The sequence below is a fragment of the Oreochromis niloticus genome, linkage group LG18 (assembly GCF_001858045.2).
Source record: "Oreochromis niloticus isolate F11D_XX linkage group LG18, O_niloticus_UMD_NMBU, whole genome shotgun sequence".
NCBI classification, from domain to species: Eukaryota; Metazoa; Chordata; class Actinopteri; order Cichliformes; family Cichlidae; genus Oreochromis; species Oreochromis niloticus.
In genome coordinates, this window is record NC_031982.2 from 14,588,506 (window position 1) to 14,660,102 (window position 71,597).

At 39.1% G+C, this 71,597-nt stretch overlaps 3 protein-coding genes across 7 annotated transcripts; all 3 read right to left on the bottom strand.

Annotated features, from left to right (window-relative positions):
• Window positions 1–5,907: 5,907 nt before the first annotated feature.
• Window positions 5,908–18,956, bottom strand: LOC102076880 (mucin-19-like). 3 transcript variants are annotated; one of them, XM_005476257.4, is made up of 6 exons: window positions 18,870–18,956; window positions 9,110–9,298; window positions 7,172–7,309; window positions 6,924–7,019; window positions 6,679–6,755; window positions 5,908–6,600 (listed from the first exon to the last, which is right to left on the bottom strand). In XM_005476257.4, the coding sequence occupies exons 1-6, from the start codon at window positions 18,925–18,927 to the stop codon at window positions 6,541–6,543; spliced, it is 618 nt and encodes a 205-aa protein (XP_005476314.1). In that variant the 5' UTR covers window positions 18,928–18,956; the 3' UTR covers window positions 5,908–6,540. The 3 variants fall into 3 exon arrangements, with proteins under 3 accessions (XP_005476314.1, XP_005476313.1, XP_019202918.1); XM_005476256.4 differs by lacking the exon at window positions 18,870–18,956 and adding an exon at window positions 10,987–11,493; XM_019347373.2 differs by lacking the exons at window positions 6,924–7,019; window positions 18,870–18,956 and adding an exon at window positions 10,987–11,496.
• A 4,970-nt stretch (window positions 18,957–23,926) lies between these two features.
• Window positions 23,927–28,897, bottom strand: LOC102077040 (cell wall integrity and stress response component 2). The gene is made up of 6 exons (XM_019347477.2): window positions 27,850–28,897; window positions 26,520–26,648; window positions 26,025–26,411; window positions 25,264–25,332; window positions 25,074–25,162; window positions 23,927–24,987 (listed from the first exon to the last, which is right to left on the bottom strand). Exons 1-6 carry the CDS (start codon window positions 27,950–27,952, stop codon window positions 24,913–24,915), a joined length of 852 nt encoding a protein of 283 aa, XP_019203022.2. The 5' UTR covers window positions 27,953–28,897; the 3' UTR covers window positions 23,927–24,912.
• A 101-nt stretch (window positions 28,898–28,998) lies between these two features.
• LOC100696410 (zonadhesin) lies at window positions 28,999–45,642 on the bottom strand. Of its 3 annotated transcripts, XM_019348338.2 has the most exons (37): window positions 45,393–45,642; window positions 45,181–45,233; window positions 44,984–45,058; window positions 44,201–44,424; window positions 44,022–44,103; window positions 43,368–43,765; window positions 42,268–42,820; window positions 41,940–42,136; window positions 41,461–41,850; window positions 40,769–41,061; window positions 39,641–39,906; window positions 39,469–39,528; window positions 39,010–39,147; window positions 38,648–38,904; window positions 38,452–38,536; window positions 38,224–38,295; window positions 37,894–38,028; window positions 37,517–37,773; window positions 37,341–37,425; window positions 37,077–37,253; window positions 36,664–36,801; window positions 36,134–36,390; window positions 35,958–36,042; window positions 35,630–35,860; window positions 34,992–35,129; window positions 34,461–34,717; window positions 34,285–34,369; window positions 33,967–34,197; window positions 33,705–33,848; window positions 33,158–33,414; window positions 32,914–32,998; window positions 32,051–32,824; window positions 31,512–31,720; window positions 31,277–31,433; window positions 30,833–31,200; window positions 29,791–29,920; window positions 28,999–29,661 (listed from the first exon to the last, which is right to left on the bottom strand). In XM_019348338.2, exons 1-37 carry the CDS (start codon window positions 45,467–45,469, stop codon window positions 29,519–29,521), a joined length of 7,563 nt encoding a protein of 2,520 aa, XP_019203883.1. In that variant the 5' UTR covers window positions 45,470–45,642; the 3' UTR covers window positions 28,999–29,518. The 3 variants fall into 3 exon arrangements, with proteins under 3 accessions (XP_019203883.1, XP_019203884.1, XP_019203885.1); XM_019348339.2 differs by lacking the exons at window positions 34,285–34,369; window positions 34,461–34,717; window positions 34,992–35,129; ... (3 more) ...; window positions 36,664–36,801; window positions 37,077–37,253; XM_019348340.2 differs by lacking the exons at window positions 33,967–34,197; window positions 34,285–34,369; window positions 34,461–34,717; ... (3 more) ...; window positions 36,134–36,390; window positions 36,664–36,801.
• Window positions 45,643–71,597: the final 25,955 nt, after the last annotated feature.

Below are 71,597 nucleotides of genomic sequence, written 5' to 3' on the forward strand. Positions count from 1 at the left end.
ACTGAAGATATTTTGATCTTAAGTCTAAACTATTATCCATAGGAAGACATTTTTGATTGGGAAACTAATAAACAGCTAAATTGTCAACCTGTCAATTGTAATAAACCACTCATTAACTGAAGGCCCCACCATTGTTTGTCAATGCAAAATCTCAACAATTACACCAGTCTGTATTAACAAGACAGTTGGAAGGAAAAAGTCACTGGAAGAATCCTCCTGGAGAGCAGACTCAGGGAGGAAGAGCCACCTGAATGGACTTGAAAGCAGAAGACAAGAGAACAGATAAGAAAAGGAGCCATAGTTTAATAATTGCTAAGGATTAATATAATAGTGATGAATGAACACACATGGAGTAAAACGATAGATGAAACACAGTGCATCATTGGAAGCCTCCCAGCAGCCTAAACCTCTTGCAGGATAAATTAGGGACGGCTCAGGGTCACCTGATTCAGCCCTAACTATAGGCAAGCAAACAAGCAATTTATATAGCTTTAAGACACTTTCAGACAACTCCCAGCTGAAAACAAAGTGCTGTACACTTGACATGCCAAAAATGATACACTGAATAAGTTAACAAATAAAAATAAAAAATAAAATATAAAATGGTAATTAGAATTAATTTTAAAACCATAAAATCAGCACATTAGATTAAGTTAAAAGTTTTGTCAAAAAGGAAAATTTTAAGCCTAATCTTAAAAAATGTTTCCCTAGTGACAGGTGGTTGCCATGGGGTCACTCAACAGTCTGTAGGGCTGTGTGACTTCACAAATATTCTTCCCATGTGAATGTCATCAACCTCCAGGAACCACTGGCCGGGGAATATAAATTTATCCCATCACGACTGATGCCAGATGGTCATGGACCAGTCTCTAATAACTGTTTAACATGAAGTGAATGAATACAAATATAACATCTAAACCTAAGTACGTAAACAGTTACATGTTAAAATGTCACCTGCCTATTAAATGAATAATAGGCTGATAAAAAGTACTAGCAAATCTTTAGATGTAGTTTGTCGAGAGAGGTGGGATTGAAAAAAAGGACTTAGCATCCACCCTTTCTATGTTAAAGTGATACAGAGTGTTAAACCAGAGTTTATATATGTGATTTTACTATTAGTTAATCTTGCTCAATTGTAATCAAAGTATAATTAACAATATATCAAATCAGAATATAATCAAAAATAGATTTAATCAAGAATTCATACCTGAATCTTGACCTTTTAACTTTTACTTTGATTTGGTGTGCGTGCACGTGTGTGTGTGTGTGTGTGTGTGTGTGTGTGTGTGTGTGTGTGTGTGGACTTCTCTCTGCTGGGATTATTTGCATGAACGGGAAATGCAAACATGGCGCAGCCTGAATGATTTTCAGGGACATTTAGAGCTTGGTCAGAATGACTAAGCAAACTTTGACTTTGACATGTATGATTTAATAAAAGAAGATATAATGAGTTTATTGTGATCGACTGAGTTATGTAGAGAAAATGTGAGAAACAGTATCCCTGTATAACTGAGCTGATGAAAATCAGTGTTTGACTGAATATGTCATAGTCCGCAGTCCTCGTCGGGTAACCTGCCGTGTTTGTGCATTGTGTTGATGTCCCTTGTTTCCCTTTTTCCCACACACATTGTGTGTGTGTAGGTGTGTGTGTGTGTGTGTGTGTGTGTGTGTGTGTGTGTGTGTGTGTGTGCGCACGTGTGCATTAGTAACCTGGTGTCCTGATTGCACCCGAGGCAGGATGGATATTACTAGGATTTCCATGAGAGTTGTGGAAACGAATGGACAAAGTGAGCAGGTTGTATATAGACATCAGGGGAGCGGAAACACAGACCATGGACACTGGGAGAACACACTACGGCAATAGGGAAAGCACACTCACCAGGAGCATGCACGGGGATTTATCTGCATATTGTTTTTGCTTCACTGTAAATAAACGCACTGTGTTCTACGTAGAGAGGCCTGCATTGGGGTACAGCCTTCGCACACCTGACAGAATATGCATATGTGATAAAGTTATTGATAAATCATGTTAAAGTACGATAAAGAAAAGAAGAAAATGTAATGATTTTGGAGTTTGAATTTTGTTTTAAATCATATTGAAGTCAGGTCACATGCAGAGCGATGATATGTGGCTGGGCATCTCGTGATTCGATGTCACTACGGGTAAAGCCAGATGTTATCTCAGAAGATGTAATGCTGTGAAAGAGGTGGGACATTAGGACCAGGTATAAAAGTTTTGTGCAGAAGAAATGAGTTGTTCTTCGTTTCATTTCCTGCCAGGCGAGTAGAACAGAAGATTAGCTTTGATATGTCCATTCTCTCTTTACCGTCTATTCTCTCAAAATCAGCATTAGCTGTTAACCAGATGAGTATAATTCAAGTGATTTGATTATGTGATTATTATAATTTGATTTTGCTTTGCTCCTGATAAATATAATAAAACATGCTGAAAGATCAAAAAGTATAAACTGAGAACTTTTCCTTTTTACCCCCCTTATGAATCAGCAAAGATATAATCTTCTCATTGTTATTACAGCACAGCCTAAAGACCATATAAGTTACCAAGTGCAGAGGGACAGTTTGGCAAGCACACCTTCAGAGGCAGCAGGATCGACATCTGGAGGGCTGAGAAGCAATTAGAGCTGGATGAGTCTCCTCTCTGGCTCCAGCCAAGCTCTGCGTTGCCCACTGGGTAACACTCACAGAGACTATGATTTTTTAAATAGAAAGCCAGTTCCAGTTCCTGTTTTGGGGCTCCCTATTTGAAGATCCATAACACAATAGTTAAGCCAACAATTCAAAGCAAATGAGGGTTGCAGAATTTTATATAGTTATTTTAAAATACACTTCCATGCATCGAGGTTTCATAGGACTGGTAATTTGTGACAAAAGAATGTCATCAGATTAAAAAGTCTCAGAAAAAAATGGAATCAGACTAAAAGTTCTCATTTGATACCTTTTAGTCTGAAGCTTTTTAGTCTGATTCCGATGTCCTAAATGTACACCATACAGGCATACCTAATAAAGTGGTTGCTGGATGTATGTAGGTAACGTGACTTTACTGGACTATACAGAAGTTAGTGCTATGTTTTCAGATGGTATATATTTTCTTTGTCTGTTTTCTGATCCATATGGTTTCACCACTTGTCAGGGGCCTGGTGGGAACCCAGGGCTCATACGTCATTTTTGGGTTTAATGAATATTATTGGTTTATTGGTCTTTCTGGATCGCTTATGGCTGTTTGTTGGTGTGATCTACTCTTGGTCCCACGTTTCCCCGTGTACACATTTGAGTGTGTGAGTTTTGCTGCCACGCCCGGCCTGTAGAGTCTCCCACCTTTGAGCCAGACACACCTGAGGATAATCACTCACCTCTTGCTGAGCTCTTCAACCAACCCTGATACCGCTATTATTTTTTTCAACAATTTTGTTTCAGAAAATGTTTTAACTCTAAATTAGACCTGCAAAACCTTTTTCCAAAGTCATTAAGGTTTTGAGAAAAAACCCAACACTAAATATGGGCAGTGAAAGGTTTTTTTATTCATTCATCACAGAGTTGAAGTGACTGACTGACTATTCATGGTCTGCAAAATGAGAAAAAAAGTTTTCATTGTTGTAGTGTATTCTGTATAGGTTACATTGTGTAATGAAAAATGTCCTTACTGTTTTTCAAAAATGCATAAAGAGTGGTGAGAATAACTTTTATGCTATGAGAATTGAGACAAATCGACTGAGAAAAACTATAAAGTCACTTCTAATATAGCTTTGTAAATTGGATAAACAACACTGGATGTATTTGGCCGACTTAACTCTTTAAAAGAGAGTTTAAGAAAATATTAAGTGCTCTGAAGAAAGAAATGTGCCAATAAAAACCACACAAAAGTATAACTACAATACAGTATTGCGCTAACATCTGTGCCGCTAACTTCATAGACCTGGGAATATGCTTCCATCTGCTGGCAAAGATTAGTTACTGGCAATATTTTCTCCAGCTATAAGCATAACCTAGTGCCCAGATTGTGCAGAGGGGTGGCACTAATAAAATGAAAAGCAATGGATGTTAATTTTTACAACTGCATTCATAAATGCAATGCCAAGAATGGATCTGATTGGTCCTACATCCCTCCTGTATCAATATGACAAAAGCAAAACATGCCACAGACGTGCCAGTGAATATTTTGGTCTAACTCCCAAAAACTTGCATACGTCATTGAGCTGACGGTACCATGGGAGGAAGCAATTGAGGAAGCTTTTGAGCTTAAGAAGCTGTGGTATGCCAACTTGGCAGCTGAGGCAGAGGACAGAGGCTGGAAGATCAAGGTGTGGGCGGTGGAAGTGGGGTGCAGGGGCTTTGTTGCCAGTACAACAGCAAAACTGCTTAGACAGATTGGGATCAGAGGACAGGCGCAACGGCAGGCTATAAGAGAATTAGCTAACACTGCTGAGAGGACCAGTCACTGGCTATGGCTAAAAAGGGCTGACATCACTTGGGCAGCTAAGGCAGTCAGCTAACCGAGTGAGAAAAGAAAATATTCTGCTCTTCCTCCCTTTTCTGGGAGGCAGTGGGGAGGTAGAGCGTACAGCCCGATCCGGTGGGGAGGTGTGGGAAGCCAGATCGGGCGCCCCCTTCCGGCTCTCCTCTCTGCTCTCTCCTATCTTACTGTAGAAACTATAGAAAACTAAACAGAAGAAGGAAGAAGAGAAATAACAATTTAACATAAACCAATGACACACTCCAGGGCCTGATCAACCCTGGCAGGGCCTCCTTGGATGAGGGTGTGATAATGGTCGAAACACCCGATGAATCCAAGGTCCACTACTGACGAAGTGTCCCAAATCTTAATATGATAATCTAGATCAGATCTCTAATCCCTAAACCTAACCAAGGAAGAAAAAATGGCAGATTAGCCTGGCTAAAAGACCGAAAGTTTATCCACACAACGATGTGTGCTGCTGGCAAAGTTTCTGGGCTGCCTTTCCTCATAAAAGTCATCCCTCAAGATTCACTCCATTTAAAGCAATGCATTATCAGGGACTGTAACATCTAGTCCTTTTACTGATTCAGCCATAACGAGAGGAAAGAGTCCTGAAACAAAACCCTCTTATCAAATAAGAATAAATCACTTTGTGATTAGATAAAGTGACAATGGAAACTTGGGCAGGTTGGAATAAGTGACAAGTGGGGAACAAAAACAAAAGCTGAGTTTTTGCTTCTGCTCTTGTTCCTCAGACTTCTGTTCCAGATCTCACTCTTTCTCATTTCCCACCTCTGCCTCTCAGATTGTTTCTGCCCATTGTTATTAACCTTCCACTCCTGCTTGATGGCTACACACTCTGATCCAACTCATGTCGGAGTCTGTGCTTCAATAATAATACTTTTTTTTTTCTTTTCTTTTTTTTTTTTACAATTCTGAGTTGTATTTAAGATGTACAGAATAGTTCTATTTCACTTCTGCCTCCAGTGGTTGCACTACAAACACTCAAAATTTTACAAAGTATATTTGTCTTATTTCTAGTCAAAATAATCTCATTACATTACATTAAAATAAGACACATTCAGCTACAGAGTAACGTTTCCGTGAGATATAGGAACTTGGTTTTAGACAGTGCATCTTGAAACTGGTGAATTTTCACTTGTTCCATTGGCACTTGTTCTACTTAATACAAGATATTTTTGCTTGAAATAAGTAAAAGAAAAAAATTATGTTTTATATATGCATATAAAAACAGAAAAAGAAGATCAAATCAATCAATTCAACCCATATAACACAGCCAAATAGACATTTTAAAAAGAAAAAAACATTCATGAACAAATAAAGACTTTTTTCCTATAATCAACATGCTGTTTAAAAAAGATTACATTAATCATGTCAGATGTGGAAGAGGTTAAGTCATGAATGTTGTTTTCCTTGATTTCCCTTATTAGCAGGTGAGGAATTAAAAAAATGAAGAAATTACACCAGATCAAAGGAATTATATATTACATGTTACTTTAATGTAATTACATCACATATCATCTGGAAAATTCTCATGGCACTGCTAAAATTTCATTTTAAATAATGCGTTATAATTTTATTGCAGCCGCTTAACTTCCACAACTTAATGTAACACAGAAAAAAATAGAGGATTGCAAACATGTTTGGCAGTGTGTCTCGTTCCTTGACCCGCGCAGACTGGATTTGTATGGTGAGTTATTCTTCTGTCAAATGATTGTCAGAATTTCTTTTCTTTTTTAAAAAAATCATTCCATTATTAAACTTTATTTAAAAAAAATCTTGTACCTCCACCTAAAAAAACCCTTTATCTCTATATATGGTAAATATTCATAACTGTGTAATACATCCTTAAATATAAGCTTTTGTTGGCCTGATTATAAGAACTTAGAAACATGCATATACTGGTAACTTAAGAACAAATGTCTGTCACCTTATTAATTCTGAAATAATCAATTAGCTTTACCGGTTTGATTAGATTTTATTGTGAGTGTTGGAGTCTGTCATCATCATGTTGCCTCATTCTAATTACTTAATTGTCCAAAGCCTCACACAGGTTTTACCGTCACGGCGCAGCCATTACATCTCTGCTGGACAAGTCTCTGAAGCTATAAGAGAGATGACACCGATTACTGACAAAAGTATGAATAATGCATGTTGTACATTTTAAGACTGTTTGTACTTACAAAAGATGAAATTTCTAAAATCGCTCGTTCTTTGGCTTCAGAATTAGATAGTAAGGAAACTTTTAGGCGAACAATCGCTATTTGGGCAGAAAGAAAGAAATGCACATTTAGAATGTAATTAAACCTGCAAACTAAAGTAGTTTAAACATTTGGTGTTTAGCCACTATTTTTAGAAGTGACACAAACAATGAAGCAATCTTTGTCTAAATGTGAATTTTTGAAATAGCTGTCAAATGGTGACAAACCTATAGCTGAATTACTAGAGGTGGGAGAAAATGTTGAAGAAAGACTGGATCCTGAGGTTGTGGTCACATTAAGTGGTGCAAGTGTTGTACTGTTTGCTGTTGTTAAAAAGATCATAGACAAAGAAGCTGTTATGGTATTTATTGTAGATGAAATGCTGTAGCTTTAGTAGTGCAGTGGAAACATCTGTAATCAAAATGTAAATGTTTAAAACTGTATATTTCTAGTCTCTGTGTTTGTCTTCACTTACATTGTTTACAGGTTGAATTATAGTCAGGACAGCAGTCACCCAATGTCACGCAGATCTCGTCACAGAAACACCCTCTGTAGCAGGAGTCGTTGCGCCCTGGGCAACATAGATCTGGTGGACCCGAACAACCTGTAGCAACTGTAACACATAGAGACCGATATAAAATATGCACTGTCTGGCAGTATGGGCGAGGTGGACTCATGTGAGCTCATGCATGTTATTATTTAGAAAGTATTTCAACTAGCTGGAAAATATTACCGTTAACCCTCTGAGCCACGGTCGCCCGCGTGGTTCAGAGGGTTGGGAAGCACACCTGTAACCAGAAGGTCGCCGGTTCGATCCCCGGCCTTTCTGTCCCGGCCTTTCTGTCCTGGTCGTTGTGTCCTTGGGCAAGACACTTTACCCTACTGGTGTTGGCCAGAGGGGCCGATGGCGCGATATGGCAGCCTCGCCTCTGTCAGTCTGCCCCAGGGCAGCTGTGGCTACAACTGTAGCTTGCCTCCACCAGTGTATGAATGTGAACGTGAATGAATAATGGCATTGTAAAGCGCTTTGGGTGCCTTGAAAAGCGCTATATAAATCCAATCCATTATTATTATTATTATTATTATTTTTAACAATCAGATCTACGAGGCAAAAAAAGTTTGTATGAACTTTGTAATGAAATTGAAAGTTAATATTCATTCTTTCACCTTCATTCTTTGGTACAGCATGAAGTGTTGAAGGCAAGCTTTCTTTTAATTTCTTTAAGGATCCCTCAGGAAAACGAGTGAAAGCCACTGTCTAATGAAACATTTCTAAAGACTGGGGAACTTTTGCTCCAGATTACAGAAACTGACAACAAACAAGCTTTGGCTCATTATGACAGAAAATGTGAAGCTTTTAAAGATAGTAATCCAGTGATACTCAGACTAAGGGCCAAATTGGTGGAGAGAAGAGCCAGAACAGGAGACATGTGGACAAGCAGGGGAAACTGTCACGGTCCCCGTGCCTCACCGGCTGATTCCGCGTTAGGCAACATGTCTTTGTTTTTGTTCTCTCTCTCTCCCTCTCCCTCTTTCCCCTGCCGCGGCGGTGCTCACTGCGGGCTCCGCCCCTGGCCCACGCACCTGTGCTCTTCATCACACCTGTCGCTGTTTACTGCAATCAGAAGGGCCTTTTAAGATGGCAGACCTACACTACTCGTCGCTGGAACGTTGAGTCACCCGTGTTAGTGCTTCAGCAATCTGCCTAAGTCTGTGAGTTTCTCTGCGAGCTAGAGCTAATCGGATTTTTCTGTGTGTGTGTGTGCACGCGTAGATTCCCCCCAGACCCGTCCCTGTACCCCCGAGTGAGCGAGAGGAGCGACTGGAGGAAAAGGAGTGGGATTGTTGGCTGAGAGAGCGGAGTGTGGTTTTGGACCCTTTCCCTTCCCCTCGCACCCTGGAGCCCCGGACCCCTTTCCCAAGCACCTTGTATATATATTCACCCGGTGACACCACTGTAAATAAACTGTAAATCAGTTTCTGCAAGAGTCTCCTGGTCTGCGCCTGAGTCCGTTTACGAAACCGTGTCAGAAACATATGAGGGGAAGCTAACTTGAATAAATATGACTTTTTCAGGAAAACAGTAGAAGATGGATGATTCATTTTAGGAACTATTTTATTGTTAATGACTGCAAAAAGAAGTTTTTTAGCTTCTCATATGGGGCATGCAGAAAAAGTTTAATAAATACTGTCAACACGCAGACACTCAGCGGGGACAAAAAAAGCCAAGAAAAAATCTGGGTGCTGAAACATTTTGGCCCAATGTTACCTTCCAATTTACAACAATATTAACTTAATGATTTATCTTTGGACTATGACTGGAAATGTAGCAATACGGGGGTGACAGGAACATAATTTAAAAAGCAAATGTAAATGAAGAAGGTTTGGCACAACAACAAGAAACAGTCTGTACCTGTAGATGCTGAAGTGGTGAGACTTGTTGATGTAGTTGCAGCACTGCTGTTTGTGATAATGAGGGATGCAGTTGAAGTGAGTGGAGTTATATTAGTAGAGTTTCTGTCCGGCGGGCTAGATGTTGTATTGTCGCTCGTTGTGTTGACTGCAGTGACTAAAATTGTGCTGTTGTCTGCTGTCGTGAAGACTGGTGAGTGAAGATAGGGAAACGGCAAAAATATTATGAAACATCAACTGTCTACTGACATGGCTACCACAGCATACTTTACAGAACACTGAAAATACACATTTTTTCTTAAGTGATTATAAATGTTGTGAAAAAAATGGCTCATTTGGGAAATGTTGCTATGGCAATAATGCAAATAAGACAACATTAAGACCACTGACAGGCGACAAGAATAATTTCTGCTATTTATATTAAGGCCTGATGTACCACACAACCAAACACCAATACAGACCACATAAAACCCTTATTGCCAGCTGCATATGTGATAGCAGTGGCTTTCCCCTGCAAGAAAACATACATGGCACACTGGAGAAAATACTTCAGAGTCCTCCCAGAGCCCTGTAATGGTGTCATTTTAAAATTATATCAGTTACACCAGTTGCAGTCACAACTTAATGTTTATTGTTATGCACAACTCAAAAAATTATATATTTGAGTGTAGCATCAAGTTAATTAAACTTCGGATATCGATCTGGTCAGCAGAGGGGATCTTTAATCAGTTTCAGCTGCTTTGGTGTTAATGAAATTAACAACAGTGCCAGAGGCGATAACCTATAGAGGATACACGGATAGTCCAAGTCTTCCAGAATGGCACATCAATACATGGCACTGCATTCAAGTATGAGCATTACCAGTGCCATACAAAACACTGTAGGACACTCCAATAACTGTGTTGATATCACAGGCAAATGACTTCAATAACATCTGATCGGTGTGTTCATATGCATATGAACCTGCCAGATTGGTTTGATAGTGTATGTTAATGATAAGAGCCAATACAATGCTTTTACAGTCATCAGACAATGGCAGTGGATTTTTTACCTCTCATTCTAAGAAATATACCATTTACTGAAGGAACCGTTCAGCACAACCTTTGAAAGTGTTTTACTCTCACATGGACTTGGCAGATAATCGTGTTGCTGCACTTTGGCATACTCCAATTTCAAACAGTATAAAAAAATACTCAATTGAAATGTTTGGTCATGTTGTTTACTGGTACATGTTTTCTGTCATTAATCCAGATTAACGTCAGGTTATATTTCATCTGTTACACTTGATTGCTATAACGTTGTTTCAAAATCCGGTTTGCAAACATTTCCATCCAAGACAAATCAAAACAAACAAAAAAAAGAAAAGAAAAATAATTTTTTTCACTTAAAAAGTGTATACTACGATAAAGATAAAGTACACTGTAATATCGAATTAGTTCCCAGAATGTAAAAAAAATGATTAAAAGTGAAGCTTAATTAAGATAAGGGCAACTTATTTTTTCTGAGCAACCATGTTTAAAATCACAGCTCAGTTTCCTGCTAAATGTGCTTTGTTGTTTCATGTAAAGCTCCTTAACAGACCACTTTGAAAGTAATATGTCATCTCAGTTTTTATGCCTCTGCTTATTCACCAGCGAAAGAGATAAATGCTAAAAAATACAACCTGTAAAAATGGAGGCAAAAATAAGTAAGACTTTAAATCCTGAGACAAAGTCAATCATTCGACTGACAGAAGCTTCACAACAGGAAGACCGATTGCTTGTTTAACGACCGGCTCCCTCTTCTTTGTCTACAAAAGACTCAGCTACTTATGTGCATTTATATTTATGGGTATATGAAAAAAACAAAACAAAAACAAAACAATCATATGTTACTCACCGCTGTAAGGAGGCAGAAAACCTGTCAGGAGTGAGAAACACCAAACTAATGCAAACCAATCCATGACTCTGACTGCTTAGTCAATTGGAGCTGAGCGTAATGTCATTTCCAAGTTGAGTTATATAATACATTTGACTTCCTTGTTGATGAACTGCCTGTTGTGTAACACAGTTAAGACTATAGGCATGTTGGAAAACTGTTTCTTCTTCTTGCTCCTATTTGTAAATTGGGTGTGGTTTATCAAGCAGAGGCAGAGGATTTTGCTAGTGTCAAAGGAAAATTACCAGTGATTAAAATAATGAACACAAACAGTAATTCCATAATTTTCTAATAATATTCAAACTTATTTCTCACACTAGCCTAATCCTGAAAAATTTTAAGCTAGAGGTTATGGGATTTCAGTTTTATCAACCAGAATTGAAAGTACTACGATGTGGCTGTACTTTACTGTGTGGAGGTTCTGGAATGTAGACATAGGTGTACTATTACTGCAGCTGGAGGCATTTTCAAAATGTGGAGCATAATGTGGGGTACATTGAAAATAATTTGCTGTGACGTCCATTGTCTATGCTTGTCATCATTTTCTTTTCCTTCATGTTTCTCTCAGGGCTCTGTAATATTTGAATTTGCACAGTTTCTATAATATGCTCTCATACTGACATGCCCTTCACAATATTATTCAAGTGTAAGTTTAAAAAAATGAAATTAAGCATTTAGCTTTTTTAATATGACAAGATAATAATTAACATGTGATTTTAATGTATATGTTAACTATGTTTATAAGCTTGACAGGACAGAGTCTAAAAGCATCACCACCTTTGCTCTGTATGAACATTGGTTTTCTCAGTTGATATTTTGAAGGTATGAACGATGATTCACTTGGATCAGGAAACACACAGCAAATTCTTTTGCTATGTGTGAGACTGTAGGAATGTTACAAAACTATTTCCTGTTTTGTTTTATTTAATTATAATTTGTGACACCTAATTCAAAATCTTTTTATAAACTGGTTATGGTTTATCCCACAGATGAGATTTTCATCAGTGATTAAAAGGATGAATAAAACAGTAATTTCAAAATTTTAGCAGAATAATTAGACTTATTCCTCACGTTGGCCCAATCCTAAAAAAAACAAAACCTGAGTAAATAAGAGGTGGCTGTACTTTACTGTGTGAAGGTTGCAGAATGTAGGCGTGTACATTACTGTAGCTGGAGGCATTTTCCAAAATATTTGGAGCAACCAGTAATGTGGGGTGGTCTTGAAAATTATTGGTTATCTACTTTTTCTGTTGCCCTGACACACTATAAAAACAATTACTTAATAATTGGAATAAACTTTTTTGACCAAGAAACACATTGTAAACTCTTTTCTTAAAAGCAAATTTATTTTTTAGAGCATAAAATGCTAATTGACCAAGTAAAAAAAAGGAAACAACACAAGTAACAATGGTAAACTCGCAAGCATGAAGTTGTCCGAGCGCCTGCTGCCAAGCCAAACAAACCAAACCTCTGGCTCATGCTCAGCGGTCCCACTCTCTCTGATGCCACTGCAGGGAAGTCGGACTCACCTGAGCGGCATCCGTGATCACGTCTCGCCGGCTGAAAAATCTGCAATGGGTCCCGGTTTATTGTTGTTGTTGGAGTGTTCAGCTGCAGCCGTGTGTGTAGTAATAAAAAATGCTGAAAAGCATAAAAATGTGGACGGGTCTGCTGTGGTATGTTTACAGAGGCCAACTGGGAAATTGATATTTTCAACACACTATTTATTTTGTCATAATAATACATTATCATCGTAACCTATATAAGCAGAACACTTTATATTATGCAGACTGTCTATGACTGTTGTAGGTGGTGAGCACTTCCAGTAAGCTAAAACAGATTTAAACCCATTGGAGAAACTGCTTAGGAGTTCCCCAGGGCCCTGGAGGTGTAAGAGTCACATCAGCGGGGGCTCAGAACACGTGATCGTTACATGGTTCATGAAGACTTCAGATAGTTCCTGGAAGTGCTTAGTTGGAATATGTGAATGTGGGGCGACAGAACTCTTTTTTCCAGTAATTAGATTAACCGAAAATAGTTTAAAAACCAGAATTAAGTGCATGCTGTTAAATCTTTGTATTTGTGTTCATAAGTTACATATTCATGGTTTAGTATAAACACCGAGCCTTACCTTTATTCTTGAAAAATTTCACTTTTGCATGCTACTGTTTTTTCTTTAACATTTTAAGCTAACCATTTGGGGTCACAACTTCCTTATTATTGTTATATTTTAATGAACAGAATAAATGTTTCCAAGTAAATAATTTTTTCATTGCATTTTCAGTATTCCCAAGATAATTTATACTTTAGGTAATCTCAATTATAAAATAGGTTTAAGCATTTCAGATGCATAATGGATGGGCTAAATGTCTTCCCATGAAGTAATTTCCTCCCTTAACAGTTGGAAAATAAAATATTTAAATAAAAAACAACTACATGTTCCAGTTTTTGCGTGACATAGACAGGAACTTATTTGAAAGTGGGCAAGTCTGCTATTAAATTAGACCATATATTATGTGTTAGAAGGCATGTCTTCAAGAGCCATTTTAAGACATTTAATATAAAATAATTGAGTGCCTTTAATGCCTTTTTTTTTTTTTTTACATATTATTTTTTCCCCCATAAGCATGTATATATGTTTTGTCATATACTGGTGCAACTCTTTGTTTTTGAAGGCTCTGGGTGTGCCTGGAGGACCACGATTAAGAAGATTTCCATACATTCCATTCTGATCTATTACCCGAGGAATATGTCATAACTAGTAACGTAACACATTAAGTTGGGGTTCATAATGCGTATGGTTCACGTAGTTCATGTAAACTTCGGATAGTTTTCAGAAGTGCTTTGAGTGTATTTATAATGTGCAGAACTATTTTTTCAACAATTAGTAGTCAATAAATGCACCGATCTACAATAGCTTCCCTAACACAGCGAAACATAATATCAAGATTTGAGTTCACTAACAAGCCTTACATTACCACAGTCAGCAGGCTTCTGTGGTTAATTTGTTTTGGATGCTAATCATTAGCAGTCACAACTCGATATTTATTGTTATATTTTGATTAAATGGAATAAATATTTCAGTAATCTTAATAACAAATTATTTTAAGACTTTCAGCTAGGAATTGACTGACGGGGGAAGTTTCAGCATAATATTTAATAAATAAGTGACACATATTTAAATATTTATACATGCTGTTTACTAATCCAGAGTTTTGTTACCAGAGGAACAGATTTATTTTACTGGTAAATAAAACCTGTACAAGCAGAGGCAGAAATAATTAATTGCTGTGAAGTGCTGTGTTAGCTATCAGACCGAAAGAAGCTTCACAACATAAAGCATGAACAGCAAGTGATCGTTCAACGGATGGCATCCTCTCCTTTGTCTGGATTAAATTCAATTCAATTCAATTCAATTCAATTTTATTTATATAGCGCCAAATCACAACAAAAGTCGCCTCAAGGCCCTTTATATTGTACAGTAGATCGCACAATAATAAATACAGAGAAAAACCCAACAATCATATGACCCCCTATGAGCAAGCACTTTGGCGACAGTGGGAAGGAAAAACTCCCTTTTAACAGGAAGAAACCTCCGGCAGAACCAGGCTCAGGGAGCGGCGGCCATCTGCTGCGACCGGTGGGGGTGAAAGAAGGAAAACAGGATAAAGACATGCTGTGGAAGAGAGACAGAGATTAATAACAGATATGAATCGATGCAGAGAGGTCTATTAACACATAGTGAGTGAGAAAGGTGACTGGAAAGGAAAACTCAGTGCATCATGGGAATCCTCCGGCAGTCTACGTCTATTGCAGCATAACTAAGGGAGGATTCAGGGTCACCTGGTCCAGCCCTAACTATATGCTTTAGCAAAAAGGAAAGTTTTAAGCCTAATCTTGAAAGTAGAGATAGTGTCTGTCTCCCGAATCCAAACTGGAAGCTGGTTCCACAGAAGAGGGGCCTGAAAACTGAAGGCTCTTCCTCCCATTCTACTTTTAAATACTCTAGGAACAGCAAGTAGGCCTGCAGAGCGAGAGCGAAGTGCTCTAATAGGGTGATATGGTACTACAAGGTCATTAACATAAGATGGGGCCTGATTATTTAAGACCTTGTATGTGAGGAGCAGGATTTTGAATTCAATTGTGGATTTAACAGGAAGCCAATGAAGGGAAGCCAAAACAGGAGAAATATGCTCTCTCTTTCTAGTCCCTGTCAGGACTCTTGCTGCAGCATTTTGGATTAGCTGAAGACTTTTCAGCGAGTTTTTAGGACATCCTCATAATAAAGAATTACAGTAGTCCAGCCTGGAAGTAATAAATGCATGAACTAGTTTTTCAGCGTCACTCTGAGACAGGATATTTCTAATTTTAGAGATGTTGCGCAAATGGAAGAAAGCAGTCTTACATATTTGTTTAATATGTGCATTGAAGGACATGTCCTGGTCAAAAATGACTCCAAGGTTACTCACAGCATTACTGGAGGCCAAGGTAATGCCATCCAGAGTAAGAATCTGGTTATATACCATATTTCTAAGATTTTCAGGGCCGAGTACAATAACCTCAGTTTGATCTGAATTAAGAAGCAGAAAGTTAGCGGCCATCCAGGTCTTTATGTCTTTAAGACATTCCTGCAGTTTAACTAATTGGTCTGTGATACCTGGCTTCATGGATAGATAGAGCTGCGTGTCATCTGCATAGCAGTGAAAATTTATGCTATGTCTTCTAATGATGCTGCCTAAGGGAAGCATGTATAATGTAAATAGAATTGGTCCTAGCACTGAACCCTGTGGAACACCATAATTGACCTTAGTGTGTGAAGAGGACAGTTTTGTAGGAATGAGGTCTAAAAGACACATTGATGGTTTGGAGGAATTAATTACTGAAGTTAACTCAGAAAGATCAATTGGAGAAAAAGAGTCTAACTTAACATCGATGGTACTAAAAGTAGCTGTAGATAATATTACATCTGTGGGATGATTATTGGTAATTTTTTCTCTAATGATAAAAATTTTATTTGTGAAGAAGTTCATGAAGTCATTACTAGTTAACGTTAAAGGGATGGTTGGCTCAGTAGAGCTCTGACTTTTTGTCAGCCTGGCTACAGTGCTGAAGAGAAACCTGGGGTTGTTCTTATTTTCTTCAATCAGTGACGAATAGTAAGATGTTCTGGCTTTGCGGAGGGCTTTCTTATAAAGCAGCAAACTATTTCTCCAGGCTAAATGATGATCCTCTAAATTTGTGACACGCCATTTCCTCTCCAGCTTACGAGTTATCTGCTTTAGGCTACGTGTTTGAGAATTATACCACGGAGTCAGGTACTTCGGATTTGAGGCCTTAGTTTTCACAGGAGCTACAGTATCCAGAGTCGTACGTAGTGAGGAGGTAAAATTATTAATAAGATAATCGACCTCTGTTGGAGTAGCGTTCAGATAGCTGCTCTGCTCTATGTTGGTACAGGGCATTGAAGATGATAACAGTGGGTGGATTATATTCTTAAACTTAGTTACAGCACTTTCAGAAAGACATCTACTTTGATAAAGTCTACTCTCCACTGCTGTGTAATCAGTTATTGTAAACGTAAATGTTATCAGGAAATGATCAGACAGCAGAGGGTTTTCAGGAAACACTGTTAAATGTTCAGTTTCTATGCCATATGTTAAAACAAGATCTAGAGTGTGATTAAAGTGGTGGGTGGGTTCTTTTACATTTTGAGAGAAGCCAATTGAGTCTAATAACAGATTAAATGCGATGTTGAGGCTGTCATTTTTAGCATCTACATGGATGTTAAAATCACCCACAATAATTATTTTATCTGAGCTGAGCACTAAATCAGATAAAAAGTCGGAGAAATCAGACAGAAACTCTGTGTAAGGCTCAGGTGGACGATAGATAATAACAAGTAAGACTGGTTTCTGAGTTTTACAGCTGGGTTGGACAAGGCTAAGCATCAGGCTTTCAAATGAATTAAAAGTCTGTCTTGGTCATTCGTTAATTAATAGACTGGTGTGAAAAATTGCTGCCACACCGCCCCCTCGGCCTGTGCTTCGAGATTTCTGGTAGTTAGAATGACTCGGGGGTGTTGATTCATTTAAACTAACATACTCATCCTGCTGCAACCAGGTTTCTGTAAGGCAGAGTAAATCGATTTGTTGATCAATTATTAAGTCATGTACTAACAGAGACTTGGAGGAGAGAGACCTAATATTTAATAATCCACATTTCACTGTTTTACTCTTTGGTTCAGATGTGGATACTGTATTGTTCTTTCTTTGTGATTTTTTATGTTTAAGTTGTTTATTGCTGGTTTTTGGTTTGTTTTTTGTCTGTTTGGGAGCTGACACAGTCTCAATGGAGATGGGTTTTTGGGGGGGTAGCAGGAGGAGAGAAGCTGCAGAGAGGCGTGTAAGACTGCAACTCTGCTTCCTGGTCCCAACTCTGGATAGTCATATTTTGGGGGGTTTAATAAATTGGTCCATATTTCTAGAAATGAGAGCTGCTCCATCCAAAGTGGGATGGATGCCGTCTCTCCTAACAAGACCAGGTTTCCTCCAGAAGGTTTGCCAATTATCTATGAAGCCCACATCGTTTCTGGGACACCACTCAGACAGCCAGCAATTTAAGGAGAACATGCGGCTAAACATGTCACTCCTGGTCTGATTGGGGAGGGGACCAGAGAAAACTACAGAGTCCGACATTGTTTTGGCAAAGTTACACACCGATTCAATATTGATTTTAGTGACCTCCGATTGACGTAACCGGGTGTCATTACTGCCGACGTGAATTATGATCTTACCGTATTTACGTTTACCCTTAGCCAGCAGTTTTAAATTTCCTTCAATGTCGCCTGCTCTGGCCCCTGGAAGACAATTGACTATGGTTGCCGGTGTCTCTAGCTTCACATGTCTGAGAACAGAATCACCAATTACCAGAGTTTGACCCCCGGCGGGTGTGTCGCCGAGTGGGGAAAAACGGTTAGACACATGAACAGGTTGGTGGTGTACCTGGGGCTTCAGTTTAGGACTATGCTTCCTCCTCACCGTCACCCAGCCGCCCTCTTTCCCCAGCTGCTTGGGGTCTGCCGGGGAACAGCTAGCGGGGCCTACGCTATCTTCGGCTGCACCAGCTACAGGGGCCTGGCTAGCTACGGGTGAATGAAGGGTGCGAAGCCGAGTCTCCAATTCAGTAATCCTGGCCTCCAGAGCTGCAAATATGCTACATTTGTTACAGGTATCATTACTGCTAAAGGAGGCCGAGGAGTAACTAAACATCTGACACAATGAGCAGGAAAGTGCAGGAGGGACAGGTGAAGTAGCCATGGTGCTAACGAGTCAGCTACGAGCTAAGCTAAGCTAGCGAAACAGTAAAGAGACAGTGAGTGAATACTTTGGCTATAAATTAGGTAGTGAGTACACAGAAAGGGTGATTCAGATGAAGCACGTTAAGATTATACTATGAAAAAGGGATGTGTCAAAAGATTTAAATTAAATTGCTAAGCAGAAAAGCTACTCAGAAACACCACTGTGTTTGAGCAGGAACAGGAAGTGATACTCTACCACAAAGCGAGTGGTAGAGTAAATGAAGACAGAGATTCAGGGACACACATTAAACTGAATGCATAACAGATACAGTAATAAATTTATATGAGATATGCATTTATATAGCTTTTTTTAAACATTACTTCTGTTTTTTCTGTAAATAAAAAGGCAAATAAGTGATGCAGTATTCTGCCTCAGTGACTTATTAATCAGTGGAGTTTTCCTGTATTCACTGTGTGTATGGGGTTTGTTGATATTCAAACATGAATTATAGCTCATTTAAAATGAAAAACTAAAAATGTTACTCACCTCTGTAAAGAGGCAGCAAAGCTGTCAGAAGTGAGAAGTACACTGCAAACCAGTCCATGACTCTGACTGTTGAGTTGACTGTAGCCAAGTGTGGCACAGTGTCAAATTAGAGCACAGTGCGTTACGCAAGAGAGGAGGCATTTTTACTTCCTTGTTGATTCAGGAGTCGACAGACATGGGTGGAAAGTGTGGTCTTTAAACTATTCACTAGTTTCAAATTGTGTTTTTAAAGGCCAAGTAAAATCAGAGTTATGATTAGTAATTTACACAATGCCCCCCCCCAGTCCAAAATATAACTGACTTAGATGTATTTCTTTACTGGACCTCAACAATATAATTTGAAGCTAAGCTAATGGGACCTCATTTTTACTGTATTAAGAGCTGGCAATGCTTTACTTTCTGTGTGCACTGTTACCCGGAGGCATTTTCAAAAATATGTGGGGCTGTCAGTAATGTGAGGTAGTCTTGTAGCTTGTAGGCTGTGGTTCATCACCTTTTCCCGTATCACGCAAACACAAACTGCAAAAACAATTCCTTTATAGTTCACTGAAACTCAGTCTTTCCTTCATGCATGCTTTTTATTTTTGGCTAATATTTCTGTCTATTTCTATTTTTGAAAGATTGCAGGCAAGTGCATCTCTGTTGTTTGAATTCCTACAGTCCCTAAACAGCTATGCAAATGGACAGCGATGAGATTTTACAAAAGGATCAACCATCTGCTCTCTGGTGTTCTTAATTTATTCTTGACATGTTAATATCTGTATATTAACATTCTTTTCAGCTACTCAGGGACCAGGTTTAAGGTTTACAACCCATGATTCAGTAGTTTGTAGAACAGTTAGTAGCAATAACTTAAAGATGTTTGAAGTACCCTTTGAACGTTCGTCAGAAGATGTGAATGCAGCATTACTGACAGCGCCTGCTGTGACCATCATAGAAACCAACCAAGTGCCGGGAGCTAAATAAAAAAAGCTGAAACCTGCTGTAGTAGTCTGAACCAGAAAGCATAAAATCATCACCAACACTGCAACAGTGTGTACGCGTTGGATCCTTGTGTCACAGTGGTGCCGAAAGATGATAGATCTGCGATCAGTCCAGCCAGTAGAGGTGCTAGCAAAGATGCTGGCCGGGCCATGCACTCGGAGCAGGTAGCGTCTATGAGCTCGACTGACCACAGGAACAAGAGAAGTGCCAGACGAAAGCGTTGAAGACCCTGGTTGTTTGGTATGTCTACTCGCTGGAACTGCCACCACTCCCCCCGTCTCCAGCGGTGACGCTCCATCGGATGAAGGAAGGGGACAGCCCCCAGGCATTCCTGTCTGTCTTCTGAGCCATGGCGGAAGCATGCTGCTGGGCTAGAGGGGAACGGCCACTATGGCTACTGCCTCTTCTTGAAGCCCAGGTGGTGGCCCCCATGGCAAGGGCCTGGTTTGAGGACATCAGCTGGGTGGTCCTGAACTGACTGGGCTTCTCACTCAAAGATCACTGCAGCTGGTTCCGGGAGTATTGAGGTGGTACAGGTGTTCGATGTCGCCAGCCCTCCAACACTTTTCCATGTACAGAGGGGAATGTACAGTACAGTTTTCTGGTAAATTCTAAATGCTACTCCCTCAGAGGATGGTTATCTTGTTAAGTGTACATGCTCGGGATACTGTGGCTCCTCTGATAAAAATCAAAAGTACTTGAATCCCTTGTATAACTCTCAAAAGCACACCCTAAAACAGATAATCCATAACCTGGAGAGGAAATGGGGCCTCACTAATTTAGCCTTTATATAAAATAGTTTTTTTGCTTTATAAAAAAGCTCTCTTAGAACATCTAACTGTTCATTACTGATTGGAGAAAATAAGAACAACCCGAGGTTTCTCTTCAACACTGTACCAGGCGGACAAACAGCCAGACTTTTGTTTGCCAAGCATTCCTTTAACCTTAACCAGTAATCACTTCATGAATTTCCTCAGAAAAAAAATCAGTACTGCTGTCCAGCTTTTGGGTACTTGTGTCACATCTGTCCACTCGTATTTAAATAGCGCTCTAGTTTTTGCACAGTCATACTCATCCTATACATTTTTTTTCCTGTCTGTCAGCTTAGACATTGCCATAGTACACATATACTGTAATAACTGAAATAACACTAATAGAAATTAAAAAATAATCAAAAAACCAAACAAATGAACAAGTGGAGCCTATAGAGAATTTAGAGAGCTGATCTTGGAAAGGCAAAATGTGTTTGGAACAAAATCGCATTCAGATCATAATTCTGATTGCAAAAGTTACCAGACAGGACAGGTTAGAAAATTCTTTAGTTGTCACAGGTAGTGTTGGAATTTCTTAAGAAAGAAAGTTCCCTAAGTGATACCTTTTGTACACTTTTACCAGTGTTTTGAACTTTCATTTTTGTTATTTAATGTTTGACTTTTAGTTGTGAAATTTTGTAGTTTTGTGATATTACAGGTTTTTTTTGTTTTTGTTTTTTTTGGAGATTCTTAGAGATTTCCTTGTTGGTTTCTTTGGTTTATATACATGATATCCTGACACTCTACTCATCAGCTCCAAATGTAATGCTCTGACTTGTATTCTAAGTCCTTTCTGCTGAATGTTTAATGCCTCAACTCTACACAAGGCAGGTAGCAGTTAAATTTTGGTCACTTTAATCTCACGATCAACTACTCCCCCGGCTCCTGGAATGTCAAGCCTGATGCTTTCTCTTATCAGTTTTTCAGAGATACCCAGTTGAACCTGAAGCCATCCTGCCTCCCTCTTACTAACCTCTGTTGTTCTCATGGGAAGTTAAAAACCACTTCAAAAAACGAAAAAAACTAAGGATCCCGGTACTGGTCCACACTGCCACCAGTGCCACTGCCTCACTTTGGGGTAAATTAAACAATTTCTCTACTAAAGAGATCTTTTTGGTGCCCATATCTGGATAACAACACGAAACAAGAACATGTTTTGGCAGGCATCTATGTTGGCCCCAAGCTACCTGCAGGACATTTATAAACATTATCAATTCCAAATCATATTAATCATGTTAAGCATTGGATTTTTTAGCAGGTCTCCCACTTAAAATTAACAAATTATTTTCTTTTCCATTCCATTATTTAAACTCCCCACTTCTTCTGACACTGCTAAGATCCCAGCTAATCATGTGTTCAGGCTCCACAGCATTCCATTCAACAAAAGGCCCACAATTCGTCTCCCAGGTTTGGAGGGCCTTTTGTGAAGCCCTTAGTGGTAAGGTCAAACTTAAAGGGTCAATCAGGAGTTAGGAGTCCTCTGATGTATGGTATCTTCAAACCCATCTTTCTTGACGACTCAACTGGCATGGATCAAATATCCCCAAAGCACGCACACTTCCTCTGCTATAAGCCTTTCTTGTCTCGAGGTTTCTCTCGGATACCAGCCAGTTTATAGTCTCAGACACAAGACTGGAAACAGTGACAGTAAAGACAATTCTTGTAAGTCAATAATGAATCAAGTTACAGGACAGAAATGATCATTAATATGTAAATACATGGATGCTGAAGATGCTGTGGCATTTGTTTTTGTAGTTTCAGTATTACTGATTCTTGTGTTGACTTCTATAGAGAAGTTATGTTTTTGGTTAGAAAGGTTGTATTTGTTTATCATATATGTCAAAATACACAATGCATATTGAAAAGGACAGTGGTAGTCTGAGGTTGTGTTGCCAACCAGTAGGGGAACCTCTGGATGCTGAAATGTTGCTGATGGCTGCTGATGGAAAGAATGGTGAAGATGGGAACATAACGAAACCATTGCTTATGGTGAGAGTACGTGGCATCTGATGGCTATCATAGTGGACTTCCTAGAACAGTGAAAGAATACACATCACCTTCTGTCATTTCTCTGTTAAAGAAGTGTGTTGTGTATACTTTCAATGAAAGTAATAAAAAATAATAGCACACCAAACAAAAAAAAAGTAACTATTTTCGAACAGTATATTCAGGTTTGTTTGTTTTTAATAGAAAAAGGTTAAAAGACTAACAAAAGAATAACACCCTAAAAATTTAGAAATACTTTATGTCATTTTACCAGATTAACATCAGGCCATGCTTTATTACATTATTACATTTAAATTGTTTCTGCAACTTGGATATCAATACAGAATTGGCTTCTAAACTTTGCATCACTTGCATTTAGAAATAGTAAATATGTTTTCATCACAGTGACTGTGTGCAGCCTCACAGCTCAGTTTCCTGTTATATCAACTTTCATATCAACAGTTTTGTACCTCTGCATATTTAGACTGATCTCATAATTGAAAACTACACAAGCATAAAAAAATCAAGTCTATTAGGCAAACAGAAGATTGATAATAATGCACAGCAAATGGAATACATACAAAACATGAAGTGAAGTAATGCTAGGATAACCTATCAGAATCAGAACACTTCATTAATCCCAGAAGTAATCAAATGGTCACAGTTGCTCATAGACAGTAAATAATACAACAAATTATGGAGTTAAAAAAATAGCTCTAATTATAACTATGCCAGTATATTACAAAAAATTAAATATGGTTGACATTGAGGTGTGTGAATGAATATTTGTGTTTCACCTTCTTTAACCTTGGTGTACTACTGATATGTAGCTGTAAGTTTCCTGAACAAAGAAAGAGTGTGAAGATTAAAAAAAAAACTAGTTGTAAACTGTGTTCAAGGTCATGGCGTACTCTATGTGTCTTCTTTATCAGGCCGGTGCCTACATGGCTGTGGGAACTGAGCTCCCTACCACTGAACAGATAAAGATTGTATCCATTGTATCCCTCTCATCAAACTTGACTTGCTATTTTCTCTGTAGAGGGTGAGCAACTATTGCACTGCGTACTTGTGCTTTAGATGGAGGAATTGTAGGCGAGGAAGAAAGGATTTCCTGTGCCGTTCAGTAGTGCTCCTGTGACTGTTTAGCACATCATGGAGGTATTATCCAGCATTGTACTTATTTTGGACAACATCTGCCTCTCTGACACTACCTTAAGAGAGTCCACCTCCATCCCCATAATGTTACCTGCCTTGAGGATCAATTTATTGAGTCTGTTGACATCCGTGAGTAAATAATTTATTAATCTGACTTCTGGTAGTCTATACCCAATATCCACGTTTTCAGATTAATGGTGCTCTTTTGCCATTTGGATTTATGACAAATACCAAAACTTGGCAGTACCAGTACTAAGTCATGCTGCTTTTAAATATTAAATTCAATGATATTATACTTGCCAAGTGAGTCTGCAAAGGATCAGGATCAGATGCAAACCAATTCCTGACTGGTAAGTCTGGTTAACACACACAGACTCTGGCGCAATGCCAAAGTACAGCTACCTTGACATGCTGTAAACGTGAGGAGATTGCACAAATACAGGACTGATTACAGACTGTACACATGTAGGGAAAGCTATTACAGCTACAAGTGAATGACAACACAGTGACACAGATTTCTGTAACACAGCCAGATTGTTTTCTGAGTAGAAGTTTTTTTGGCATATCCCATATCCAGAAAGTCATTTCCGCAATGATAAGAATTAAAATAAAAATAGTAATTCAAATCCTCTCTGAGGAACATGATTAATTTATTAGATAACTGTTAATTTTAGTCAGGCTGTCCAGCTCTTTGGATCTTTTTTTAAAGGCAGCTAACGTTTATCTTTGGCCTCCTCCCGTAAGAAGAACAGTATCTTTACTGTTGTCAGGATTAGGGCTTTTTGTTATCTCAAACACAACACACAAGCTAGCAGGATTCACATTTAATAGTATGGTACTGTATTTGTAAGTTATGGCATGTGCAGTGAGGTATGCACTATCTCACATGTTTCAACTACCTGGTGATAAATGTGACTGTTAGCATTATAAAACTGAAAAGCCCACTTGAACTTTCACTTAAAGCATCGACTTTCAAGCCTCTGATATATATCTTGTATCTTATGTAATTTCAAGAAATTAATTTGTCGTTGAGAATTTTGCAATTTATTGTCAGAGTATAGCTGGTGCCATATCCTGCCTCCAGTGACTGCTGCAAACGCTGTTTCTCAGGTGGGTTTGACGTGTTGGACCTTGAGGATACAGCGCTCACAGTTCAACCGGAGAAGGACGTTGGACAGGAACTGTGACAGAGGAGATGGTCAGTGATTATAAAGGCACGCCGCATCTGATGCTGTATGATTTGTATTCAGAAATTGTTTTTCCTTACACTGGATAAAGCCTCTAAGATCACATCTTTGCTATCCCGATTAGAGGATGAAAGTGAAGCTTTTAGGTGAAAAGTCACTGTTTGGAAATCTTAAAGCAAGGTACAAATAAAAATACACTTATTTAAGTACTGCAGATCTTTGATGTATAAAAATGCTAAAATAGATATTTGGACATTTCATTGACTGTACCTTTGTCTGAGCTTGTGTCAGTTGTGGAATCCTTGTTTTTGTTGGAAATGCCAGCAGTGTTTCCACTTCCTGGGAAAGATACAACACCCCTGTTATCCAGAATTTGCACAGCCGTCTAACAGTCTGATAGTTGCTGATAGACTCTATGTAATGATATATAGCAGGTGTGTCAAACATAAAGCCTGGGGACCAGAATTGGCCTGGCAAGGATTCCAATCCAACCCACTGGATACCTTTGGAAAACGTGACGGAGAACTTAAAATGTGGACTTTTAACTATATTTTCATATGTTTTACAACATTTCCTACTAATAGAATAGAATAGCTTTTTATTGTCATTGTAAATGTACAACAAAATTGTGGAATTGTCATAAAGACTTCCTCCATGGCTTTTCATATTAAATCTAAATTATGTAAAAGATAAAGAATTAAATGACAGAAAAGTTCCTGTTTTTTCCACTATCTACAGTAGAAATTCCTTTTTTTTTCTTTTTAATGGATATGCAGTAACAAAAAAAAAAAAAAAAGACTGAAAATGTTCTAGGCATTGAGCTACCACAACTACCCAACTTTTAAAATATCTTTAATTGGAGACAATTTGGCATTCCATTGTAGGAGAGTACATTTCTTGTTGTTTTCTGAATGATGAGCTATTACACAGGCTGGTATACTGCTGTTAATAATGCCACCTTTGCTGTCTTACCAATGATTATGAACATTTCTGTCATGATATACCGTAGGCCCATTTAAACCATGACCAACCTGCAGCAGTGGAGATGGATGTTATGAGGCCAGCTAAAGGTGTAGATGCAGTAGTGCTGCTTTTTTGGCTGGTTGGTGTAGAACCAGAGACTGAAGTTGTTTCGATATCTGCTAGCGTAGCGGTGGTGCCCACTGTTGCAGTGGTGCCCACTGTTGCATTGGTGCCTGCTGTTACAGTGGACACGATTGAAGATGTTTTCGTATTTGCTAGTGTAGATGTATCACTGCTTGTCTGGCTGGTTGCTGCAGATGCCGGCGCTGTGGATGCTGAGTCTGTTCTGTTAAGTGCAGATGCTGCATTGAGCGTTGGTGTGGTGATGTTTGTATCTGTATATATTATATTGTTGTTTCCAGTGGCTTGTTTTCTTGTTGGTACTTGGGTCACAACTGTAGCAGAGAAGAAAGAGTTTTATTATAAATATTCAACCCTGAGTCCTCACATTCTTACATGTCTGAATGCATAACTTGCTATTTTGCACGTTCACTCTCACTTACATTCTGTACAGGTTGACCTGTAGTCACGGCAGCAGTCACCAAATGTCAGACATATCTGATCACAATAACACCCCCTGAAACAACTGGAGTTTTGTCCAGGGCAGCATAGCACTGGTGGACCTGCACAGTCTGGAAACAGCACACACACCACAGCTTCTGGCGTAAAACTGATCAACATGGCACATATTTGTAACTGTAATTGCAACATGCTATTTCAAAGTATACTTTAAGGTAATGATCTCACAAACAGTAATCAAAAAGATGAATATTATTTAATACAGAATAAATGCAGCTGTAGTAAATCTGGTTGTTTATGCGTAGTCAGACTGAAGAATTTCTGAAATGTTTTGTGGACAGCCAACAAAGCTGTTAGAGTTCAGGAGTAAGTAAGGATCACTAAATGGAATGAGAGCGGTGAAAACACTTCATTAGTTACACATTTGATTGACATGTGGTGACTGTGGAAGCTATTTAAGTACAATGAACTGATTGTCATGTTCAAGAAACCAGTTGATTTGAGCTTTGGGACATGGAACGTTATCCTGCTGGAAGCAGCCACCAAGACATGGTCATAAAGACATTTTGCTTATGTCAAATTCTGCCACTGCCATCTAAACGTCACAGTAGAAATTGGACCAGACATCTAATCTTCTTTTGTCTAATTTTGGTGAGCCTCTGAATCATTTCGCCAGTTTTCTGTTTTTAGCTGAGAGGAACGGCACTTGGTGTGGTCTTCCACTTCTGTAACCAACATATTTTTTTGTATTCAGAGATGGTGTTCTTCACACCTTGGCTCTAATGAATGTTTTATTTGAGTTGCTGTTGCCTTAGCATCAGCTCAATGCAGTCTTGCCATTCTCATTTCACCTTGGACATCAACACGGTATTTTCACCCAGAGAACTGAGTAAAAATGCCTTGAACAGTTTCACTGGATATTTTCATTGGGTATTTTCTTTGATTCTGGACCATTCCCTGTAAACATAGAGACGTTTGTATAGGAAAATTCCAATAGATCAGCAGATTCTTAAAAAAGTCAGTCTGTCTGCACCAACAGCAATGTCATATTCAAAGTCAATTAAATCACTTAAATCTCCTTTCTTCCCCTTTCTGATACTTGGTTTGAGCATTGTGACCATGTCTCTATGTCTTCTTGCTTTCTTTGAGCTTCCACCATGTCTACCTGGTGTGCCTAACAAAGTGGCTTGTGAGTGTACCTTTAGCTTCAGTAGGTGACAAAAATCTAAATCATTACTGTGGAGTTTAAATATAGGCAGTGTCTGTCGCACTGAACATGGTGGCTAATTGTACAAAGATTGTTGTGGGTATTACCTGTTGTTCTGGTCATTGGAGCTGGTATTTGGGCTAGAAAAATGGAAAGACAATGACATAAAAACATATTTATATAAAAAAACATGTTAAATGTTAAATTCATATTCTTAACATACAGTTATGACTTAATTTATCTTGCCCAACAGGTACCAAAAGCAAGAGGACTTAAATACATAGTAGTGAAGTTACTTTTCCTGCTAGTTTGATGTTTATTCTGTGTCTGTACATTGCCAGACTGAAGCATAATGGCCTTGGCATCAGCATCAGCTCAAGCACCATGATAGATATTTATAAATCCAGATTTACTCTATATATTCGAGCACTAGAACCAGCTAAAGGAGGCTAAACAAAGGGAAGTAAATATGATCAGCTGTCACTAATAGCGGCCTCAAGCTCCAAACCATAAAACTAGCAGTGTTAATGCTTACAAACTCAATTAAATCTTCACTAGTTAGAATAGTTTGCTTGCTCTTTTTAGAACTCTAAAAAGTGCAAAGTTGTTTTCGTTAGCTACTTAAGTGAAATCCAACACCACCAGAATTATTGACCATGCATTCACCTATATATCCAGGGACATGAACTCAAACTATCAGTAACATTAAAGAGGATCCACCTGAAAACACACCAACCAATTTAAAAAATCTAAAGGATCTAAAAGTAGGATCTGCTCTTGTTAAAACAGCAGTTTGAAAGTATACATAATGTCTTAAATACATGTTTGTATTATGAAATAATTGTGCCATAACTTTTTGAAACTGTTAAATAGTAGTCAATAGGCATAGCTTCACTTACCATCACAGAGAAACCTTAAGAAAAGAAAAAGGAACAGAACAGACACATCCATGGCTCTGTGTAGCTGCTGAGTGTTGCAACACTTGAGAATAAGGATTCCACATAAACATGCCCTCATACAGATACAGACGAACTTTTCAAGCAAGAACAATCCTATTGTTTGCGAGAAAAACCCCCAATTACCTTCCTTATCCGTATCATGTTACAGAGGTTTTGTGTTATTTGTTTTTCCTTCATTTGCGTTGGTGTTCCTGCTGTACTGCAGGTGGTTAATGGGTTGTACCTTAAAAATGTACACGTGTATGCTGCTGTAGGTAAACTTGGGACCAAATAGCTGCATACAAAGCAACACAAATGTACTTACAGTGCAGTTTTATTGGAGCAGTAAGGATTCATCAGAAAACCTTCAACAATGCAGAAAGTCAAAAACAATTTATGAAATGTGATCATTTACCACATACTTTTAAAATTTTTAATATTATCCAATGACAATAATAGCTCAATTTGCAGTTGTGCATTTTAATCATGTTTGGCTTTAAAGAGGGCATTAATATATGCTAAAAGCATATTACCTTTGTATAAACATAGTTATAGACAGTCTAGTTAGAGAGATAATTATGTAGAGTACAAAGATTATATCAAATATATGTAGAAATAATAAGAAAGAGATAAGTATCTAAAGAATTCATGGGAAAATAGATTTGTTGATATTCAGAAAACATAATCCTAAAAAGCTAGATAAAGACAACACTTGCTGGCTAAAGAAGAAAAAAACAAAATCATTACAATCATCTGTTCTTATTTATCCATATGGAGTTTTATGTAACTGATAGTGATTAAACCGGTCCACATTCAAAGACAGTGTTTCATCTGGCATTCACACTCTCCAGCTTTCTCCAAACTCTTGAGTGCTTCTGGCTATGGTACCATCTGGCTTCATCCTGTCATTGTTTTTCTGAGCATCAAAGTTTCCACACAGGCCTCCCACCTTGCTTCTATAAATGTGTGGTAGAGTAATCTCTGCAGAAATAATACGACCGTTTAATACATTGCATGAATATGGGAAACAACAAATTATTTATTTGCTTGAAGTGGAATGACACATTTAAGAAATTACATTATCTACTTTTGATATTGTAAACTGGCTACCTGCTGAATGGTGTCCATTAAACGCGACTGACAAGCCAAAATCAGTTTGCAGGTAGATACGAGAGGAACGCTTCCAGATCTTTAGACCACCAGTCACTGAGACGGGCGTATCAGTTGGCTTTCCATCCACCTGAAGAGGAAAAAAAAAAAATCTCTCAGTGCAATTTAATATAACTGAAGTATATCTAGATGTCTATTCTGCTGTTCATTCCTGTATGATTATGTTTGTTGTATGAAGAGAAACATACATTTTTGTTGTTGAAAGCTTGTGTATTACCATGATGTCTTTCCTATACTACCAAATATGTGAAAGTTATTGACATTCCATCAGCCTTCAGTGCGCAATAGCTAATGTTAGCATGCTAGTATGACAATACATCACAAGCAAAGCACATTCTAACGTTTACAATCTTATACTTGCTTAATCTTGGCACTTTTTCGTTGTCAACGTATTATCATGATGATTCACTTCGCTAAAACCTCTGCACTCTATTGCAGAGCTGCTAGCATGGCCCAGTTACTTTGTAATTTTTCAAAGATTAATGTAGCCTACTTCATTTTGCAAAAATAAGCTATTTTGGTAACATCCACTCTATTTTTTAAGGTTTTGAATTTTTGTCTAGTTAAAAAAAATTCTGTTAATATGCAGAATATCAGAGTTTTAATACAGTAAGTGCTTAAAGATATTTAAGGTGGAGTACCACTTGTAAGTTGCGATTTATAGGATTATATTACTCACACACAGACACAATAACATCTAGGCACTGGAATAACATGGAATATTGCTACTACTGATTTTTACACATTGTCTCTCTTTCTCTGTCTTATACCTACAAAAGTGTAAAGTGAAAAGAAAAGCGCTATCACACAGCATAATTTAGCACATATAACATCATGTCACTCGCTACAGTTGTAACACCTTGAAGAGAAAATGTGAATAGGAGCTACTTATTTCCCCAACTGATTTTAAAAATGTCTGTGTGTAGGTAGCATCACACTGTGCCACAGTAAAACACTAAGAAGTTAATGTGGTAATACATACGATCAGTTTCCGATTCTTCTTGAACTCCATAGTGTGATTGTACACTCTGATCTTAAGCTCTTGTAATCTGTGGTGTTCATCATGTTCTTTGCTGTCGTCATCATCATCATCATCATCATCGTCGTCGTCATCATCATCATCGTCCTTGCTATTCTGCTCTTCTTCACTACTGCTGTCATTTTCATGCTGACTATCACCGCCCTGATCTAAGACGGGCGTGTTGATGCTTTCAATGTAGACGTCTGGAAGGTTGTTTGGCAAGTTGCTGGTCCTCACCAGCACGTAAGAGTCTTCACCCTCAAAATCATGCTTCATTTTATCAAATGTTCTATATTCAGGGTCCTTCTTGATAGTACACTCATCGAAGTCTGCGGGGAACAAGAAGAGCAGTTAATAAATAGGAACAAAAGCATAGTTTAGGTACATCGCAGGAATGTAGACTACCTGTAGAGTGGCAGTAGTAATTGCCCTTTTCATTTTGAAGGCAGACAGCATTTCCATCACACTCGTCTTCATCATCACAGTCAATCTTTCCTATTCCGTCATCCTCCTCACATTCACATTTCTGACTGCAGTGATCTGTGTACCACTGTTCATTGAACTGAAAAGACACAGAGAGTCAGCATACTTTGACCATGTGCTCATTTTCCAAATTGTCCAAATTGTCACATTGTCTTACTTGGTGTTTGGTGCCATTCTTGTCCACACAGCCACATCGTTCCAGAGGCACACAAATCTTCATTTTCATGACAAAGCCATCATCGCACACACACCCAGGAACACAAACCCCATTGTCACTACAATGTGGTGGGCCATTCAAGAATACACAGGTTGGACTACATGCAGGGACACAAGTGGTATAGTGACTATACCGTGGGCAAGAGGGTGCTGGGGAAGGAAGATGTATACAGTTAAAGGATAGATATATGCTCAGTTGTAAACTTCAAATGACAAAAAAGAAAATGAAAAAAAGTGTTCATTATATATTGAAAATGTGTTTGTTAATCCCCAAAAGTTGATTCTGTTCATCTGTATGTAGCGATTTCAGTGGGAGAAACACTGGATGATTGAGCGTGCATCAAGGCACGTGTTTATTACTGTCTTTAGCTTAGAACTGACATACACGCACAAACATAACATGACACCTACTGTATACCTTTTAGGAAACCCATGTCATTGTTTCAATTTGCTTTCTAACTGTAGACATGCAAAACTTACTTGGTACCGGCAGGGTTGTTTGTTGCGGTCTTGCTGTTGTAGATTGCGGTTTATTTATTGTGGGCTGGGGTCCAGCTGTGGTTGATGGTTGTGGCCCAGCTGTTGTTTCCGGCTTTAGTTGAGTTGTGGTTGATGGTTGTGGCCCAGCTGTTGTTTCCGGCTTTAGTTGAGTTGTGGTTGATGGTTGTGGCCTAGCTGTTGTTTCCGGCTTTAGTTGAGTTGTGGTTGATGGTTGTGGCCTAGCTGTTGTTTCTGGCTTTAGTTGAGTTGTGGTTGATGGTTGTGGCCCAGCTGTTGTTTCCGGCTTTAGTTGAGTTGTGGTTGATGGTTGTGGCCCAGCTGTTGTTTCCGGCTTTAGTTGAGTTGTGGTTGATGGTTGTGGCCCAGCTGTTGTTTCCGGCTTTAGTTGAGTTGTGGTTGATGGTTGTGGCCTAGCTGTTGTTTCCGGCTTTAGTTGAGTTGTGGTTGATGGTTGTGGCCTAGCTGTTGTTTCCGGCTTTAGTTGAGTTGTGGTTGATGGTTGTGGCCTAGCTGTTGTTTCCGGCTTTAGTTGAGTTGTGGTTGATGGTTGTGGCCCAGCTGTTGTTTCCGGCTTTAGTTGAGTTGTGGTTGATGGTTGTGGCCCAGCTGTTGTTTCCGGCTTTAGTTGAGTTGTGGTTGATGGTTGTGGCCCAGCTGTTGTTTCCGGCTTTAGTTGAGTTGTGGTTGATGGTTGTGGCCTAGCTGTCGTTTGTGGCTTTGACTGAGTTGTAGTTGTTGTCGGATTGACCAGTTCTGTAACAATATTTCACAGTCAGGTCTGTCATTTAGATTGTCAGATAGTGTTTGGACTGCACAGAATATAGTTAGGAGGTTGGGATTACCTGCACAGCGCCCACGATGAAGTGAAACATCATCTATTGCCACATCAGACTGAGTATTCGAACCTCTTCGTCCTTCAAATATAATCTAAAAGTGCAGAGGTTACTGTTACATGGCGCTATAATTGTCATAGTGTACAGAGTGATTAGGTTACACTAAATTAGTGTTAGTTAATTATTTATTTGCTGTGCAGGTTTCTAAAATCAGATGTTTCTAATAAAGAAATGTCTTTAATAGGTAACTCACCTGGAAATTGTCTGTTGCTGTAATGTCCACCTGAGCCAGGTGCCACATATTTCCTTGGTCATTTTGCTTCTTCCAAACCTGATTGGCTGTTCTGTTTTGGACCAGGTAAACATGGAGGCCCATTGTATCTGCTGAACCGTACATATGGTACCAGAACTGCAGACACTGAGGTCCAGAGTCAGAGCACTCAGAGCTGATAAAACGAGCTGTGTCGCCATATGTTGCACTGTTGGCTTCAATGTACAGATAGTGGCCACCTAAAAAGGGACAAACATTTTTAGACAATAATGATGAGGATAATTCAGGAAATTACACGTTTAAGTCATGTTCACACTTAAAACTGCTTGTTAAATTTCTTTGCTCTGACATTGTTTACATTAAATTGCAAAAAAAGTGAGAAAAAAATTAGAATTAAATAAAAATAAAGAAATAACTATTGATGAAATTGCTTTAACAATGCAACTATGGCTAATAATAAACAGAAAAAAAAGGGTTTAGTTTTTTCCTGGAAATAACTGTTTCTGGCTCGTGCCAGAAAGCTCATTACCTCCTGTTCCTGTGGTGTGATCTGTAGAAGGTCCTGTATTGATAGTAGGAGTGGAGCCACTCTGTCTTGTCCAATCAAAAGCGTCTGTGATCATTTGATTCCACTGACATAAATCTTGCTCAAAATCACAGCGGAGTTGGCAGACTGTTAAAAAAATAGATTACATCTTTGATACACTAACTTTTATATATCACAAAATAGATTTGTAAACAAGAATAAACTAAACTGGTAAACAATAGCTGCTGTGAAATTATTACTATACCTGGCTGCAGAGGTGGCCGGTTATCTGGAGCTTCAGTAACATTGTTCTTATTAATTAAGTTGGTTGTTTCCTCCACTATGGGAGGCACAGTAGTATTTATTATCGGTGGTTGGAAGGTAGTAGTGACCATAGGAGGCTGTGGAGCTGCAGTGGTTATGACAGTGACACTTGGGGGCGCCGTGGTATTAAGATCAGGTCTAGCTGATTGCGTTGTAATGCCACCTACCAGATCTGCAACAGTGTAACAGTGTTATTGTCTGCATAGAAACAGCTTTCCAAACCTGTTATGGTATTTTCTGTTTTTTATATGCTTCTTACTTGAGCAGTGGCCCCGATAAAGCTTCAAATCATCTATGGCCACATCTGACTGATCATTGGATCCTCTGCGCCCCTCAATAATGATCTAAATGATAAAATTCAATTGAATGATATGTTTGCAGGATAATTTTGATAACTAGTAAGCAGGCCACACTTCATGGTTTGAAATAAGTCACCTGAAAAGCTGTGGTTGGTTCAATGTCCACCTGAGCCAGGTGCCACATATTTCCTTGGTCATTCTGCTTCCTCCAAATCTGATTGGCTATTCTGTTTTGGAGCAGGTAAACATGGAGGCCCATTGTATCTGCTGTGCCGTACATATGGTACCAGAACTGCAGACACTGAGGTCCAGAGTCAGAGCACTCAGAGCTGATAAGACGAGCTGTGTCTCCATACGTTGCACTGTTGGCTTCAATGTACAGATAGTGGCCACCTGAACAGGGACATACAATCAGTAAGTTAAAGATACACTTTTAGACAATAACACTGAGAATAAATAAGGGCAGAAGTTAATTTACAAGCCATTTGCACTTGCTGCTAAAAATGGCTGTTAAAGTTTTTCATACTGAATGGATAAAAGCAAGCAAACAAAAACAAAACAAAACACCAAACTTGATTAATTAATGTGACTGTTTTATTCGGGAAGTGTAACACTATATAACCTCAGTATATTAACTTTATTTGCCCTATGTCAGAAAGCTTATTACCTCCTGTGGTGTGATCTGTAGAAGGTCCTGTATTGATAGTAGGAGTGGAGCCACTCTGTCTTGTCCAATCAAAAGCGTCTGTGATCAACTGATTCCACTGACATAAATCTTGCTCAAAATTACAGTGGAGTTGGCAGACTGTTGAAAAAAGAAAAATATGATTACATTAGGTGTATAGTAATTCTAGACACAAGATATCCATCCATCCATTTTCTTCCTCTTATCCTTTTCAGGGGTGGGGAGCTGGAGCCTAACCGAGCTCCCATTGGGTGAGAAACAGGGTACACCCTGGACAGGTCATCATTATGTCACAGGGCTAACAAGGACAGACAACCATTTGCACTCACATTCACACCTATGGGAAATTTACAATCACCAATTAACCTAACCCCTGTAACTGCATGTCTTTGGACTGCAGGACGAAGACACAGTACACTGAGAGAACCCACACAAACATGGGAAGAACATGCAAGCTGTACGCAGAAAGGCGTGTTGGAGTCAAACTCAGGACCTTTATGCAGTGAGGCAACAGTGCTAACCACCACCCCACACTAATGCGCAAATGATGGATGTGTAAACTATTAACTGTTAGAGTATAAATGGGACATTGAAGTGTTGCTGTGAAATTATTACCATACCTGGCTGCAGAGGTGGCCGGTTATCTGGAGCTTCAGTAACATTGTTCTTATTAATTAAGTTGGTTGTTTCCTCCACTATGGGAGGCACAGTGATATTTATCATCGGTGGTTGGAAGGTAGTAGTAACCATAGGAGGCTGTGGAGCTGCAGTAGTTTGGACAGGAACACTTGGGGGCGCTGTAGCATTAAGATCAGGTCTAGCTGATTGCGTTGTAATGCCACCTACCAGATCTGCAACAGTGCAACAATGTTATGAAGTGTCTGCACAGAAAGTGAGAAACAGCTTTCCAAACCTGTTATGGTATGTTCTGATATATAAACCTTTTACCTGAGCAGTGGCCATGATAAAGCTTCAAATCATCTATGGCCACATCTGACTGATCATTGGATCCTCTGCGCCCCTCAATAATGATCTAAATAATAAAATTCAATTGAATGATACGTTTGCAGAATAGTATTTATAACTAGTAAGCAGGCCACAATCCATGGTTTGAAATAAGTCACCTGAAAAGCTGTGGTTGGTTCAATGTCCACCTGAGCCAGGTGCCACATATTTCCTTGGTCATTCTGCTTCCTCCAAATCTGATTGGCTATTCTGTTTTGGAGCAGGTAAACATGGAGACCCATTGTATCTGCTGTGCCGTACATATGGTACCAGAACTGCAGACACTGAGGTCCAGAGTCAGAGCACTCAGAGCTGATAAGACGAGCTGTGTCTCCATACGTTGCACTGTTGGCTTCAATGTACAGATAGTGGCCACCTGAACAGGGACATACAATCAGTAAGTTAAAGATACACTTTTGGACAATAACACTGAGAATAAATAAAGGCAAAAGTTAATTTACAAGCCATTTGCACTTGCTGCTAAAACTGGCTGTTAAAGTTTTTCATACGGAATGGTAAAGACAAACAAAAAACCCCAAAACCAATCACCAAACTGGCTTTAATGGTGTGACTGTTCTATTCGGGAAGTTTAACACTATATAATCTCAGTATATTAACTTTATTTGCCCTATGTCAGAAAGCTTATTACCTCCTGTGGTGTGATCTGTAGAAGGTCCTGTATTGATAGTAGGAGTGGAGCCACTCTGTCTTGTCCAATCAAAAGCGTCTGTGATCAACTGATTCCACTGACATAAATCTTGCTCAAAATTACAGTGGAGTTGGCAGACTGTTGAAAAAAGAAAAATATGATTACATTAGGTGTATAGTAATTCTAGACATAAAATATCCATTCATCCATTTTCTTCCTCTTATCCTTTTCAGGGGTGGGGAGCTGGAGCCTAACCGAGCTACTATTGGGTGAGAAGCAGGGTACACCCTGGACAGGTCATCATTATGTCACAGGGCTAACACAGACAGACATCTAAATGATGGATGTGTAAACTATTAACTGTTAGAGTATAAATGGGACATTGAAGTGTTGCTGTGAAATTCTTACTATACCTGGCTGCAGAGGTGGCCGGTTATTTGAAGGGACAGTGGTATTTATTATCGGTGGTTGGAAGGTAGTAGTGACCATAGGAGGCTGTGGAGCTGCAGTGGTTTGGACAGTTACACTTGGGGGTGTCGTGGTATTAAGATCAGGTCTAGCTGATTGTGTTGTAATGCCACCTACCAGATCTGCAACAGTGTAACAGTGTTATTGTCTGCATAGAAACAGCTTTCCAAACCTGTTATGGTATTTTCTGTTTTTTATATGCTTCTTACTTGAGCAGTGGCCCCGATAAAGCTTCAAATCATCTATGGCCACATCTGACTGATCATTGGATCCTCTGCGCCCCTCAATAATGATCTAAATGATAAAATTCAATTGAATGAAACCTTTGCAGGATAGTATTTATAACTAGTAAGCAGGCCACAATCCATGGTTTGAAATAAGTCACCTGAAAAGCTGTGGTTGGTTCAATGTCCACCTGAGCCAGGTGCCACATATTTCCTTGGTCATTCTGCTTCCTCCAAATCTGATTGGCTATTCTGTTTTGGAGCAGGTAAACATGGAGACCCATTGTATCTGCTGTGCCGTACATATGGTACCAGAATTGCAGACACTGAGGTCCAGAGTCAGAGCACTCAGAGCTGATAAGACGAGCTGTGTCTCCATACGTTGCACTGTTGGCTTCAATGTACAGATAGTGGCCATCTAGAAAAGGTGAGTGAAAACATTACATGTATAATAATATACAAAATATCTCCACAGTTATATCTTACCTTTAGATGTTGGTTCTATTAACTGTCAGTGTTAATTTACATCAAATCTTACCCCCAGTGTGGTCAGCAGAGGGGCCTGTCATCAATGTGGGGGTAGAACCTCTTTGCCAGGTCCAGTCAAAAGCATCTGTAATCATCTGGTTCCAGCTACAAAGGTTGCTGTCAAAGTTGCAGTCAAGATTGCAGACTAAAGGGAAACATTTGGAGAAAAAAATAACATGAGTCATGAGACACTTGCTAAACGTCCTAAAAATGAACCCTAGTTACCATGACAAACTGCACATTCAGTACATGAACAAGGTGTAAATGTTAATTTTTAACTAGACAGGTTTTACAATGCAGAAACAAGTGACTTGTAAAATATAACTTGCTGTGTATTTACTTTGGTGTAAGGGAAGCATTTCTGTAGTTGTAGTAGAAGGCTTAGTTCCACTTCCCAGGACTGGAAAACCATCTAAATAAAAACAACACTGACTTTTGATAAACTCTGTCACATCAGTTATGCTAAAGAAGTTTATATCTTAAATTATTTACTTTACAAAACAGTTTACAACAGTATTGCATAGTTCCATATTTATTAACAACCTAGAGTTTGCTTTGCCTCTGTTACCTGAACATGAGCCAAAATGGATAGATATGTCATCTATGGCCACATCTGACTGATAATTAGAGCCTCGAATTCCTTCTATTATAATCTGAAAGGCATGAGAAGAAAATAACATTCTAAATTAGAATATCAAGTCTTGATTCCCAGCATGCCCTTCATACAGTCAACATTTCTTAGGTCCATGCATTGTCAAACTCACTTGGAATGGACCAGAGACTTTGACATCAGCTCTTCCCAGATGCCATTCTGGTCCCTGGTTGTCCATCATGGACCAGAGCTTTGTAGTTTTACTGTCTTTCAGCAGGTAGATATTAAGAGCCATGGCTGTGGCTGAACCATACATATGGTACCAGAAATACAGGCAGAGTGGTCCGTTAAAATTACATGCCGAGCTCATCAAACGGGCAGAGTCTCCATGAGTTACACTGTCTCCCTCAAGGTACATGTAGAAACCAGCTATGGAAAAGTTGAAAATTACACATTAAGTATGAACAATGTTATGAAACCAACCAAAATAGACCCCAACCTCTAAAAAGGGAAAACAACAGAAGTTGGTTTTACCTCCAGTGGTGTGGTCTTGGTTTGGACCTGTTAAATTTGTTGGTGTGGGTCCAGAGTGTTTCGTCCAATCAAAAGTGTCCTGCATAAGCTGCTCCCACCCACACAGATCTTTTTCGAAATTGCAGTTCAAGGGACAAACTATAAAAAGCAAAATGTAAATAATGGATGAAAGAAACAAACAATGGAAATACTGATTTACGAGTTAATAATAATTTCTGAGACACATGCTTTTAAACTTTGAAAAAACTTAAATATCGCATCTAATGTGTCGAAAGTTATACCTCAGGCCAGCAAAAGAACTAAAATACATTTACACTTCTATTAAATATTGGTACATATAAAGCAGGCAAGCCTATTAGCTAAGCTAATATTTGTTTTGAAATGATTATTTGTAAACTGTATCACATCACTTATTCAAAGCAGCCCCCAATAAACTTTCTCAACTGTGAATGCTCTTACAAGTCTGATCTGGTGTTGGAGAAGCAGTTGTTGGAGGAGCTGTTGAGGTAGAGAGGTCTTCTGAAATTGGATGAAAACACACACAGTTAACACAACATATCTAGACATCCTACTGTATATTTACTTGTACAATAATAACAATGTCATCCTCATATTTGATGCAAACACCTACCACAGGCTGTGCCAGTCTGCCAGTTTGGAAGTTCAACTCCTGAAACCTGGCATGCTGTTGCATAGGACTTCAGAGATTCACAGAGTGTGTGTTGGTCGCCGCTCGTAGCACAGTAGTCATACACACAACTATTGAGGTAGATGCTTGGGTGAATGTGTTCATGACAGGGCATGAAACCACTGCCAAACAGCACTGAACACTCATTGTAGGCTGTATCCTTCTCATCCTTATCACAGAGTCTTGGATTGTTTGGACGAGCTAAACATCTGAGAAAATTTAGATAAACAGAGATTAGTTACTTCTAGATTACACTGTATAAAACACATTGATGTAATTTTAAATAAAATGTGTGTGTGTGTGTGAGCTTAGTGCATTGGCTAGTAAAGGCACCAGGCTATATTCACTCAAAAAAACAACTTTTCAACCTTAATATACATGATGCGACCATTCTGAGTAAAAAGAAACTGAAATATATAAAATCAAAGGTTTATTTATTCAAATACTTAATCTTCAAGGAAAACATGCATAAACTGAATATATACAAATCAAGTAAATTTAATTTGACCAGATTCATTTCAACATTTTTCATTGTACTTATGTAACAGAATTACATGGAAAAGTTACATAATACGTAATTTAATTATTTAAAGTCAGCAGTTTTTGAAGAAATATGTGCTCCCTGCAGTTATCTGATAAGCTCAGCTGATTTTTAGATGTTGGCTTGAAATAAAATACCTCCCTCTGTTGTGACTGAACTGCAAATCCTGTGTCTATTTCATGATTTGCCGTGATAGTAGGTTGGGTTATTACATTGTGAATGTAACGCCACAAAGACACTCAGAACATGCTTAGATTACTAACATACAACAGCAATGCTGGCATGCTCAGGCTTAGCAGGTAATGTTCACTGATTTTACTCAACATGTTATGTTGCATATTAGTATTAAAGAAAAAGCACAACTCAGGCTCATTAGAGTGTAACCACTGCCACTCTGCTGGTGCTACAAAATGCAGTCATTTTACTAGCTTTTGTTTTTTTCAATACTATGCTGGTATATTTAGGTACAGAAGTGCCATACTGGTACGCAAATGTTTGCTGTTACTGTGTACAGTAATAAAATAACTCACTCAGAGTTGTTTGGGACCCTCCAGCTGTCACCAAACTCGAACGCTTCTGACACGTTTTGGCCTCCTGGAGTTACAAAGTCATCGTCCTGGTATCCAGAATAAGTGCCACACAGTCCACACAGTTCATACTTGTAGTGCTCATCCACCTGCAGAAACAGTCTGTTCTCTCCATCTATCTGCATTTTGAGGCCAAAGGTTGTCTCCAAGATGATATGATTATTCTTCACATACACCCATACTGACCCATATGTCCCTTTGGTTGAATACGGCAGTTGAACTTGTTTATAATTGACCTAAAGAAAGGACAGTCTTTTAATAATTGAACTTATTTTGCATGTTGTTTTACATACAGTAGAAGTAATATTTTCTTGAAATAGTTAGTTAGGTTAGTGCTACCAGTGACCTACTAACTAGCTAAAGTATAGCCTTTTAGCTTGCTTAAGTTCCAGGTTGTAAATAACTGACTTCCTCTAATGATCTGACACAACTGTAACTGACCTCTAAAAACATGTGAAAGTCATCTGCCACTGTCATTAATGAATTACAGGAGATAATGCAGAACAAAAGAAGTCCATGTGCAGTAAAATGTAAGCTGTAAATAATCCCAGATCACTGTTCTTCAAAATAGCCCTGTCTCATTTAAAGGGGAAGAAATGTTTTCAGTGGTGTTAAAGAGAGAACTGCTTTCTTACATAGACCTCTCCGCTTTGATTCAAGATGAGATACAGATCCTCGACTTGGAGAGCCACGGCTTGAAGCTTGGATCTGGTGAAGTTCTGAAGGGGGGGATGGGTGTTGTGTCCAGATACTGTGAACTGGACTGAGCTTCCTCCACCGCATGTGGTGGTCAATATGTAACTGCAGCCCCCTTGAAAGTCATATGCCAGCCCATCAAAGGTGATGTAGTGTGGATCACCGTACACACTGCAGGTGGTGGGTTTGAAAAGGAAGCAGCCTTTGACCCCGTCTTTAACCTTACAAACTTCATTGTCTGCACATTGCATTTGAGTGCACTGCACATTGTTATTACCCATGCACTGACACTGTTGCACACAATCTCCTTCCACCAGTGTTTCTCCTTTCTGCAGGCAGAACAGAGTTGTGTGAATAAATTACTGTGAAATTGAATATGTGAATAAGAAATTGTGTTGTGTTCATTTACCTCACTTACCTCATAGTGTTTTCCATTATACCAGCACCCGCAGTCTTCTGCTGGGACACACTTTTCCCCACTGAGCTTGAAGCCAGAATCACACTCACATCTTGCCACACAGCTTCCACAGGAGCCAGCTATATCCAGATTGGAGCACACCTCGGGACAGCCATCAGCACATGAGTTATAGTGGCTGTTCTCACCGCACTGTATGGCTGAGGGGATCCGAGAAAAAGACAGGAAAGAGTGCATGACCTTTACTGTTATCAGTTATTATTTGCCACTGCGTCCTCTATTTTGAAAAGGAGGAAGAAAAACAAAAGCAGGATTTAATAACGCAACATACGGCAGAGTGTGGAGTTCCTCAACATGGGTACTGCAATGCCAGCTTTATTGCAGATATCAGTATACACCTGTAGCGTCTCACATAGCACGGCTGGGTCACCACGAGTAGAACACATGCCAAACACGCAGCCTCTGATGTAGCTGTCTGCCCCTACAACTGATAAGCAGTCAGCAAAGGGACCAGTAGTAGAGAATAAGCCTCCACAGTACTGCTCGCTGGCATACTCTGCCTCCTCCACTGGGTCACACTGAGGGAATAGAATAGTTTCACAGGAGGAGGCAGGTTCCCCAGTCTGCCAGCTTTCAGCCAAAGCTGTTGCATTTTGTGCATTGAGGTTCCCAAAGTCATCTTCTTTGTGATTGTTAAAGTTGCCACACATGCCACAGACTTTATCAGAATAGGTTGATGGCAGGGTGACGTGGACCACACCAGTGCTGTCAAATGAGACTATAAGACCAAAAGTGGTTGCCAGCACAATAGTGGCAGGGTTGCTCCTGATATTGACAGTGCCGCTGTTAAGGCTAAGTGGAAGCTTCCTCCAGATCCCATTAACCTGAAAAACAGTGTTAGTTTAGGCTTTCTTACCAGTTACCATACACAATATGGACTTATTGCATTTGAAAGTTTATATAAAAGAAGGCATTTAGAAGATAGCTGTGTCTATAAAGGCCAATATGACCCATTAGTCCTTTACCAGTGGCAATAAACTCTGCCCTTTATGCATTTATGGGAATCGCTGGATTTGGTGCTTTACTTGGCTCAGTGGTCATTACTTCATAATGGCAAGGTAAAAGGAAGTGCAGTTGTATGGACAGTAGTTATGGATTATGAAGTTTACAGAGCAGTGTAAAACAGAAAATGTGAATACATAATACTATATTTTTATTAGGAAAATAGCTGCTAGCAGACAGATATTCATTCAGTAGTTGGCAGTGGCTTTGTTTACAAAATATTGACTTCCTTAGCAATGTAAAATACTCAGACCGTCCTCATGTGTATGTGTCAGAAATGTTCTTTCAGTGTTTGTAAATGTTAAAGGCTGGGATAATTGGTCATTAGCTGTGCCATAAACGTCTTCCATATATATATAAGAAACTCACCACAACCCGGTCTGTTTGGCTTTTGAGCAGAGACACCCTGTAAATCCTCATGTTAATATTGATCTTCTGGACCTGTGGCAGAGATGTGTTATCATTCTGCTCATTGACCACTTCCACAGTGAACATGGGCAGGGTTTCAGTGGGTGAGCAGGTCTTAGCCAGAACATAAGTGCAGGCGGTCGTGAAGCGGAACAATACTCCATCAAAAGTGCTGCCGTCCGCCTGACTGTGTATAGTGCACATCCCAAAGGTAGAAGTCCCATTGGGGCCTCCTCTTTGAGGACCACAGAGTTGGCCTTTAGGGCACTGAGAGGGAAAGCAGGAGAGCTGGCCAGCAGAACAGAGGCAGCGGGTGGTCACATCTGTCCATAACTCTGTGTTCGATTCACACTGTTGCCCTGTTGGGGCGACCATATTAACAGCTTATCAACACCTATGTAGGATTAATAACACTGAAAAACTGTATTCAGTTTTAATACTGTAGTTCAGAACATCTTCTAAAACATCCTCATCAAAAAATGTCTTTGTGACAATTCTTATTACAGGTCTTCTGTTTTTATGTACCACACAAAGATTATTGTAAATACATTTTAACCTTAATTGATTTGTGGCACCAAAGCTGTTGTTGAGATGCTTAATTTGGTAAATACTTACCACAGGAGCCTTTTCTTACACCTATCTGTTTAAATGTGATCTCTTTCTCTATGGACAATCCTTGAACCGCTTCAAACACAACCTAATATATAAAAAAGATAATTTATTTAAGGACATGCTATAGAATATTTATATTATGACAGTACAGTTCTTATGTGTGTTGCTATGTTTTATTTTACCTGAGACCCAGGCTCAGTGATGTTCAGGGGCACAAACGCTTGCCTCCATGCGTTCTGAGGAAGAGCAGGAGAGGTCCAGATTTCTACTGAACCAACGCTGTTTTTTAGCAAGACACGAAGTTCAGACCCATTAGCTGCAACTGGGACAAGGTACCAGAACTCTAGACAAGCCTTGCCCTCAATCCCTAGTGGACCACTCTCTGAAACATTCACTGCAAAATCCCCTGGGGGAGAAAAAGACAAAAAAGAAAACTTAATACACTACATACTTTAAAGTGTCGTAGGCCTTTTTTAAAATCACACCATACAAAATGCTGATAATATATATTTAACAGAAACAGCTCTTCATCTTTGTTCTTGTAATTAAACAAGTACTGCCTTGTACTGAACATCTGCTGTGAAATAGCTGTAGCTGTAGAAGATGTCTGTTTGTGTTGCTGTAGCTACTAAATTTGAATCTCATGTGTAAGCTCTCTGTTTGACTGCTCTGGGGAAAACACCAGGTTGTAAAAGAATAGAGCCTATTTCAGATCAATTTGTGATAATGCAGCAAGACACGAATACAATCACAGCCTGTGTGTAGATTAAAACAGAACTGTGGACGGATGCTCCAGATATTTCGCCAAAGGTTGGGACAAAATTAAAGGTTAATTAATTCATTCAACTTATCTCTCAGAGCCAGAGTGAACCCACAACTGTAAATTGACTTGATGACTTATAAAAAAGCACACGTTTAGTTTTCGGTTCAGTCTACTGTTTTGCAGTAAATATAATTGTCTTCACCTGCTCCTTTTTCACTCGCCGTCCAGTCACAGTTCAGATTGGCACGTCTGTCATCAAAACACTGTATAACGTATTCTAAAGGAAACAAAAAGTGAAATACATCATTATGTACAACATGTTTGATTTGCGTCCTTATCTAAAGCAGGTCAAGTAATTATGAAATCCTTAAAGGTCTTAATAACTGCAGTACATCGTACCTGAATGTGCCCTCCACTCTGGTAAAGTAACTAATAGGAAGTCATTTTCAGCTCTGAAACAGGAAATCAATGACCAATAACCAACGTAACAACATAAAGGACTGAGTTAAAAACTTGACTAAAAACTTCCTTTGTTTTAATTTAAATAAACTAAACTAAAATATTATTAATTACAGATAAACTAAAAAAATTTAAATTATCTTGAAACCCACCTGCATTGAGTCCCTGTCTGAGTTAGAAAGAGAACAGCCACTGTGACCACCAAATCTGTGCGTATGCCTCCAAGCATAGCTGATCCTTTAATAGCAACCTCTCGGCTGCTCTCCTGTTGCTAAAACTCTTTTTCTCTTTGATGAGTTGAAGAATGAATGATGAGCAGTAACTGCTGTTAAGCCTTTTGGTGGAAGCACAGCTTAAGCGACTGTTTGAATGCGAGCGCAAGCCTGTAGTTTTTGTCTTGTTCTCAAAATAGAGCTTTGGGTTTAGGTATTTATCCCTTTTGCTACGACCACCTGACCAGGTAACCTCAGCAGTGGGAGGAGAAAGAGGACAGCAGAGCATCAAGGCATGAAAGTGGTTGGACTAGCATAAAAATGTTGTAAAGGTGACGACAACCCTACTGCTATTTTGGTAAACAGTGCTAGGTGAGGTCAAGGTTTAGTGTTGCCATGCCATAAAAGGTTCTAGAGCAAGGTAAGTGCACATAGACATATGCTTACAAAAACATAAATGAGCCCATAAACTTAAAAAAGAAACAATCAGTTTTAGAAATAACTGTTTAGATAGTGCTGATACATAGTATAGTTTATAAATGTATTAGAATAAGTTGAGGTGATGTGGAAGAATACAATAAATTTATTAAACCACAGGTTGTGTAATAAGCTATTATGTAATTGGACCTAGATAAGCAACATAGCAGAACAAAGTTTCAAAAATGCAACCAAGTAGGACAGGACCCTCTGAGTCTAGATGCTGGTTATGTTGGAGATACAGCTGATGAGGTTCTCTGAGGGATTAGGTGGAGATGGGGAGAAGGTGGGTCACACAAATGAGAGTCTGAAAAGTGGAATAACAGAATAGCACTGAGATTTAAAACGCAGGGAACAGAGTCTGATTGGCTCTCAGAAGGCACACAAAAAAATTATTGGATCAGCGTGATTGAGAGAAGTTTGAATTGAGCGACTTGAGCCTTTCTCAGCTGTCTCAGGCCTGGATTCACCCTGGAACTGTGGCCAGTCCATTACAGAGCTAACACAGAGAGACAATTAGCTACACTCTGCCACATCCACATCTAAAATCTAAATTTGTGTTGTCACACCTGCACTGTTTCGTCTGTTTAAATAGAACTATAGGTTCATTCCCTCCCCAGAGCTGAACGGTAATCACACATGGGTGCAAAACAAAAGAACTGCACTGAGACCCATTGGAAGAGATGGTCTCTACTCACCTCTTCAGATTTAAAAGGAACTCTAGAGTGCCTTGTTTATGGCTAGAATTTGATCTGATGACTACTGGGTGTACACTGCAAGTTTGAACTGAATGCCCTCCTGTGCCCAGGTGTGTTTTGCATACTCGGTTGCTGCAGAGATAAGAGATCAGAAGGAACTTCACAGGTGATCCAGAATGCTGAAGCGAGAGTACTAAAAGGGACTAGAAAGAGAAAGCATATTTCTCCCAAATTAGCTTCCCCTCAGTGGCTTGCTTTTAAATCTGGAATCAAATTTCTTCCTATTAAAAAGCAGCTTTTCCTTCCCACTTTCACCAAATACTTGCTCACAGGTGGATCTGATTGTTGGGGCTTCCATAAATTTAAATTTAGAATCACCTGGAAGACACAGACAGTGACAGGATGCAAACTCCCCAGAAAAGTCCCCAGCCAGCTGGGGCTACAGTAATGAGTCACTGCTGCCCTCAGGTGTTAACCACAAACCAAACAAACTAATTTGAAATTGATGTAGAAAGAGTGCTTATGTAAAGGTTTAATGGGTTTCAAGGCTGTAAAATGAAAAATGTTGAGTTCACTCAAAAAGTTTTAACATCCCATTGGATTGTGGGTAACAACTGATAGTCTAAGTGAAAACTCCAGTAATAAGTCTTAGATTACTTAGTCAGGCTAAATAGGATTGGAAATAAAAATCTGAGTCGAACATAGCGTATCATTCTAGACAACGTGTCTGTATATGGATGGAATCGTTTGTGATCAAAAAGCAGCAGGGTCCTTATAACTGATCCCTGTTGCTGAGCCTTTTGTATTGTTAACCTCTGCATGCAGTTATGCTGTCGGCCAAATTAAACATTTAAAGGCATGCTTGCATTATTGAAAGGTGATTACCTTATTCAGCAAAGGAACAGAAGAGGTGTGCACACTTCCAGGCGAAAAAGAATCAAAAGGTTTTTATGTGCCAGACATATCACACACACAAAAAACAACAACAAGAAAAAAAAAGAGGAACCTCTACAGTGTGTTTTGGTCAGATTTAATAATTTAATTCTTGAAACATTCATGTCAAAAAAACATTTTGATCCACAAGATATCCTTCAAGCATGTGTCAAAAAGGAAGAGACCTTGCTGTTTGCTTGCCGGTCACCAGGTGATGTGATTTGAAGCGATAAGTACTTTCACAAAAGAAAGTCTGGTTTTTGTCTCTTTCACACATGCATGAAGAGATCCTACCTTTTAAACCACTGCTTCTGCAAAAATGTTTTAATGCTTCATTCCTTAAATCGGAGCCAAACAGTGTACAGATCTTTATCTTTTTAAAAATTACTCAAGTAGAAGTAGTAATTACCATATTCCTGAAATACCACAAAGTAAAAAGGTATTACAGTGACTAATGATCCTCATGAATTTATTTGCTGGGAAAAGATGACGGGATAACTTTATCCTCCAGCTGGCACTAAGTCCTTAACTCCATACTTTGTGAAGATAAGCCAAAAAATATGGCCCATGATCGACACCTTATGCAATTCATATTCCCGCACAGGGCATGAGTACATTATGACCCAATAATGTTGTTGTAAAAAAAAAAAAAAAAAAGACATGGTTAAAGTAATGTCTGCTTGAGTATATTTAGTATGAGGTGAAGCAGATAGCAGTACACAGTGTAAATACTGGTGAGGAAAGAAGTGATAAGAAAGATATATTGTGTGTGTGTGTGTGTGTGTGTGGGGTGTGTGTGTGTGTGTGTGTGTGTGGGGGGGGGGGGGGGGGGGGGGTTGGTCTGAGCCTCATTTTGTGACATCCTGGAACCCTGCTGAGATGTGTCTGTAAAAAAGGGCAGGCCAAAACAAATATTAGAGCTTTTTTATTTTTTTTAAACTACCCAAGTTAATAAGAGTGCCATTGTTGGCAATCTGTAAATTACAAAGTACTCTTACATGTCAAAGGAATAAAAAGCCTTAACAATCTGCAGTATTCATACAGTCATACATTTCTTTGTGCTTACTGGGAAAGGTGAGGCAACAACCTAACTAGGCAGATAATCTAGAGTTATCTGAAAGACAGCGGCCTGATTTCTTAACAAATACTCACGGCTTTATCTCAGTGTCTCAGATATCAAAGGTGTGTGATGAATGCATACTGGCCAACAGTGTCACTATGTGTAGAGTTGCATTGGCTTTTAAGTGTCTTTCAAATGATATAAAGTGTTTGTATTTGCAGTCAGTTGTCAGAAATCTATGTGGGATGCACAATTTTGCTGAAAAATATGGTTAACTTTATTCAAAAAAGCAGATTCTTTGTCACTCTCTTCTCATTGGTTCATTCATTTACTGTTTATCCAGTCTAGGGTGGAGGAAGGGGTGCACTGAATTACTTATTCCTTTTTACTATGCATATATTAATGTAGCAAATTGTACACTTTTTCAAAAAAAAAACCAAAAACCCACCAATAAATAATAAGGGATGCCAAAGCCTTTTGCTTTTTGGTCTAATTATACCAGCCAAGATCATTCTTGAAACAGAGTTTTCCATCTTCTGATAAGGCCTATCCCAGATTCAAGTCACTGTCAATACACCATACTGAGGAAAACATCATGTTGCATCATTGTTGACTGGAAACCTTTGACACCATCAGAACAAAAAAAACTGGCATCCTTGTTAGTCCACATCAATGCACCTTTTTATCTTAAACATTTAAATGTGATATGAACGCGCTGCTCTGGCACATACCTGTAAATCCATAAATCCAAATTGTCTCCAGTCAACAAATAAAATAGCTGTTAATAATAAACCCTGGCCAGGAAGGACAGAAAGCAGGGACAAGACCAGCAAGGCAGCTGGAGTAACATGCTGTGAGCTATTTCATGGTATGCTGTCCTGTGCAAAGTCTCTGATCCATGACTAACAGTTAATAAGAAGAACAGTTAATAAACCTTTGTTTTCTATTTATACCTCCTCTTTGCATGTGTCACTATGTCGTGTGGAAAAATAGAACACCCGAGTAAGCAAAAGTTACATGAACCAAAAGCCACACGCCAAATTTGCACGTTTCAAAGAGTCAGCGTGATCCGATCTCAGAGTGTTCTATTAAAGAAAGCCAGTTTAAGGAACTGACTTTGCATGTGTGTGTGCTTTGAGCAATAAAGTCGCATGAACAACCGGTACTCAAAGGTTATTCATACTTGAATATTTTCCATTTCCCTTTCTCTGAGATAAGGTATAAACACAGACGTTACAGACCACACTCTCAGGTGAAGGTGAGAGGTGGTGATTGGATACTCAGGAACCTAGACATTGGTGGTGGTGGAGCAGGGTATGCAATCACATGAGGGGGACTTTAATAAGAGTGACAGATTACTTTTATTTAGGGACTTTCTGAGAAACTCGCTCGGGAAAAGCATGCAAATCATTACATGAGAGTAATGTTAAAATTTTGTGAAGTGACAAAGAAAATATGACAGCAAGGAAACCTAGTTTATGTCAGTCCTTAGCCATAAAGTCTGTTATGCATTTCCATGCCATCCATCAGGGAAGCATTCCCTAATATTTCATAAACCAAAAATTCCACCTTAACTCCACCTAGAGATCATGCTTACGTATGGAAGTAAGAAGAAATAAGCTCTCTGAAACTTCTGATCTACAAATGAGAGCAGCTGCTTACATGTTTGGTACATTGATTACACACATCAGATGAATACTTATAAGCATTGTGAATTGACTGAGCCAAATAAAGAGAAAAATGAGCATGCTGGTTATTTTCCACCATACACTGGTCCACAGGGCATAAGCATAAACGTATCCCTTGCCCTAACTAATGCCATAGTTCGCTTGGAAAACTTTTGTCCCTCAATCATGGAAATCTTTGAGCACTCTGCACGTACTACTTCCAAAACCTCTGACCCTTTTGACTTAAGTTTATCGAGGAGGTGCCCCGAAGGTCAGCTCTGCTAAAAAAAAAAGAAACACAAAGTAAGTCTGGAGTCCTTGGAGATGACGTCAGGTGGAGCTGCAGGTCAAAGTCAGCTCAGGCACTGAATTCTTCTGTCTTTTTAGAGCTTTAGTACTTGTTCCTTTATTTGGCTAGTCACTCCATAGATGTGGAAATTTTAAAAAAGGGCATCTGGGATCATGTCACGGCTTATTTTTGCTATCTGATAAAATGTTCAGTGATTCACTGCTGGGTCAGGGCCATCGGAGATAAAGAGTAGTTTAAAACCAGGCCTGACAAAGGACTCTTACTAATGTCTTAGCTTTTAACCAGAAGCATTTCCATTGCTGTGCTGTTAAGTAACCCAATTAACAATTTTGCATTCAGGTTTAAAATGTGCTTAGAAATTTTCCCTGTTCTAAAATCTGCACATGCTTCCTTTACATTTATAGCGAATAATAATCTAGAGAATGTCCTTTAGAAAAGTGCAGAGATTTGAATCTGTGAACCTTGCTGATAATTATAGTACTAAATTACAACCATGAATGTTGAGGACATAGGTAACAGCATAAGTGGGTCTATAACATTGCATTTTAAATCCCCTGACTCTTTATGGGCACATTTTTACAAGAGCTGCCATTTATAGTCGGCTCGAAAATGACCTATTTTCATCGATGTTTTTAGAATCGAGAGTTACCACTGAAGGGTGAACGAAAGCAGCGGAAGGCCCTTCTGCAGAATGTAAAGTAGGTAGTGTTTAAGTTGAAAAAATCTCTTCATTTTTCCAAAATAATAAAAAATCATAAAAACCAATTAGGCTCCAATATGCATCTTCTTTTTAATATTCATTGAATAGGTTGCAAAAGCATTTCTTAATTTCACAGGGGCGAGTCAGAATTGTCAACATTTCATTCCCAAACCTCAAAAGCGAACGAGTGTTTATAAAGCAATAAGGCAACAAATAACTGTCTCATTCCAATAATTATTCCAATAAACACATCCAATTTAACATGACTGTTTCTTTTGGTGCTGTTTTCCCTTTAAGACTCTTCTCACTGCTCTGTTTTTTTTTCTTTTCCTTTTTCTTAAGCGAAGGTCATGAAGTGTTTCCCCCTTTCTGTCGGTTCCTTCCTTCCGTGACGCTCTGTTGAAAAGTTTCCGTGCAATCTTCCAGGTGTTTTGTGGCCTGTGGCACTTTTTTTTTCTTTTTGCAAACAGACTCAGACTTCTCCTTCCGCTGCATGGTTGCTAAACAGGTTGTTTAATGAATACAGGTGCTGTGGTTCTGCTCTGCCTATCAGGGAGACATGATCAATACTGTAGGCAAGCTGCGTTTAATTGTCAGCGCTGCCTGAGAGACGAGAAACACTCCCCGCCCATCACATGCAACCGACTCAGGGCTTCGTAGCTTTTCTTTATGCATCGTGGCATTTATACATCTTGTTTAAACCCTCGACTCTCTGCTAAGCACGTGCAATGTGGCCACCATGCAAAAAACCTGTCATGCAAAGAAACAGTAGAGTTTAAGAGCCAAGTCTGTTGTTATTCATTTGCGAGTTAAACAAAACATTTGTATAATTAGACATGCAGGAAAATTCTAAAACAGACTCATATTGACAGGATTTTACTGTGCACGTGCATCAAAGACTGTTGAAATAAGATCTATGCTATGCACCGAGGTTTTGTTATGGCTCGCCCAGGGATTCACGGCTTTGTTTTCTCTATTTGAACTCTGCGAAGGCAGTTTTCTACCCCTACACTCATTCTTTTAAGACACATTAATGGTGACACAAGTTAACAGAGCAGAACATTGCCATCCTTCAGCCCTTCCACCAGAAGGTGGCACTTTATCTCCTTCTAAAAACCACAAGAGTATCAGTCCTAAGACTGCAACACTGTTTCTGAAGATTTACCAGTCAGGTCATGCTATGAAAACAACTCCTCAGGTTCTCTATTACTGATAGACGGGTGCAGATATATTTAATAGTTATTATTGGTTTAAGGAAAAGGGATAAAATATAAAAATTTAAAAAGATAATAAGCGGTTTTGGCACTAAATTTCAACATGGATTGGCTTAAATGTTTGGCTCCAGTGTGGTTCTGCCAGGCCCTTTGTGACCATGAACCTGACCTAGAAACAGATGAAAAGAATATGAATTTAATTATGATAACAATTTATCTTGCTATCTAGTCTGATAAAGCCAAGTAATTCTCATTTGTGATGTCTGATAAGGAATTGTTTTTTTTGTTTTTTTTTCTGGGTTCAGTGATTCCCTCCCCGATAAATCCTGTTCCCTACTACAATACTCTGGCAGACAGTGGCCCAGTGTCCTATCTCCCCTCAATTAACTTCAAACTGCTCTCCATTACACGCTACAATGAGACACGCAATTTCATTACCTCACACGGGCTCATCAGAGCTACTAATTGTTTTTCTTTTCATTTTCAGCATCCCTCCATCTCCCAGGGAGTGGGTGTGAAGATATGCCATGTTCAGAAAGATAGGAAGATACAGGAGGTCAGGGGAAAGGGAAAAGAGCATGAAACAGTTGTCTGGTGTACTTGCCTTTTATTGGTTCAGTGGAGAGCAGACCCAGGGAGTTAGTCCATATAACTTCCAAAGGCCAGGAACCTGAAACACTCACAGATATTTAATTCGTGATCAGCAAAAGGTCAACACAGACAGACACGTACAGACAGGAGCCAGATGCATCTGTGAGCTAACTTACCAATGTCTGTGAGGCTTTAAAAACAACAACCCATCAGCTGTGTTTTGGCAGAATCTAAAGATAGCCTACTTTTATTGCACTCCACACAACACTGAAAAAAATAAACATAAACAGCATTTAAAACAACAACAACAAAACCAAAAAACAAATAAAGCAGCCTTGACAGTCTAAAGAGAGAAAAAATAGTATAGTTTGTTACTTAGAGACTACAAATCTCATGAAGATCAAAGCATTGTATATACACTTAACATATTTTGGACTGAAAAGAATGAGAATTAGTGAGAACTGCTTTAAGAACTGCTTTAATATCCGGTTTGGAGATCAGTTGTGCTGATAAAAAGACACGAGTTGGAGCTGCAAGTGACAGACTGAAGATGCTGAGATTTTCAGGGACCAGAGCTTAGGAACAGGATTACAAATAACTATATCACAGTGAAAGCTCGGGTTGAGTTTTTTTGGAAAGTTTGAGAGGCGAGGTTGAAATGGTTTGGGCAGTGGCTGTACTGGACAAAGGATGTTGAATTTGGAGCTGCCAAGCGGGAGGAAAAGTGGAAGACCACAGAGAAGGTTTATGGGTGTAATGAAGGACAAGCAGAGGGTCGGTGTGACAGAGGTGGCTGTAAAAAAGAGATGATGAAAGAAGAAAAAGAAGTAGAAGATTCTAATTAGTGAAAAAGTTCAGAAACAGGACCAGTGCCTACCTATGCATCTGTTTGCCCTCGTTTCCATGACCTTTACCCCTTTCCTCTGTCTCTGTGTGTCATCCTCTCTCTTAGGTACCAAGGTAATAAGCCATGCCTAGGAGCCACTGCAGATGCTCAGTTAGACCTTCCAAAAAAACCCACAGCCCCTGGCCTATCTCATCCCTTTTTATTTATTTTCTTATCAACAAAGATTATAAACATGTCTGTGGTATTGTTACTGACCAGTAGCACAATCCCAAATACCAGCGGTAGAAGACCGGGAGCATTTGGTAAAATGGGGCAATTGTAGCGGAGCATAAACAAGCTGGAGATTACACTTACTCTGCACATGCTCATTAGCATTCTCTCTCGTCCTGTGGAAGAAGTTATTTTACTTCTGCAGAAATTCTCAAGGACAAAATTGGTTTTGAGGAAGCTACTTTTTCACTATATATTTTTTCTGCCATTAAAAAGCTCAATGAATGAATTTAAACTTATCTAATTACATGTTAAAACTGTGATTGCTAGCTAATACAGGTACTCCTAGCTACAAAAAAGAGGATGCCATATTTTAACATTTACAGTTGCAGGCACATGTTTAACTTACAAATACATATACTCTGAGAAACACTTATTTGGACACTTTGCTTATATTTGTCTTTAGACAAAATGCTGCAGAATGTCTGGTTCTAGCTAAATGCTACGCCGTCTTTGCTAGCTAGTTACATACACAAAGTATAAAAGAGGATATAGCTACCGTGATGCCATCCATTGGTTTCTGAAGTGCCGTGCTCTGTGATTAGCATTTTCACAGATGCAATCTTGGTTTAAAAACAACAAAAATGAATGTGACAAAGAGGCTGAGGTCAGACTGTGGAATTGCTTGCTCTTTGGCTAACAACTTGTCAATCATGAGTTATTAGCCAATGAGCAATTTTGCAAGGAGGATTATTCTTTGAAATGTATGACCAAAATTGACAAAACAAACTTTTCAACACAAACAAACAGTTCAGTCTGTTTTATTTTTTTAAAAAAATGAAGGGGTTGGGGTGAAAATTTCCTGTCCACTATAAGACAATGTAGATACAGATCAGATGATTTTTTTGCAGAGTGGGAGATTTTGTACCCTTTCTTCACAAATATCAATAAAATATCACAAACCAGCCTAGAGACTCAATTCATGCGTGGGGTGGAGGGAATTTTCAACCCAGGCAGAGATCCGCAGTGTCAAACTGCTCCTGTTGCTAACTTTGTTGGTTGGTGCTGTGCAGGTAGAGGCCATGTTGGGCTTAAGGTTTGTTTATGTGCACAAACCAGCCAGTTGCCACAGCTAGAATTTGTGCCAGTGACAGTGAACCCAAACATTTAAGCTGAGGGTGCTTAAAACCAACACAATGAGCTTAAATTCCAATAAAACCAATAGAAGTTGTGATTTCCTAAGGGTTTGACATTGTAAGCAGCACCTCTCTCTCTTTCTCTCTCTCTCTCACACACACACACACACATTTTCATTTGATCCAAAAACACACTGATTATAGCATTTTAAGCGCTGTTGTTGTATTGAATTAAACATTTTTTTCCTCTCACCAGGCTGGGAAAATGCTGGAGTGCTAGACATTTGTGAGCTGAGAGAGAAAACCTGGAGGCCAAGAGGCAGGAGGTCTTAACTGCCATTTAACTGCTCAGACGAAAGAAGCCTCCTAATTAATAATGCATTAAGTGGCACATATGAGTACATATAATGTCACACGCAATGGACTCCCCGCATCAGTAAGACTAGCACAATGACTCATTCTCCTTGGAACAACCTTAAATTACAGTTAAAATGTTTTTAAAGGTAAGAATTAGCCGAAAATGTAAAAGAGTACAATGGTGCATGTGTTTAGTGTAGTATTTATGTGTGGCAGTATTGCAGTGGGCCTATGAGGGCTCAGTTTCAGTGAATAACCGCAACGAAAATGTGAAATTTGTTGTAATTTTGATTCAGTCTGTCTGTGGGTTGGAATTTCTGGTTTGTTGGCTGCAGATAAGAAAGGTTACCCTATGTTAAATTTCACACGTTTCCGTGCGTCTTTCACAGTATTGTTTCAAAGCCTTAGCCGTCCTTGACCACTGTCTGCTCTCCCTGTTCCTTCCCATATCTGAACTGAATTGAATGCATCCAATTGAATGTGCCCCAATGAGTGAGATGTGAGGCAAGGTCTTCAGTCTCAAACTGAAATCGTTTCGGTCGTGATATCGAGGATTTGATTCGCTCGCCCAACCAGCCGAGACCAGTTTGTGATGAGGTGCTGGTCTCCAACAGAGCTGTAGAAATCACATCCACACTGTTTCACCTTAGCCGAGGCATACAGCCACTACACTGAGAGAAAGACGAATAGGAAAAAAAATGCTAAACAGGCTGAGAGAGAGAAAAAGATAAGGAGTGAAGTCTTGGAGCTTTAAGAAGAAAGGTTGCCTGCCCAAAATCCTGTGCAGTAGAGCATATAAGAACAATCAAAGCTTTCAAACACACACACACACACACACAAACACACACACCATCTTTGTACATATTCGTATTTGTATCTTAGCTCCTTCCTGCGCCTTTGTTTTTTTCTCCATAAATCATGTAGCTCTGTTCTGTAATGGTCAGCCAATGTGACATAAGAGGAGAGGACCTTCATTTCAATTAAGGTATAAGAAGAACGGTGAAACCTTTCGTAGTTTAATTACTGAGCGATCTGCATATATTCAAACAACAGCATAGCCCAAGGTGCCCTCCGTACCCTGACATGGAGAATAAAAGCATATTTCTTCTTTTCTGCAAAGGGGCCAGGCACAGAGGCACCCTGGCAAACTCTCATTATGTTTTGAAGATCCGTCTTCGCCTGCAGCGCCCAACCTATGCACCTTTTTGCTCATCCTAGCTGAAACAGATAACAGTGAGCAGCCTCAACCAGGTAGAAAGCACCGCATTTGAATGTCAACTGTCAAATATCAGAAGAAAAGCTACAAATGGCGCGGCGACGTCAGAGTCGTACAGACGCACATTATCTCAACATGGAGCAACTCTGATAAGGCGAATAAAAGCTGTGGGAATTTTAATCATGATATTAGGGATTAGACTTGTGAACTGAATGGCATTAATTTTAAGTTGCCTAATGCTGCACTGAATGCAAAATGAACACAATTCATGAGAGATGCATAAAGAATAGTCATAGTAGGAGGTATGTTTTTATAATCGATGCAGTGCTTTATTTATGCAAATACTGACTAATTTGTAATTACCTGAGTGGGTGCATGTTTGGAACCTTTTTTTAAAATCATTTCCTTTGTGTATAACTAGCAGCACCTACATTATATTGGTGAGGGGAACAAGGAAAACAGAGAGTATGGGACCTAAGTGTGAGATAATGTATAGTGTTTCACATATTTAGGGAAGCCTACAGTACATCATTTTCAGGCTTGGTTACATCTTGCAGAAAATAGTGGGTAAAGTCCATGAATACGCAATGTGTGAATAGAACTGCTCTTGTCTTTTGTGGTCTGTCAGATATGGGATTCAAGGTTCTTACAGTGGTTTGCCCTGAGCTTGCATCAGGTTGACTGAGAAAATATGTTGCTTCCTCGGAGGTCCGACTACGTTTTCTTTTTTTCCCTTTTTTTGCTTGAGGTATACATGTGCGGTCCTGGTCTATGTGTGTTTACCGGTCAAAAGTTGTCTGACCATGATTTTTTTGATGAAACTTATGTATTGATGAGCAGATGAACTGCTGTTTCCAGTTGTCTCTGGAGGACTCAAACATTGACAAAAGGCTGGGGGTGCATGCTCACCTAGTCGATAAACAATCTGAGGACCACAAAAGAAACAATAGCTACCATGCTATTGCCCACCCAGCAAACACGTCCTTTCAAAATGTCAAATGAAAACGCTGTTGCAAGGATGCAGTGTTCTATTGATTGAAAATGGCCCCATCATTTGACCACAATGACCAATTTATGGACTATCTTCATTTCAAATACAAAGTGTAAGACCAAGACAAGTGTAAGGCCAGTGGTTATTTAGGAAATAACAGAAAAAATACATAAAATCTGTGAAAACCTTGAAGTCTATTAAAAGCAAAAAATAACTTACATTTATCATGTCTGGAAGAATATGAAAAGAGCAATAGTGGGCGCTTAAAAAAAACACCAATCGTAGGAATATTTTCTAACAACAATCAACAAAAAAATTACAATGTAAAAAAAAGTGATTCAAAATAAATTGCAAAAAAGAGTAGAAATAGGTCCCATAAAGGGGTAACCATATAAGTGATTTGCTCTTTGCAAGTCGCTAACAGTCGATTGCTAGTAGACGTTGCAGGCTCTGGTTGCCTAGGTAACCCTCTAATCTATTTACCATCCTGTCAAATGTCAATCATTCACCCATAATTTGAAAAATGTTTCGGGATCTGCCCGCTTTGAGTTGCTAGAGGGTTTTTTTGCCTGTCATGGCTAGAACACATCATATGATTTTTTTAAAAGATGTCCACTTGATACATCGCTGTGACACTTTTTGAACATAAAGAAAACAAAGGTCAACCGTGTTGTTTCATGTTTTAAAGATGTTAAACACTGATCTCCTTTAAAAACTGTAATAATTCACAGTTTAATATCACTCTGAGGAGCTTAGTCAAGAGAAGTATCTGTGTCTGACCAAACCATGACTTTTAACCCAGTTAGAAGTCCAACCACTGGTCTTCTCATCGCCCTGTGGTCTGTTCATCTACCGGTTCTCCCCCATCAATCTCTTCTGCCTTCTTCTAGCTATCTCCAGCTATCTTTTTTTCCCCTCGGGCAAGTAAATCTGTGTTTCTGAGGACCTATGCACTGTCATCAACACCACAGTTATATGTTCCCCCGCTATAATAACAAGGAAAATGTTCATGATCTTTGATACAGACAAACTATAAGTTGTCAAAAATCATTTGTTCAAATTTCAGTTTCAAAACATATGAAAAAAGACTTCAGAAATTCATAGAAGTCCTACAGAGCTTGGTGTGAAGATGGTCCTGAGCATCAATTAAATATACAGACTCTCAGAGAAGAGCTTCATTTTTTCCATAGTGCCTGCAACCAACTTATTTTTATGGAGACGTATTACTAAAACAGAGATCACTAAAGCCTTATACTTGCTGACCTTACACTGAATGTGCAAAACCTACTTATTAGTTTGAAATACATCTTTACTTCCTCCCCAAGTCATTTAACACTGGCATAGCTGCAGATGAAAGAATACGTCTTATTATCACCTTAAGAATCTAAAGCAATGAAATCTAAAACAAAATCTAAGCAATACGTTCTTGTATTTTTATGATCTTTGTGTTCATGTGTCTAACTTTTTGTTTTTGGTGCTTGCTGTGCTCCCCTGTTTGTGTCTCACTGCTATCTCTGTGAGTTTATTCCCATTCTCTTTGACTTTCTGTCTTGTTTTTATAAGGCTTATGGTTTTCACTGTTTTTACTTCCCTCCTTTGTTCCATTTTCCACCCTCATTATTGAGTTAAGTCCAAATAAATGTTTTCTCGGATAAAATGATGAAATTGCTACAGTGTGTATCCAAAAGGTTGAAGCTTACTTTTACTATGATGTCAAAATATTCAGCAAAGAGACGTTGTTTTTAGACATTGTTCAATGCCATAATTCCTGAGTCAGGAACAGAAGAAGAGATATTAGCTATATTTGGGGACACTCATCTATATCTGTGACCTTTTAAAGTCTTCACTACATAGTACATTTAAATCTAGACAGGCATTGATGTCAACTGGAAGAGACATGAGACCACAAGGTGGTAAGTAGTTTATCTGGGTAAGCTACTGCACTGTACTTTGGGATAAGCACTGGAGTGTATTTCTTTGTAAGTATATCTCCAGCAGTGAAGACTCTTTCTAGTACTCTAGTAGTGCAGAAAACCATTGTTATCCAAGACGCTGTGTGGGAGTTGGCCTTTTGTAATGAAACAGACTGTATAGACAGCTGCTCTTGTTTGCTAATACTGGAGTTTCAGTACTCTGCACTGCTTATGCTAGTCTGTCAGTGATGGTGTATAAAGTGTTTCAAAATAAGCCACCTTTGTCTTGTAAAGCTAAAACTAAATGAAAACACATACATGCAGTCACATACAGGCACTACAGTCCCCTTGCAGTTGAGTTCTGCCTTTTTCATTCTTGATGGGCTTAAATTTCACAGCTGTGCCATCCAGATCAGTGTTAAAATGAAATACCTTGTACTGTGGACATAAAATCTCTCAGAAGTGATTTAACCTCCCAGTAATTTATTGGAGTAGCAAAGCACTATATACTGCACATGCTGTCCAGGTCTTTCAGTAAAATTACTGATGTGAAAATGTAATGAATGACATTAGCAGCATTGTACTGCAATACTAATCCCATTTAAAGATGATGATGGGGGATGGAAAGAAGATTCTGAGACATACTTAACCTCAAATCATGTGCTTTTTGATAAGGAGGCAGTGATGGAATATTCTAGCAGTGGGTTCATTTCCTTGGTAGGGCTAAAGGTCACTTTATTTATCATCCATATATCTGTAGCTTGGGACATGGAATAGTTGAGCTATTTCAGCAGCCAGGTTTCACAATATTCAGATTTTAACATGCGTTCTAAGGTGCTGGAAGGCAAAAAAGTTAGTTAAACTGAAGTCTATAATTATGAAAATGTATATCACATCAGCTTTTGCAGTGACACTTACCTTGTGGGTATATTATAATTTGTTGCAGAGTAAATTACAACCCTTCGCAGATAATCAGTGAATCAAGAGAGTTGTGTAATCCTGTCTATGTGTAGCTTCATTGAAGTTTTTGCACCCAGGGGTTTTGAGGGGCAGGTGTACTAATGCTGCTGCTGCAGTCTATGTGATCTCTGCACACACAAAAGTAAATAAGTTGTGTTTATGCTAGTGCAGCGGGAAAATAGGGAATAATAGGGAATAATTTTCTGTAATAACATAGCTCCTTTTAAAAAAAACAGCAAAATATCCAAATCAGAATCAAAAGAGCTGAACTATCTCCAAATGATGAAGCGTTGAAGGTAAATGTGGTCATATGAAAAACAAATCCAAACAAAACTGAAGACAGCTGTTGACTTACTATAGTCCAAGTGCCTGCTGTTGTGAGGAGATTTAATACAGCTGCTGTGAAACCTCGAGGGGTAAACATATTCTAGCCTTTATATATTTTTCTTCATTCCTAAAGTCAGTTTTTCCTCCTTACAAAAATGCAGGAGAATGCTCCAATTCTACACCTGTGTTTGTCTACGTATGTATGCATCATGCTGTCCTATGTGGTGTGTTCTTCAGGGCTCAATGGTTTCGTGATGAATCCTTATGGCCCAGCAGGCATCTGCCTGTATTACAGCTGGGCCAGACTAATGAACTGGACCCAGACACAGTCATAATCAGATTAATGACTATGTTCAGGTATAAAATGACCAAAATCAATGGGGAGAAAGGGAGGTGGAGAGAGAGGGAAGCCAATCCATAGCAAAGGATGATTAGACACTGTGGACAGGCACAGAGCCAAGGTCAGAGACCAGCCAGCCAATTCTAGGTCAGAGGAAGGTACTAAGCCAGGGATCAAAATAAATGTAAAAGGTGGCCTGGTAGTCAGGGGCCTGCAACAGTCTGTCAGCTTGCTGTTGATGCCATACGGAAAATTACTCTTAATGAATGCAGACCACTGATATTTTTGAGAGGCACATGAAGACAAAGGTCAGGGCCAAGCTTGTCTGGTCTAGTCATATCCCAGAAGGCAGTTTGACTCATGGCATTAACTTTACAAAGGACAGAGATCACAGTGTGACTGACTAAAATTAAACTGTGTTTTTCTTGATTCTGAGCATTATATGTCAAGCAAAAGCAATGCTTGTAAAGCTGCAGAAACAAAGGCCTGTCTAACTAGAAAGAACTGCAGGCATACTAATTTTACTATGCCAACTTTCATTCATGAACTGAAGTAAAAACAGCTTATGGGAAGGTGGGAAAAAAGTCTTTGTTTGTACAGAAGGCAGACTGGCCTTTTTGAAAAAATAAAAGCAGTAAAATTGATCAGAGACTCTGGCCGCTAATGTGAAACTGTCTTTTACGTCACTTGCAGAGCAACAATATAATTATGACTTAAATCCAGAGTAATGGATGTGCCGAGCAGAATCCATGCTGACACCAGCGAAGCTCCGTGGAGGACAGTATAGAGAACAAGCGGCCGTGGTCAGATATTGCAATAAATAATAATTACTGGCACTTTGGGTGGTAGGCTGGAAGGAAGGGCAGGTTGAAAAGCTGTGTCATAATCAAAGTTAATGATGTCTACGTCATTAATAACAGCAGCCCATACAGATAAGCTGGCAATGTTGCACATAACAAAACCAAGGAGCTTTTGCCTTTCTCTGGCTACATTTTGGTAGCGGCAATGAAAAAAAGAATGCAAACGTGTTTTCTCTTATTGAGAAAATTAAATACCAGCAAGTGAATTCTTATAGTCTCTGAGATGCTAACAGATGCTAAACATTTTGCATTGGATATTTCACATGGAGTATGATCTGTGGATGCTCGGTGTCCACATCCCCTGGAGAACTGTAATTTTAATTCATTTGGTTTGGGACACGCTTTGGAAAATCTATTTAAATATTCATTCAGTGAAATACTGTGAAATTTAAAATTGCCAATGGTAATGTTGTACCAAACTTTTTGATGTCCCAGCATGTTTTTTTAATAGGTTGTTGATATTGGTATGCTCTTTTTTCCTCCTCTGCTTTTCAGCTTTTCAAAGCTCCACGTGCACACATGTAGACCTTCCCCCATGACCACCGCATCACCATCTCACACAAACACACGCAAACACAACCGTTTCATGTCACGGGGCACATGGGAGTCTCTTCGCAGCAGGCACAAACAGTGCATGGGATAGCGCTTCTCATTCTAATGTATCAGCATGAGACAGATGCCACCCTATGAAAAAAAAGGAGTTTTAAAGCACTTTAATAATATGCTTAAAAATTGTGACTTTATCATAGCACATTAAAATATTACAGAAATATACTTTTATGTCCACACAGCAGCATTTCTTAAAGGTGGATTTTCTCATTTGGTTAGCTGAAACTAAATCATGCTTTGATAAATAAATGTTTGTGTATGACATGGTGTAAAATTCATATGAGAAAGTGTGTGAAATTGATGAAACTATTTAGATGCAACAAGCAGGTATTTCAAAAAAGTTGGAACAGGAGGTGTCTTACAGAGGCTGCTTTGGGAGATTTCTATATTTTCAAAACCAAACTTTTTTCCACCCTGGTTTGAAGTCTAATTTTAAAAGTTCTCTTTCAGATTTCTTTCTTATTTATTCATTATATGTTTTGTTGTATAATGCACCAAATGCATTCGGTGGGTAACAGGTTTAGGCTGCAGGGAGGCTAGCTTGGCAGAGTCCTTCTATTATAGTAAATTTGGACTGACCTTGTCTTAGTGATATAGCTCTTGGCCTTGTCTGAAAAAAATATTGATAAGTAGTTCCAAAATGATTATTTAGCATTAATATGACCTTCATAGAGTTACCCATGCTTTGCATTATAATGCAAGCTCATACCGTCAAGCATGCTGTCACTTTAACTGTGTGCAGAATGGAATCTTTAACACATGGGATCCAAAGATGTCGAGATATTGATTTGTCAGACCAGAAGACAGTTTTCTACTTCATTTCAAGACATCTTAGCATATTTGTAGCATTAACCTGTGATTACTGCCAATGTAGTTCAGAAGTGTTCCAGTGATTTCCATTGGTGGGCAGTTGGGACCAGAAGCTCATGGCCATTAAGTATAGTTTTTCAGCAATATAAAGATTTTTTCCATTCAGAAAAGTTTATAACTGTTGTGTGACGTTTCACCTAGATGAAACCTCTGGCGGAACAAGTAGGATGACTCTTCTTTCTGCAATCAAAGATTTGCTTTGCAACTTAACACAAGTGGCACATCCTTCCCCTGATCCCCATGAACGTGGTTCTGTCCCTTTGTCATAGCTCACCTCTTTACTCTAGCTGTTTGCTCTACTACAGTTCTGTGATAAACAATGCATGCGCCTTAGTAAAATGCAGCAGGAATTCCTGCAAAACCAAAACCAAAACCATTCAAATCATGGTGTGAGTGACTGATTCATTTGCCGCGGCCAGAAATGTTGGGTTATGTCATTCACTGTCGATCACTTAGTCAGCAGACAAAAAATAAAATTCAAATGAAGAGTGTACATATTGGTAATTGTGATTTCACTGATGAAGAACTGAAAAAAATGTTCTTTTCTGTTTATAAAATAAGTTACAGTCATGTTGTAGGGTGTTAGTCTTTTAACTAACCAACCAACACAGATTGTTCATTCCTTGGTCAAACATGTAAATATAAACATGTAAATATCACACATGCTATTGACATGTTTCTCCAGCTGATTAGATCATTTGAAAAACAACATACATATTGCTTTGCTCTTGTCGAGTGGATTAGGCTATAATTTTGCTTGTTGAATGAAACGACGCAGCTCTACTTCTTCAAAAGGTACAACGCAGAGAGTGTCTATCAAAGTGTTGTGGTACATTAAACAACCAGGAAAAGAGGAGGAAATGTTTGACAAAATGCTTAAATTACCAGGGCATGCTCATTTCCCTACACTGATGTGGGGGTTTTCTTTTTTCAGATGTGACTCAATTATCTGTGATTTTCGGATTATGGATTTACTACTCAGGATTTACAAACAGGAAATTTTAATTACAACAATGATGCAAAGACAGATTTTCTTATTGTTTGCCGCAATGGTTGATTAGGTGGATGAAGTCATTAAACATTTCCTCTATAATTAGCAAGATGCTGACAATTCAATTTAAGAAGGATAATAATGAATTAACACTTCAGGTCCCAGCCAAAGTCTGCTGACAAAAGGTTTGCAGCTGAAATACCTTTGCATCATGAGTGATGCTCTTTGTTACCTTAATTTACAGTCTGCAATCATAATATGCATGGCCTTGAAATTAGTTTGGAAGATATGCTATAAAAAATATAGAGAATATATTTGATACACTCAACTGGTAATTGTCCATAATGTGAGACTTGAATTCCACCACATCCTAAATGTGCTCTATTGGACTGAGACCTGATAACTGTGGAGGCCATGTGAGTACAGTGAACTCTTTGTTCTGTTCAAGAAACCAGTTTGAGATGATGTTTTGTCCCGCTAGAAGTAGCAATTAGAAGATTAACACTGTGGCCACAAAGGGATGGAGATGGTCAGCAACAACACTCAGGTGGGCTGTGGTGTTTAAATGATGCTTACTTGGTACTAAGAGTCCAAAGTGTAGTGAGAAAATATCCCCCACAGCATTACACCTCCACAAGCCGCCTGAACTGTTGATACAAGGCAGGCTGGATCCATACTTTCATCTCGTTTACTCCAAATTCTGATCCAGTTACCTGAATACAGCAGAAATTGAGACTCGTCATACTAGGGAACATTTTCCAGTCTTTTACTGACCAATGTCGGTGAGCCCGTGCAAACTGTAGTGCTAGTTTCCTGTTCTTAGATGACAGGAGTGGCACCTCATGTGGTCTTCTGCTGCTGTAGCCCAAGTATTTTCAGGTTTGATATGTGTTGTGCAATCAGAGATACTGTTCTGCATTCCTTTGCTGTAGCAAGTGGTTATTTGCAATTGGGTTGCATTTCTATCAGCTTGAAGCACCCTAAACATTCTCCTCTGACTTTTGGCATCAACAAGGCATTTTTACTCTGAGAACTGCCATTCACTGCATACCCTAGAGATGGATGTGTGGGAAAATCCCAGTAGATCAGCAGTTTCTGGAATGTTCAGACCAGCCTGTCTGGCACCTACAACCATGCCACATTCAAACCCCTTAAATCACCTTTCTTCTCCATTCTGATGCTCAGTTTGATCTTCATTAGGTCATGCTGACTATGTCTACATGCCTTAATGTAAGGAAGTAAGTAAGTAAGGAAGTAAAATGTTTTTATATAGCACTTTTTAAAACAGGAAGTTATTTCAAAGTGCTTCACATGGGAATATAAAAGCATATCAAATGAAACAATAAAACAGTAGTAATGAGTTTCTACCACATGATTGGCTGATTAGATATTTGCATTGACAAACAACTGAACAGATATACCTAATGAAGAGACCGGAGTAACTCTTTTGGTCATGACTTCTTGCAGGTTATTGGTATAGATGTGGATAGCTTGACCACAACAAGCTGCTGCTCTCATCACATATTCAGAATGGGTCATCCATTGAGTGGTAGTCAAAGATTGCCAAAAGTCTCCTTAATTATGCTCTCTACACAGCAGGACTTATGAATAAAACACACCAAGATCAATGAATTATTGACTATGTGTCATCAAGTAAGGATATCTCTATTGAAAAACTCATAAAAATCGACGCCGTGGTGCAATGTATGCAGACAAAATCCATTAACTTTATGTGGTCAGTAATCAGAAGAATTATTATCCTGACACAATGTTAATGCTACTGTGGCACAATGGATGTAAAAACAAAGAAATCATCTTTACAGTGAACTAATTGTTGCAAACATATAAAGGCACAGTTTTGGACTTTAAGTGGAAGACGTGTTTATTGGTCTGAATACGAGTCTTTCCACTCCATGTCTATGTAAGTGTCATACAATATTCAGAATAAATACAGCTTGTGAGGCAGTAATTTTCTGTGCTTTCAAAAAAACAAAAAACAAACAGCTACGTCTCAAATATGTAATAACAAGTGCACATTTCCATGCAGATAGATTCGAATTAGAAAAAGATATTTAAAAATGCTCGCACCATCACTTTGCCTGTGTCTGCGCTCAGAAGTTAAATAGTGAAGTGGTTCTGGCTGTCTATTTCTGAAGAGCAGTGAAGCTATGGGCCCATTTTCTGTCTTTTCCTGACAGCCCTGTGATGTGTACAAAGCCCCCATTCCTCAACTGGGAAATCAGCCTTACTACAGCCCCGTCACAAACAATCAGCACTCATTACCCAACACGTAGCACTGCATTCTACCCCATTTACCTGCACTGTCTAGGGTGTGTGCTTGTGTCTGTGCAGGCTTGGCGCGCACAGCTTAGGATCATTTTGTTTGTGCAAAATGAATTGTGAGCACTCCCAGCGAATTGCTGCTAGCTGCATAGATTTCAGTCGTTAACTTGGTGAATGAGCTCTATTGTCATTGCGTGTTGATGTTACCTAGGCCTTCTGACCTTGTACTGAGTAGAGCAACTGTCAAATTTAGAGAGGTGCTTTTATCGGTTTGTGCCCCAACACTGAGCACTCAACCAATTACCTCCCTGTCAGACATAAACATGTATGCCATGTTGCTACTCTCTGTGTATGCCTCTTTGAAGGACATGACGATCACAACCAACCTTGTGTCAGGGAAAGGGCCATTCCACGAATTGAGTGTAATTGGCGAGGAGAGCTGCGAGCTAGTTGCTCTGTGCGTAAGCAGATTACAGGCTGGCATAGCTGAGACCCCCTCAGGGCGGCACAACATGGCTGTTGGTACGTGGTGTGTAAAACAAGTATGTCACTCATGAATTATACATGGGAGAATGCCCAGCCATGAAATTGGGAGACTAGAGAAAACAAGGGAATATGAGCAGGTGAAAATAAGGGAAAAGCTGAAAGAGGCACAGAGCGGGACCTTACTTCCTGACAATTAAACAGTAAACAGATGTAGTCATTCACCAGCAAGCCAGCAGGAATTTGCTGAAAGCAGTGAGCGCCAGTGTTTCTCCCATTTTGTATTGTTCACAACACACTGTCACTGTTTTGTGTACTAACCCTCTTGCTAACAATGAGCTTTCTTGCGTAGCGCCTAAATTATTCCTTATCGTTTTTGCCAAAGAAAGGTTTTCTCGTGCAAGCTTTTGTTCTCCCTTGCAAGTGTGTCATCTTTAGGATTAGTCCCTTTCATCATTTTAAATAGTCCCTTTTGGACAATTAAGCTTTCCACAAAACACTATGCTTCACTGTTCATTAAATGAGAATTACACAGTTGTCTATACATAAGCCACATTATTATTTGGCACAGAGGCTAAAACTTTTACAGAACAGTTTTGTACAAATACATTTCACGCGCGTATACTATGTGTGAAAATTGATTTTCCTAATATCAGACTTGTTTGCTGATAGCATACAAATGACTGAGCCTAAAGCATGAAACATAGGGAGGCATATAAAAAATACAAAAAAGCAACAAAACAAAACATAAAAGTAAGTACAAAATTGCTACATGCCAACTGGGGAAACTAAGCAAAAGGCTGAGATTGGTGACCAAAAAATGCAAAACTGGCCAGAAGCAAAATACTGGCAGGCAACCTAAGTATTGTTGGAATGCTGTAATGGCTGACACACAAGGACAATCAAGCAAAGAGTGACTGTGGAAAAATACAAGCACAGGAGAGCTAATGAGGTGAGTGCAAGCAACTGAGTGAGGCAGCAGGGCAGGTAGAAAAAGGAGCTGATAATAACAGAAGAGTTATGCCACAGGCGACTCTGCCTACCTTAGCTGTGTGTGACAATCGCCGAACATCTTTCTTTTTCATTTTGGGAGCCGTGTTAACAGGTTAGAGCAGCTACAAAGCCTGCATGACATGAACAGCTCGAACCACACTCTGCTGTAGTGCGCCATTCAGAGTTTTTTCATTTTTAACAGCTGTCAGCAAAAATAGGCAGGAAACAGTCTGTTGATGGTCATATTGCCAGAAACATTGCATGACTGACACTTTTCACTCGGCTTCAGCACGGATGACATGTCTAAATACGTCACAGGCTCACAATGATTGCACATTACTGAATGAGACTCTGGACACTACAGAAGGAAAGTAATGTCGGTTATAATGATAGTAATTAAAACAGAACATTAGGTCAAGTGCTGTGTTTTCTAGTTTACTGCTAAAGCATTGAGCTGACCGTGCTTTAGCAGTAAACCCAGTGGTGTGGACCTGCACAGGCACAGCAGTTTAGCATGCTATCTGTCACACATAGGTGAGTTAAGCAGTGTGGCAGGCACCTTAGGGTTTGCTCACAACTGAGGTAAATCAGATCTTTTTTCCCCTCACAAATACATCTGCAAGACTTCCTCTCTACTGTGATATGCGATCAGATTGAACTTGTGTGTACAGACGTTAGCAGCCTATCTGCATGTGTTGCTGCTGTTACCCTGTAGGTGTTGGTAACTACATGCTGGTGATGCAGTTTCATAAGGCAGAGGCACAAAACAAAGCAGTCGCGCTGTCAAGCTGGGGTGCAGCAGCCAACCTGTTCAGCTTCTGTAGATGGACTGCTGCTCTTCATGTTGGCCTCAATAACATGCTGCTGGTAGCAGCATGGATTCTGTTCAGCATTTCCAATACTTTGTATTTGATGCCGTCGGTGTGTTTTGTTGAACAAAAAGAGACTCTGAAATCTGATTCCAGGAGCCGGAGCATCCAGACTGAGAGTCTTCATTGGAAACCCATTTGGAGTTGAATTTCAAAACACTCCCAAAGGTGGTCTGGATCTGATTTGCAAAAACACATTTTATGTATATATATGTATCATTTTTGTTCTTCAGATGTTATAAATTTAATCTGGATCCAATCTGGATATTCCAAAACAGATTTGGGCTGTAAACTAGACCTTAGTGAATATGCACAGCGCAGCAATAGAATCAGTGAATGATTCTCTGCTAAATATTCCTGCTGGGGATTTTTTTTTTTAAACCTTGGCTCTTTATTGTATCATTGTTTAAAAAAAGGCTAGTGTCTTTGGCTTTGCATATTTCAAATAATGAATGAAAGCTTTGAGAAATGACCCATTAAACTCCACAAGTAAAACATCTAGGGATCATCTCCTTTGCAAATATTTCTTACCATAATGAAACCAAGAACCTCTTGAGAACATGGTGAAAGCATTTATTATTGGCACATTCACATCAGATCAGTGTTCACCATGTACAGTATGAACCATTTCACTTAAGTGGTTCAATGATATAAGCCATTTTTGCGGCCTCAGTGATTACATATTAAATACAAAGTTTCTATGTTAGAAGAATGATTTTGTAGATTTGTCCTCAAACTAATCAAAGCCCCAACTCCCACTAAGCTGACCCACATGAGATTATAACTGCAACTGCACATTAAGGGATTAAAGCACATATTCAGATATGTGGGTTGGTAAATGTTGCTAGCAGAATTTCTGGCTAGAGATGGGCTGATCGATCCAAACGTGGAAAACCTATGCCTATACCAACCTATACCAGTGCTGGTATCGGTATTGGATTGATGCTAGCACGATGAGATTCTTTTTTTTTTATCCTCTAAGTTCAGTATGTAGCCCACTGAATTACGTTAAATAAAGTGGGCTTTATAAAAATATATATATACCTCAAACATGCACTATGAAAAATGTCTGAAGCTTTATGTGTTGTTGCATCTATTTTATTTATACAGCAGAAACTAACCCAAAGCATTTCAGGCACATTTACATTCCATGTGTCCAAAGAAATCCAGTTTAAAATTTGTATGAAAAGCTGAAAGCTGTGTTGTGTTCTTAGTTAAACTGATGATGATTCATCTGATAAATCATGACACATTGTTCTTCCCTGCACAAGCTGCGTTTATAGGTTAAAAGTATCGGCATCAGTATCAGTATTGGTATTGGCAGTACTGCCCTGTATGTATTCAATTGGTGTCAAATCGATATCAAAATTTGCAGTATTTCACAGCACTACTTCTGGCATTATTACTTCTTCAGAGAGAACACGATGTTAAGTATAACTGTGCTTCATTTAATATGTTATTAAACATATTATTTAAGGCACATGCAGTATGGATATAGCCTTCTCAGTATAATGCTTTAGAATTTATTAAAGTGAATTCTGCAGAATTAAAGTACAATACTAAATGGGTATTGAGAAGAACATGCAGCATCTGTTTACTTCTTATTCATTGTTGTTGCAAATTAAAACGGTTTATCTTCATCACATTTTATACCAAAATTACAAGATGGCTGCGCTGCAGGACCCAAGCAGCAGTGCATTAGCCCACTGAGAGTGTCACAGTTAATAATGACGCTCATTTCAAGACACATGACAAAACAAAACAAAATCAGCACGCAAAAAAGCCCAGCCTCTGATCGAGATTGTCCAGTGCCAAATGAGCATCGCCAGTGCAGCTTTAGCAATTCAAATCACCTCTCTCCTGTGCTTTGCATTAGGATTGGGCAGAGAGAAAAACCTTGATAATGGTTTTCATTTACCCCCCAGCCAGACTAATCACACTGCCACTGGTTCCACTCACTGCTCTGGCTGACTCATTGGAATACTGCAACCCTGCACTATAGGTGGCAGTGGAGCAGGTTGATACCCCAGCATCAACCCGTGTGCCAGAGCCAGTTTTCAGCACACAACCTCAGAGCAATAACGCAGAGAATTTGTCACAGCATATAAAAAAAGAACACTCACACATTTGTCTAGGTTTATGTTTGGAAGTGAATTTGAACACCAGTGTATGCAAACTCATCACCAGGGGACAAATGCATAAAAACATGCGCCCACACAAATCCATGCGTATGCTGGTAA

Coding starts and splice junctions, on each gene's coding strand:
- LOC102076880 (XM_005476256.4), bottom strand. CDS start 11,050: ATGGATTGGTTTGCATTAGTTTGGTGTTTCTCACTCCTGACAGGTTTT. Junction 9,299..10,986: donor TTTTCTGCCTCCTTACAGCG/GTGAGTAACATA, acceptor TTCACTCACCAG/TCTTCACGACAGCAGACAAC. Junction 6,756..6,923: donor CTCTAGTAATTCAGCTATAG/GTTTGTCACCAT, acceptor CTGCCCAAATAG/CGATTGTTCGCCTAAAAGTT.
- LOC102077040 (XM_019347477.2), bottom strand. CDS start 27,952: ATGAATTTAACATTTAACATGTTTTTTTATATAAATATGTTTTTATGT. Junction 26,649..27,849: donor TCCAATGACCAGAACAACAG/GTAATACCCACA, acceptor TGCTGTTTCCAG/ACTGTGCAGGTCCACCAGTG. Junction 25,163..25,263: donor TGACACAAGCTCAGACAAAG/GTACAGTCAATG, acceptor CCTTGCTTTAAG/ATTTCCAAACAGTGACTTTT.
- LOC100696410 (XM_019348338.2), bottom strand. CDS start 45,469: ATGCTTGGAGGCATACGCACAGATTTGGTGGTCACAGTGGCTGTTCTC. Junction 42,137..42,267: donor GAGGAACTCCACACTCTGCC/GTATGTTGCGTT, acceptor GGATCCCCTCAG/CCATACAGTGCGGTGAGAAC. Junction 32,999..33,157: donor CAGCAACAGACAATTTCCAG/GTGAGTTACCTA, acceptor CTGCACTTTTAG/ATTATATTTGAAGGACGAAG.